General features: G+C 35.2%; 1 protein-coding gene across 1 annotated transcript; it reads right to left on the reverse strand.

Annotated features, from left to right (window-relative positions):
• Positions 1–39,121: 39,121 nt before the first annotated feature.
• On the reverse strand, positions 39,122–56,325 carry LOC129223322 (speckle-type POZ protein B-like). Its single transcript, XM_054857888.1, has 2 exons — positions 55,682–56,325; positions 39,122–39,615 (listed from the first exon to the last, which is right to left on the reverse strand). Exons 1-2 carry the CDS (start codon positions 56,323–56,325, stop codon positions 39,186–39,188), a joined length of 1,074 nt encoding a protein of 357 aa, XP_054713863.1. The 3' UTR covers positions 39,122–39,185.
• Positions 56,326–72,089: the final 15,764 nt, after the last annotated feature.

A 72,089-nucleotide genomic window follows, 5' to 3' on the forward strand; every position in this document is an offset into this window, starting at 1 on the left:
ATTCTAAAAAAAAAATACATTTATAAGTTAAGTAATTTAATATATTCCCTACAAATTATAATACATATTCCTATCTTAAAAATACATTCAAATAGAAATAATTTACCTGATACAAAAAATCTTGAATGTTCAAAACGGTTTAAATGCATTTAAAATGCAGTTGACACTCAATTTTACGAAACTCTATTTACGAACACTCACGATTTTAAGAATTATTCTCTAGAAAAAAAATTTAAAAATCTTAAATTTAAGCACTGTAATTTTTCATTATTTTTTATGGTTAAACCAATTTTCTGAAAACGAAACTATCTTTCTCATGCAAAAAGATAGTTATTTAATAATATATGAACAAATAAGATTCCTTTTCAAAGTTTTAGTAAATTTCAAAAAATTTGTCTAATTCATTAGCAAACATTCTAAATTCACACCTTTATTTTTTCAACTTATGAGAGTACCAATGTAGAAGAGAGAAAAAACTATAGTAGTATTGCAAAAAAAAAAAAAAACCCTCAGTATAAAATGCTGAAACTTAACATGTGAAAAATAAATAAATGAATTAAAAATTGAACAAAGGCACCTGATTTTTATCAGATTGCTTTGAAATCACCTCATCTTTTGCCCATGTTTTGGGGTAAAAAAAAAAAAAAAAAAAAAAAAGATTTTTCAATGCAAAAAAAAAAAAAGTGCAAGCTTATGGATGCAGAAATTCGTTAAACGTCTTAGACTCCATAATCTCACACTTTTTTTTACATTGAAAAAGGGGGTTCCTGCTAACATGACCCCCCCCCCATGTACCAGCAATCATGATTACTATTTTACTTATTTATGCTTTAAACGATAATTTTAATTTTATTTTTGTATATCAATATACAGTTGGTATGTTATAACATATTTAAAATATAGCTGAATTTTAAAGAAAATATATTTACTTGTTCTTTAGAAGTCTCACATCCAGCTGTACAGTTGTTCACATTCTCAACGTTAGATGTAGTCGGCATGCGTTGTAGTAGTCCATTATTAGAACACGGCTGTTTGGAATCTGATGGTATTTTATCGATACTAACTCCATCGTGTCCTTGGAAATCATCAGTTATATGCGTATTGCTTTTACTAAAATAATCTGTAAGTCGACGCTTCATATTCACTCGACAATACTTATATTTAAAATATCAAAACAATTGCGAAATAAATCAAGTCAAACACCAATTTTGCGCCCGCCCTTTAAAGCGCCAGTCCAACAAAATCGCCACATTTGTTTCTTAACAAAACTTCCAAGTGTGAAAAAACCAAGAATCCAAGTATGAATTTTAATACAAGCAATTCGTTAAAACAACAGTTCAATACTGCGACAACCGATGCCGCGTCCCAGAAAAACTTTTCCACAATTTTCCACCTTTTATTATTTTAACTAAATTTTCGCTCTTGGTGTTTCCTTATCAGTAACCTTAGCATATTATGAGCATTACTACTTCGTTGTGCTATTGCTGGTTGTTCAAAAGAGGAGTACTCAATGTTGTCTCTGGGCAGAAACAGCCTATTAAGAGTTCATTTACAATAAACATAAGTCCTAACGAGACACATGGTCAGCAATTCAACATTACAGAAAGGAACTATTGCTTTTTTTCTAGTCCGACTGCATATTCCTAATTCAGTGGGAGGGACTCTATTATCGGTTTCCGCGGAAATAGGGATGCACCATACCTGCTCCTGATGATACCTGTCAGTAGCCATTATGTATCGTCCTCTCCGGCTTGCTTAGTACACTTGCTTAATTTACTGCCTAAACGTTTTGAAAAGGATTAGTGAACGACAGGTTTTCATTCTGGATGTCGCGGGCTTCAAAGAAAGAACAGTGGTGTCCGTTGACAGGAAGAGAATTTAGTAAACATAATCCTAGCTTAAGTTTACAAAAGTGGTGCAGTAATGAAAATCGCTGAAATTTCATTTTCTATGAATGTAATTTTTAACCAAATGGTAAGGGTTGCTATAGTATCCTTAGCACCTCCCCCTCCTCCCCACTGCTCTACAGATCCACCATTGAAGCTGTATAAATTTTATGAAATATTACAAACTTAGTAAAAATATTAAAGTATTAAAAATATCTAAAACTGAAATTTTATCGAGTGTAAGTTCTGACCTCAAGGGGATACTATAGACCCCCTTAGCCCCCCCCCCCCCGCATAGATCTGCCAGTGAAATGTATAAATTTAATTTAATATAATACAAACATAAAATATCCATAAGTAGTGCAGTATTAAAAAATATAAAATTTCAGTTTTATCTAGTATAAGTTTTGACCTCATGGAGGTAGGGGGGGGGGCTATACTCCCTTGCCCCCCCCCTCATAGATTCGCCACTGACGGCGTTAATTGGAAAGTAATAACTTCAGATTAAAAACCTCGATAGCAGAACAAAGTTATTGTCTCGAAGACTTTCCATGAAATTACAAATCGCATTGTAATCTGTTGTAAGTTTTAGCCAAATGGGAGAAGGGGTCACAGTCCCCTTACTACCCCCCCCCCCACCCCAAACTCGCCATTAATAAACCACCGTATATAGTGTGCATATTTAATAAAATATAATGCATGTTTGTAATTCGCAGAAGTATTGACGTATTTAAAATCTTCGAAATTTCGGTTTTATCTAGTGTAAATTTTGACCTTATGGGAGAGGAGGGGGGGGGGCTATAGCTCCCTTAGCCTTGGAATGATGTAAAATATATTACGGCTAACTTTCAGATTAAAAAATACCTCGATCGCAGAATGAAATTATTCCCTCTGAGCCGTTCCGTGCCATTGCAGATCACAATTTAATCTGTCGTAAGTTTTGACGAAATGAGAGAAGAAGCTACAGTCCCTTATGCCCTCTCCCATCCCCCATGTATACGCCGCTCTACATAGTGCTTCTATATTTATTTAAATATAATACAAACTTAAACATGTTACAATATCGCAGTATTAAAAATCTCTGAAATTTCGATTTTATCTAGTGTAAGTTCAGACCTCATGGGGGGGGGGACTATAGCCCCTTTAGCCCCCCCCCCCCGTGGATCCGCCACTGATAGTGCTTCTATATTTATTTAAATATAATACAAACTTAAACATGTAACAATATTGCAGTATTAAAAATCTCTGAAATTTCGATTTTATCTAGTGTAAGTTCAGACCTCATGGGGGGGGGGGGCTATAGCCCCCTTAGCCCCCCCCGTGGATCCGCCACTGTATGGGTATACGGGAAAGTAGGCTCGTATAGTTCAAGACAGAACTTCTTGTTTAAATAATTTGTTTAAGTTTAATATTTTAAACTTACTTAAATCATAGCGCTTTCATTGTTTATGGCTTCAGCCGATGACATCATAAATGATGAAAGGTCATTCAGTGTTGCCATTCACAGTGCAAAATATTTAATTCGCATCTTTACTCAAGTGTATTGGCAACGATATGGTTGATAGCAAGGGTAGAGCGCAATATTTAATTCACTGCTTGATTATCATACGTGGAAATGTAGTAGAAAGATGCAGCAAAGTGCATTATTTGAGACGTCATCAAGACAATGCCTTGTTTTCAAAATCGGACATTTAAAAAATGTAATTTTAAAAAAAAAATTGGGAAAATAAAAGTATTTCCTGGGTCCATGTTATTTTTTTTTTTTTTTTTGCTCATTCTATCCATTTCAATGACTTAAAGTAGTACTTTTGACTGAAGGAAACCACCCCATTGTGGTTTCAAATGAATTCCATGTCAATTCACAATCAAGAAATACCACATTCGAGAAGCAAAACACGCTATTTCACCGTAGAGGAAAACATCGTTTTGCTCCAAGATGGCGGACGTGTCGCTACTTAAGCTACGATCTAGGGCTGTAGGGGTGCCCACCTGGGGGGGGGGGGGGAGGGTCATGGCGCAGGAATGCGACGTTGAAAAATTTAGGGGGGGGCCTGTTTTGAGGGGTATTTTGCCTCATTTGGGGGGTGGGCTCTTGCTTTTTTGGGGGGATCTCCACGATATTGAGGATGGCGCCCTAGCCCTTAGGGAGGGGCACCCCTGTCGATTGCAGAGATCATAAATTAAATGCGCAAGTAAAAATGAATTAAATGTCGACACTCGATAACTCGAAGCTTTATAACTGGAATATTTTTTTATCTCGAAGTTCTCATTCGGTCCCAAAACAATTTAGTGTTTTCAATACAAAGTTGTCTCAAAATCTCGAATGCACTCCTTTTAAGTCGAAGTTCTAACGAGAGTTTTGTTTCCATTTTATGCATTAAAATGCAGTCAAAATAAGAAAAGGAGGCGATGCATTGTTTATCAGCCTTTGGTTATCAGGTCATTGCTTTGCTTATCAGCCTACCGATGGGAGGCCACTGTGACCTCCCAAAAATTTCCTTATTAGGCAAATTTTGTCTGATTCGGCAAAAACATCATCATTCGGCGAAATTTGGAGTTCCAGTCGACAAAATTTTCATCGTTCGCAGAATTTAGAGAGTTCCATTCAGCAAATTGAGAAATTTCCGTCCGCCCTAAAATTTAAGTTTGGGTCGACCCTGCAAAGTTCCTCGTTCTGTTTACCAGTTTAACGACAGGCTTGAAAAAGTTACCGACTGGGTCATAAATCATTTCGAGCTCTTTGAATTATTGCCATTCCGAAAAATAAATTCTCAAATAAATGACGCAACCAGCCGTGATAGGGAAAAGAAAAAAACAAAGATGGCGCTCCCAACATCTGTACCGTAAATTTAGCATAACAAATGACAGTGTTTACGAAATAACACGCTATCAATGCAACTTGCAACTTTAGGGTTGCCACGTTTGGCCACTTATCGTAAATGGAGACCGGTGATGTAATTGCTACTATTATGCGTTCAGTTTTTCCTTTTCCCACGCAATTTACATACTTTTTTCTTCAAAAAGCACCAACACGGAGGAATACATATTGTAGGTATTTTTTCAGGATCTGTTTTTGAGCTTACTTACTTTTTTTTCATTCCTTAAAATAGGTTTTGAACTCGTGTGGTTTCATAACCGTAATATTTTCCCTATGAGTTGTTATAAAACTGTGTGAAACTTAATTTTAAATTATAGTACAAAAACTTTTTCTAAAAAAAAATACTGTGGGAGGTAGAATTTTTCTTACAATTTTTGAAGAAAATAAAGAAAAACAAAAGGCGAGTTTTAATTAACTTTCGTTGGGGCAAACCTAACGTGGCGACACTGAGAAGGCTACGCAGATCCAAGTTACAGTATTACGACGCTGCCACGCAGGGGCGGATCCAGAAATTTTTGTTAGGAGGGTCAAGTTTCAATTGATATCGTTATTATTCCTACGTTAGTACGAGCAGTTAAGCAGGGTTGCCCATCATTCCATGCATGAGAGCGTACCACCTCATATGTTACGGAGTCCCCCCCCCCCAAGTCAAAACCCATTCAAATTACCTCCCCACCCCCTAAATTTTCAATGCCGCATCCTGAGCCATGGATCATATTCCCTCAAATTTTCATCAAAAGTCACATTTTCTTTCGGCAGATATACTGGTCATGTTACCGTAAGCTTTGATTATATGAGATTACATCTATAAAAAGTAGGAAAAAGCACACATGACACGCACAACATGTGGTTTGAGAGGGAGGAGAACTGGGAAAAAAGTTAAGCTCATTAGGGAAATTTGTGCTTTTGAAAATGAACAAAGAAATCAAAATAGCAATACCCCAGTAAACAAACCCAGTCAATTCTTTGAATTATAACGCGCTAAAAAGAACTACCTTACAGAACCGAGCAAAAAAAAAAAATGTTGACATTGATTCCATGTACTATATTTTCGGATCTAAAGAATTGAAGTTTAATAATAATCATAATGAAATTCTTCTCACAGGGGGGTCAGCTGACCCTTTGACCCTCCCTTGAATCCGCCCTTGGCTGCCAAGTTAAGTTTTCCCCAGCTATAGTTTTGCGAAAACTCTAGAGTTTCGAAATGTTGAACAGTATTTCTTTTGCCATAACCAAATCTTTTCTAATCGCATCGTTATTAAACATACCCGCGAGAACTAGTTCTAGTTAAAAACCTTGTTCAGACATTAAATATGTATGTTAGTAAGAATCATAAGTGATAGTCTAGTTTGTTCTCTGCCCAGTAGCACAGTCAGAAATATCTTCTGGAGGTGTTTTTTGATCAAAATTACCTTCCGGGCGGGAGGGGGGGATTTTTGACCAAAGCAGTGCTTTCATGTGTGTAAGGGTCATTTCACGGTATTTTTGACATTTATGCAGAATCCGTAACGGGAACTCTTTTTGCCATAACTTTTTAATTTACTGTTTGAAAAGCATATTATTTTATTTTGAACTTTTCCTACCAACACACCAACTCAAATTTAAATAATTTGCAAATCAAACAGTAAATTAAAAAGTTACGGGGAAAAAAGATCACGTTACGAACTCTACATAAATGTCAAAAATACCGTGAAATGACCCATAAACTAATGAATTAGAATTCGCATTTATGTTTAAAACAGTACCTCTGGGGGATGTCCCCCCCCCCCCTTCGCTACGCCACTGTCTCTGACAATGTGAAGCTGAAAAAAAAAGTGATTAAATATTAATATCAAATGAACGTTCGAAAATTTGCCCTAAAATTTCAAAACTACTCGTATAAGGGACAGTTTCATATCTTCAGCACTAAATTTAATACCATCGTTGGGTCACATATGTTACGTGTTATGTTGAATGTCGTTAATTCTCACTCATTAAAAAAAAAAAATCTACTAATGTTCGATCGCACGATGATAATATTTACCATTGTTTGGTGGTTCAGTTTCTCCTCTGATTCTTGATTGTGCACACGAATACAGTCGAATTTCTATATATCGAACTTCCACATCGAAAAAATGTCTACATATCGAATTTTTTTTCGAGACATTCGTAGATTTTTTTTTCCCACTTTAGATTGTTTGTCTCATGAAAAATAAAGGTTAGGGGAGAAAATTATGTTCACTAAAGGTTGCTACGAAACTCATACGGAATCTGGGGTTGAGGGGTGTGTAGATAAGGTCGTTGTTTCGTTCTGGAGTTCTTACATTCCTTCAAGTCAAGATATCTTAGTTGCAGAGGCGGCATTTCAACGTTTCATTTGGGGGATCGAGTTTTTTAAATGTGGGTTATCTCAGTTTGGATTAAAATACGTATTGGTTAACAAGATAGAATCAGTGGCGTAGCTAGACCCGACTTTCGGGGGGGGGGGGTTACTTCTTTTATATATATATATATATATATATATATGTATATAATATATATATGTATATAATATATATATATATATATATATATATATATATATATATATATATATGTATATAATATATATATATATATATATATATTATATATATATATATATATATATATATATATATATATATTATATATATATATATATATATATATATATATATATATATATAATCGCTTGGAATTTTTTCCGTTTCTTCTTTTTTTTTCTTTCACTTCTCTCTTCTTTTTCTCTTTTTTTTTTGAGACTAACTTTTCGGGGGGGGGGTTTTGTCCCCAAACCCCCCCCCCTTAGCTACGCCCCTGGATAGAATCATAAAATGGATTAAGTATTTATAAAAATAAGGCTATTAAGAGAGTTTAAATATTAATTAATATAGTTTTATTTGATCATAAATTATTCCTGAAAATATTTTGATATTAGTTTTTACCTTTCAGAAAGTTTTAATGAACGATTTTTAGAATCTGGAAATCGTGTTACTTTATTCCATCAATATGCAATGTCGTACTTTTTTGCCAATATAACTAAAGATGAAAGTCTTTTTTGTCCCAAGATAATTTTCTAACCTCCTAATGCACAAAAATGATCTTTCACAACTAGCTGAGCAAATTGGAATGGTTGAAAAACAGTTGAAGCTACAAAGTTAGAAAACACATCTCTTAGATTTTTCTCTTGAAAATAACCCAGGTAACTTTGAATATTGTGCTATTCTTCGTTTTTCATCATTGAATAGTGTAGTGGCTATTTACAAAACAATTCTTCTTGCTCAGTGCTATAAATTTTACTTATAATTGAAACATTTTATTTCTCCTTTTCAATAACCTATCAATATAACATTGAGCTTAAGGTCAACGATACAGATAAATCTTTACCATCAAATCTTATTTTAATTTTATTGAAACAATCTATTATCTGATACAAAATACTAATTCAATTTTGTGACTTTATATCATCATGTTGATTTTTGTCACCTTCTAAACTCATTTGGATTTTTTTTCCGCCTTTTTAAAATTGGCGCGAATTAAGATTTTTTTAAAGTTTTGCTCTTGGTTGAAATATACATCCAAGCAAAATTTATTAACTGTTTCGACTGTAGATTTAGCTGAAGCATGGACAGTCCAAAAATTAAGGTTAGCGGATTGAAGATGTTTTGATAAAGTACAAATTTTTTTTTTTAACTCTCCACAATACAAACAAAGCGAATAAACATTCAAACTAAGTCATACGCATGTAAAAGGACGTCGGCTTTTCCTTGAAAGAGTCGCTTTCAAACAGTCCAAAATTAACAAGGAGGGTTTTTATAAATTTAACTTTTGAAGAATATCTTGTGTCACTCAGAAATGACAAAGTTAAAGAGTAACCAGAAAAAGAATTTGTTGATGAATGTCTTTTTTCAAAAATAGTGTGTCTTTTGTAAGAATTTTCTATGAATGTATACAAAGCATTGGGTTGCTGAAATGTTTTTCTACCAAAAGGAATCGGTGTTCTCTCACTAACTAAATATACATTTAAAATATGAGCGTAACAACGTACGCAAAATACTAAGGAATTTCTTGTAAAATCGTGCAGTCACACCACTGGTCCTCTCATAACACTGAACGCACAAATATGAAATATTTAGTCCACACGAGGAGATTACTTTTTTAGTTGAAACAAACTGTGATTCTCCATCACTTTTTTCTGCTCTGAAAAGGGCTGCAAATGATTTACAATTTTCTAAGTTACATCCAAATAGCAAAATCCGCTTGTGTAGTAGAAATGTCTCAAGATTCATTGACTATTATAGAATCAGTGGGCGTGTTTTGTAAAAAAAAAAAACCTTTGGCATATCGTCGCTTCAGAGCAACAGTAGGATATCTTAGTGTTATTTCTGGGATTAAATGTCTTAGTGTTGCTCTGAGGCGACGATATGGTCGCTGATTTGCAATTTACGTAAACTAAATTTGCCCATTTCTTATCATTCTGTGCAAAAAATTTGGGGGTGCAACTGCCCCCTCTCGCTCCCCCTATTTACCGCCCCTGCTTAGTTGTAACCACTAACATTGTAAAATCAGTTTCAAGTTATCCTTTTTGCCTGTTGATTATCATTCCTAGTCTTTTTAGTTGCAGTAAAAATAATTCAAGTTAAGCAGATTGACTTTTTACTTTTTTCGCGATTACATCGTCAAAACGAAAATCCCCTATTGTTGCGGATCAAGTTGAATTGCCCGAAGAATGAAGATGTATGAAGGCGCAAAAATGTAATTTCTGTTATTTTTTTAATTATTAACTTTCATTTAATCCGATGCTCGTAGAAATTAGAAATTAGGTTTCATACACGAAAATTGTGATGAGGATGAGATTTAATTTTAATGTTTTGGGAGATTTTTAGGATAAAATAAGATCGTTTCTATATATCAAATTTTCTATATATCGAATTTTTTTCCGGCAATTTGCTACTTCGGTGCATGGAGGTCCGACTGCAATTGAATCTGAATTCTATTTTTGATGTGTGATGATGGTGCCCCATATAAGTTTTCAAACATTTCAGAACGGAAAACGAACGATTGGGAACACATTGAAACGGAAATAGGGAAATAGATATTATCTCTATAACTTGCATCTGACAGTGTTGTTGCCTCTGACAATGTTGGTGTTGGATGACGTGTTTGTTTGAGATAAAAAAGAGTGCTGAATCTTCCGTCGTTTGAACGATAAAGTTCTTTGACTCGCAAATATTTAGCATCATATTCCCTTGTAAATCAATCTTTCTGCGTCAAAATCATTCTTGTGGAGCTGCAATGTTTTAAGTTTCGGAAAGAGGACATGTTTCGATGTCTTTATAGTGACTCTCTCAGAAAATTGATGGTCAACACAGTTCATAAAAAGGCATAAAAGTTTAATGTAATTTTTTTAAAAATAGTCAGTCAAAAGCTGAGGGTTCAACTTTTCAGGTGAGGGGAAGTTTGGAAAAATCTCATCTACAATCCTGCTCTTTTGTTAGTTTCATAAAAGAACATACAATCGATTCGAGAAATTTTTAAAAGTCTCTTCTACGCTGTTAATATTATCCATAGCTTTATACACAGTTGCAAAGAGGAATATTGAAGGAAAACACACAAAATTTCAATTGGTTCCAAAACTTCTGTGAAACAATCTGTCACAAATATGAAGTCAAAAGGTTAGAAATACACAAAATCCTTTGACATTGGCACCATTAATCAGACATTTTTCGATTTCTTCGAACAATATTCACTCCACATAGTTCTGCAGAATAGTTTTCAACTATTTTGATTTTAGATATTGTCGATCCTGAAACTAAAGTCTTATCTAACTCCCCTCGGTTTGATACAAAAATGTCTCTTCTGTTGTTCAAGAAGTTGAAGAAAAAACAGAACATTCCCCTTTATTTTATTTTTTCCTCTTTTCTTCTACTTACTTGAAGTGGGATCCCTCAGCACCATCACAAATATTTTGAGAAGTATTCGAGCACCACAGCAGCCCTGAAGTCGGCCCCTTGCCACCAGTATTATACCTTTTTTTCCCCTATTTAAAATTTTTTCAACTTATAATGTGTGCTACTTCAATAGAAATGCCTATAAAATAAGTTGTACATGAAAGGTCAATTCGTTGAGGGGAAAATGTTTATTTTTTTTTTTTGCCAGACAAAAGAGTAAATAAAAAGATAAAAACTAAAAATAGGTCCAAGGTACCTCACTTTCCCCAACTAGCACTCAAAACAAGCACTCAAAACATATTGTCACCAAAAAATCTGCTAATGACACCTAACTGCAGCACTGCTTGTAACATAAATAAAATAATAAAACGGAGCTCATTCAACTCAAGTACGGATCCAGGGGCTCGATCATAAAGATCATGAACCCCCACCCCCCACCAATGCCTTAATACAGCTAAAGATATCATAAACCCACATTCTAGGGACTTCAATTTTCAGAAATTGCCGAATCTCCTATTTGTGTTCAAACATTACTTATGCCCCCCCCCCTCTTTCCGATTTGCGGGCTCATATTTGAATCAAGACTTCCTCCAAAACCAGAGGTTGGATCCGCCCTTGATGCATCGCTACTGTAGCTTTCTGATAATAAACGCGCCTGTTGGAGCGTTAAATTGAATCAATTGTGTGAGTGATCGGGGAGGTTTGAATCATGTAGCCGATGATTTCGGTGGATGATCAGTGGATATTTTTTTTTTCCCTTTATTTGCAGTTCTAGAGCTTGAAAAGCTGCCTTGCGATGCTTTGAGAAGTTTGCCAAAGAAGTAGAACGTTCCGTTTTTCCCATTGAGAAAAGATGAAAGGTAGAGAGAGTGAAGTTTTTCATTATTCTTTAAACAAGGACCCCAAGCCTCACGTTAGATTAAGTAAAGCATTGGACTAAACAAGGGTGCCCATCCCCTAAGATCAACAGCGCACCTCTCCCCGTAAACATCGCAAAGAAGCCCCTAAAAGTAAGAGCTCCCCTAAAAATGAGAAAAATACTCCTCAAAACACCTCCCCCTCTAAAAATTTCAATGGTGTAGTGTGCGCCATGATTCCCCTTTAGAATCCCCCCCCCCCTGGAATAAATCACGTTTCTTTTACTAGTTTCACCCAAAACGTGTCAATCATTTACCGCAGTTGAGTCACGTGACTCTTTCCAGTTCCGTGATCCCTGCTCTAAGGTTCCTTCTTCGCAAGAATATCCATAAGACTTAAATATTCCATTTCAAAATGAAAAAACCGAAAGCGAAGGAAATACAGTGATTCACTAAGATTAAAAGCAGGTACAGTAAAACCTGTAAAAATGACCACCCTTGAAAGTTGACTGCCTGTTAAAGTCGATCATTTTTGCCAGGCACAGAATAATACCATATTTATCAACTTCTATAAGTTGACCACTTGTCTAAGTTGATCACCAAAGTACTGCACTCAAGGCCGCCGAGAGCTAAGTCGAGCCCCTTGTCAGTCGTCCGGTCCCCCTTCATAAAACTTGTCAAATTTATACAACTCCAATGAGCCTTCAAGAGACGGGCCACTAGTTTCCGACTAGGCTGACATGGCCTCTCGTCGGCCCTGACTGCACTGCAAGAGATCAACATATACAGTTTCTCTGTAATAAGTTACTCGACTTGTTTGGTTTTTTCGCTTTCAGCAGCCATTGGCCAGAGACTGCAAGCGCCTCTTACAGTTCATTTGAATTGTAAATGGTGAAAAAAAATCTTTTTAAGTTGATTTGAACTGTAGTCGAGGAAAACTTTGATCCGTAATTGCTCCAGTTCAGCCTTGAAATTAATTTAACTTCATTAACAGTTTACTTCATAATACTGTCATTCATTTTCGAGTTTGGCAATAATTGAACAGCTTCTCCCAACCAAACAGAGCAAGTGTAATAAAATCTAAAAACAATAAATCGGATATCAAATCTGAGAGCCAATTTGGCATGCTTGGCTTGTCACTTGGCATTTTAATGAATCCAGCAACCCTAATGTGTGTTGCTGCCGCCATTTGAAAGTTAATGATGACTTACCTCTTACCTGATCTTTGGAACCGAAGGAGGAAGGGGAGGGGGGTAGGGAACATTAAACGGAGCTCTGTCATTGGCCGAAATTCGCATATTATGTCCTTGCCGCTCTCCCCCTCTCGCGTTGCGTGTTTGAGTTGCCTTTTATGGTAACCATAGCAACGCGCTTCGAGTGCCCTGTTATTATCTCTTTCAATGGAAGAGGCCCTGCGTGCTGTTTTTGGAGAATTATGCCCTTCGTTCTTTTCGAGCCCCCCCCACCCCCCTCACTCCTCGCTCCTTTTGGGAACGAGAAGTGGATCGTTATCAACTGTTAGGAATCCTGCTGCTGCTGCTATTTTTGAGATGGGATCGTCTGGTGATGCCTATTAATCTTTGGAGGCACAGAAAGGATGAATGATATGGTTTAGTTTGCAGTAGTATTTTTCTCTATTGACTGTAGGCTGGTAATTCCGTACTTAATTTCGCACTACTGCAGCAATTGTAACTGTGTGCAAAATTCCAACGAGCATCATCTTCGTACATTTTTGACAGCTTTAAAACGACGCAAAACTTTTTTTTTCTAATTATTATACAATTTTCTTGAAAGGACAACACAGTTCTTGATTAAGAATACAGGAAATTTATTTACACTATGTACAGGGAAGATCGTCAACAACCTGCTAAATTAATCATCAGCAATTAAGCAAATATCACAAAACACCGTAAACTCAACGGTTACACACGTATTTACTTCCAAATACGAAAAACAACACAGCGAAATGCCTCGCAATAAACAGAGCTAATACACTCTCAGTACAAATTCTCAATCGAAACTAACTTTTTATCATGCGTAACGGCTTTTTATACACACCGAAAGAGACCTCTCAACTATTCCAGAAAATGCTACACCGTTCTACACTTTCTTATTTCATTCACAAATTTTATCAATGAGAAAAAAAAAATAGGGGGATTGTATACTTCAGCCGAATGTACGGGGGCTGTATATTCATTACAAGAAACTATTTACAGGTTACGTTGCTACAATAATTTTAGAAGAAAGATAATTTAATAAACGCCAAATTTAGCTAGATTACGACAAATTAATCATAAAAATAATTACTATTTACAGAATTTGTAACAATATATATATATATATATATATATATATATATATATATATATATATATATATATTTTATTTATTTATTTATTTCATGTTTTTTTCAATGAACTTTACTGTATTCCCAAAATAGTTCTTAAAAACAGAAGAAGGAAAAACCATAGACTAATAATAAGAGTAGACCGAGCTTTCTCATTCTTACTGATGAAGAAAATTGGTTCATAGATGTATCATGTGACTAGTGGAAGGGCTTGGCGAAGACTTTGGCAGCATGGTTGCTAGATGGCAGCATTATCTATAGTTTGGCATTCGACATGTATTTTAAGACAATGTGTTTTCATTAAAAAAAACTTCCAGGTGCAGAGATTGAACTGTTTTTCTTTTAGTTATGCATTATTTTGACATTAGTAATAGTTTTTGATCAGTTTTCGGAAACTTTTATTTCATTTGGAGCTGTCAGCGTTGGCGTGAACGAAATGGCGTAAACGTTTTGCGTTAACGCAAAAATGTACTAATCGGTATCTTAAATTGAAACTGTAGGTAAAAATCTTACCGCTTGCTGATTCTTCTTGGTCGCTTGCATCTTTTATTGCTTAGAGAGTTATTGAAATTGACTAAAGAAAATGCACAACACTATCTAAACGAAAAACTCACTATATTATCAAAATATTTACAACTTAGAATAACAAATTTACAAATCGGACTCCATAAAAGATCATTCTTCCGTGTTCCATAAATTCTATTTATTTTATTTCGCGCTGGCGTTGATCGTCTGCTACGATAAACGCCCGCTGTTGCTAGGATATCCACCAGTCACATGGTTTGGTTTAAGAGCAGCAAAAGGGTTGCCATAGCTCGGTCTACTCTTATTATTAGTCTATGGGAAAAACTGATTATATTGTCTCAACTTGCGTCGCAGACTGCTGAAAGAAATTCTGCTGCCGGGCTCACCGTTCTCTCCTAACTTGGATAAACTTACAAGGAGACGGAACGACCGTGGGGTCGGAGATTTGCGTCATTTTTTTTTTTTTTTTTTTCTGTGGTGAAAGAAGACACCTAGTAACTTACGTGGTTGAAGTAATAAGACGCAATTCTCAAAAAATTATAGAAAATCGATTTAAAGTCGCCATGGAGTCTCCTAGGCGCCTTATGAGTTTAAAATGTCAGATTCTTGACGAGCCGTCGCTAGCCTTGGTTAAGACGCGATCTTGCGCTCCATAGATTGCACGATCGAATCCCACTCTAGACCTTTTTTTTTCTCTTCTTTTTTTCTTTTTTGCTATCACAACAATTAGTGGTAACGCTTTTCACCCCTATATTACTTTCTGAAATTTATTTTTGCCAAAGATCGCAAACTTTTTCATTCACTGAAAAACATTCTTGCTCGTTAATCTGTACGGTTTGTTTTGCCAAGTAAAAGTTTTTGACCTGAGGTCCCTTACGATTATAATGGACATTGCGCATAAAACTGCGCGACCCTGTGAGAATTGCACTGCAGTTAATTTTTCTATTTCGTGGTGAACGTGAACCTACGTGTCTATTCCATTAAACGCAAAGTTATCGTACAATCAAAACTAAAAATGTTAGCTGATGAAGAAGTTACTGGCTCTTCTGAAATAGGAGAGGAAATTCCCGAAGATTCCATGTACTATGTTGAAATAAAATCGCTATTGAAGGACGTAGTATTTTATTGTCAACATCTGTTAAGAGAAAATAATTTACTTGCATCGATAATTTCGGAAGAAATATTTCACGATGCTATGTTACTGGCTGAAGAACTTTTTAATTATACAATGGAACTTTTGACTGATAAAACGTTCGTAGTTGAAGAGGAATTAATTCACGCTCATGAGGAATACAAAGAATTGCAGTTCGATGTATACCCCAACTTGATACTTTTCCAGACGAATACGAACCGAAATCGAAATAAAGGAAAAGTGAAATGATTTCCATCGCCCACAAAGTTCCCACTATAATTGTTACGATAGCAAAAAAAAAAAAAAAAAAAACTAGTATGTTGCGGCCATCACGAAACTTTCTTCTATATTTTTACTTTCTTCTATATCTAATATATAGAAGAAAGTATTGGATTCGTGCAAATTTTCGAATTTCGAATTTTGACGGATTCGAACGTTTTGAGGTGTGCTGAGTCCATTTCGACCATTTTTGGAAAATGTCTGTCTGTCTGTGTGTGTGTGTGTGTGTGTATGTATGTGTGTGTGTGTGTATGTGTGTGTGTGTGTGTGTATGTATGTGTGTCACGTCTGTGTGTGACCAGTTTTTTGTGGCCGCTCTACAACAAAAACTACCGCATGAAATCGAACGAAATTTAGTACACATATGTGCCCCTATGTGAACTTGTGCCCATTAGTTTTTGGCGCGAATTCCTCCAAGGGGGGTGGATCAATGGGACGTTTTTCGAGTTACGCGTGCTTGCTATTCCTCAGGAAGTTACTGGCGGAATCAAACAAAATTTGGTCCATATGTTGGTATTAACAGGAACAGGTGCTGATTCAATTTTGGTGTCAATAACTCAAACGGGGGTTGAGCTATAGAACGTTTTTTGTCGTCAATTGTGACTGCTGTATCTCAAGAAATAATGAACGGAATGAAAGAAAAATTTATCGGCAAGTAGCCCTTAGTGGGTATAAGAACTGATTTTATTTTTGTGTCAACAGCTAAAAAGGGGGTAGCGCAATCGCCCGTTCTTTTTTTCCATTGTGAGTACCCTATCTCAAGAAGTAATGCTACGTTCTGGTTGAAATTTGTATGTGAATCCATACGTAAACAGGCTTTGGTTCAATTTTGACGCCAATCGCTCCAAGAGGTGTTGATTTTTTTTTTTTTTTTTGCGAATAAAAATAGCTTTATTAATGCAACAATAAGAAAGATAAATCGTAATAGATTGTCGTCTGCGTATTTCTCGTGATTTTAATTGTATGGAAATGATCGGAAATATTATCTCAATGATTTAAAATTTTTAACTGTTGCCATCTTATGTTTGTTAACAAATAAAATATTTGTAATTAATTCAAGCAAGGCTTTTAAAATAACTTTCAATTTTCGCTCTTTGCTTTGCTTTTGCAATAATGCAGACATTCGCAACTCCAACGAACTATAGGGGGCACTGAAGTCACTGTCTAATGGCGGAATTGAAAACTAAAAACAAACGCACATGGTAACGAAGAAAATGCTAAAAGTGTTGTGATTTTTGTTCGTACGTATGATTGTTTCGCTTTATTCTTTTTAAATTAATTTTCAAAGTCTTGTTGATATTTTGACCCACGTAGAAAGAAATGAGAATTCAAGAAGCATTACTAAACGTCAAACATTAATGCAAAGTACGTAGTTCGTAGTTCTAAGCAGCCATTTTCACGATGTTGAATTCGATATTTATCAATTCTTGATAAAACTAAATAATAATTGTGGCCTGACAAGAATAACAATTAATGCTAGAAAATTTAATATGACATTACAAATTATTACCAAAAGAAGATGATACTTCTTTGCTTTGCTTTGGCTAGCGCTTGTTTTCCATTTGTAGCTGAGTTATTTCTCTCGAATTCCCGAATCGGTTAATTTAAAAATTTTCTGTTTCGATTTTTCTAATTTCTGAGTTACGATTTAATTGTGTCATGTTATGCAAATCATCAACAAAATTCTCACGGATATATGGTGGTAGTTTTCTTTTCAGTTGATTGACAATTATTTCTTTTTACTTATCGAATTCTGTAATCTTACTACCATTTTATTCCACTCATGATAAAAATTGAAAATGGTTTAACTAAAAACGCGAAATCTCGCCAAGGCTACTTTGCTCGCACAATGCCAAAATTATAACCCTAAACAAATTTGGCGATACCTTTCAGCTGAGAATAAAAGGAATAAAGTAAATTCTTTCTCGGTTATTCATTTTGTTCTACGATAATATATTCAAGAAAATATTTTGCATACTGTCCATTCCAACTAAATGCTGCTGTAAAATATGGTAAGTTTAATTAATTTATGATTAAAAAACTCCCATATTCTTACAAATTCATACAAAACAATAAAATTTTTTACCTTGTAGAACGTTATCCAAGTTTGTTAATCCAGAATTTTCGCTTTCACCTATTATTAAGGAAATAATGAAAACTAACATTATTTTGAGGAGCTCGAGAATACTACTAAGGGACGAATTAATTTCTGTAGCTGAAAGCAAACTAAGACACATCGATTGCGTTAATAAATACTCAGAACAAACTGCCTGTGTTTACGTCAACAGACACACATGGAACGCAACGTGGCAAAGTTTTAGTTGCATTCGCAGTTTTATAAATCACCGCAAGGTAGCGTATTCGAGCGCTGGAGTTCCGAATTGGGATGGTCGTCAAGTTTTTTCATGTGTAATTTGATTTTTGTTGGGAATATTGCTTCCTCGTCAAGCATGGGGAGGGATCAGAAAAAAAAGAAAAATATAGAAGAAAGTTTCGTGATGGCCACAACATACTAGTTTACAGTGTAGTGGAATTAGCTGGGGTTAACAGTGCTTGGTGCACCTAGTTTCGAAAATCCCCTGTAATAATAATTACTTATTTTAATATATAAAAATCTTCTGTGCGGACGTTTGTCACCATAAGGCTTTTTTTTAAACGGCTGGATCAATATTGATCAAATTTTTTGTGTGCAAGCATGGTTTCGAAGTGCGATGGATCGAATCGGAAACGTTTTTGTTAATTAATTAATTAATTTGAACATTGGATGGTTATACCTCCCAAATGATTAATATTTATTTTAACCTATTGTTGAGCGAGAACTGAAATAAATATTTAACCTGTTGCCAAAGGACAATAAGAAAGCCAGTTCTGCTTTTTGGAATGAAATTTCCTACTGTGATATGTCAATTGAGAATAGATAAAACGTAGAGAGAGAATGAAGCCTTCCATTTCTTAAAAGCAACGATTTTAGGTCCCGTGATATATTTTAAAGTAAAGTACTGGATGGTTCACGCAAAACGTGTGTTCTGTCGTCGTAGTTGAACCATGTGACCGGATCGGTGCTTTAAGTTTTCTTAACCAAATGATCAGAAAGTACCGTACCTAGCAACATTTGTTTCTCGGCTCAAACCCATCTGAGTTTTGGCACCAATGTCAAAAATACTTTATGGATTATCTAATTTATCAGTACATTATTAAAGGATAAAATGATGGAATTTAAAGCCGAAACAAATTTTATTTTCGTCCAGATAAATTACAACAGGGTAGTTCTGTACACAAAAGATCAGTGCAGTGGACGATCTTTATCTTTGGTGAAAAGAACAAATTAGGCAATATATGAAGTTTAAAAAGTTTTCGTTCAAAAGATCGGAGCGCTAATCGATCGGAGTTGGCTTCGCTCACTTATCGGCTGGATTACAGTAACGTGGTGGCTTGGCGACTTTGGCTGTAAACAATAGAGTTGTGTGATCATTTGTTTACAATTTAAAGCTACTGTTAATGTAATTTATTGTATATTTTGTTTATTTGGCGAATTATTTCCAATTGCAAAGAGTTGCTTTTCGTTTTTAAAGAGTTTTTAGTCATTTTAGTTGAAGAAAGCGTTTATTTTACATCGTTAGGGGGTGGGGGAGGGATGAGTGATTTTCGCTTATTCAGAGAACTGTTTTTACCTTTATCATTTTTTATACGATATCTTTTTCATTGTTTTCTTCTTTTTCATATGGGGGATGTTGCAACGGGATTTCCCGTTTGTTTTAGATGGGTAGTTAGTTTTTTACACTTAATATCTGAGGACGCTTTTTATCCTTTGAGTATGGCTGAAAGAACAAACCATCAAGTACGGGAGAAAAAATAGTTAATAAAACAACTGCTCAGTGGGCATTAGATAAATCAAGTTGTAATAAATATACGCATTCTGACACCAAGCAGCTTAAAACCTTTTCTTTTTACTTATTTTTTTCAACAAAACTACTTCAAACACTTGATAGTTTATTGAAATTTTTTTACTTTTCAATTTACAAAGTTTGAACAGAACAACGTCTGTCGGGTCCTCTAGTTACCTATAATTTTTCCTAATTTTGGGAGGATTCCGGGGTCCCTGGACTCCTTATATATATGCCCTTGTCCGTAACCGATCTTTAACTGTTATTAACGATCCTTTTAAAGTATTGATTATCTTTGCAAACACAGACCATCCACATTTTATTGTTATACCTATGTTTAAGCAAGAACTTCTTTGTATATAACATTTTTAGTTTTTTTTTTTCCTGGTGCTATAACATTGGCCGTGTGAAAAAAGTCTTCTCTTAAATCGATCCCTGCTACTTTTAATGTATGTCCTTGTGACTTATTAATGGTTATTGCAAAGCAAACTTTAACAGGAAACTGCACTCTTCTAACTTCAAAAGGATAGTCCGCCTGCGATGATGTTCTTAAAAACTACGTTTCTAGTTTTGAAAAAATAAAAGCAAAAGACAGAAATATTATGATTTGACTTGAGAAAAGCCTCGAAGAATCACGTGAGAAACAAAAACAATATCAAATTTATAGTTCGCTATCGACCAAAAGTTGAGATGAAGTACTGAATGATGATTTGAATGGAGGAAAGCCTTCGAAAATAAGGGATTTGAATTTCAATGACAGGTTTTAATTTCGCAGAAATTAAGAGGTTTTAATTAATTTCTCCAGAACTAATTGAGATTTCAAAAAATCCTTTCTTAGTGGTTACTTTCGTAATCATGCGGACATGCCTGCCAAATTTCAAGTCTGAAGCTTCAGCGGTTTCGGCTGTGCGTTGATATATATATATATATATATATATATATATATATATATATATATATATATATGTATATATATATATGTATGTATATATATATATGTTATCTCAGGACATTGATTTTTATATATTAAGATATAGAAGAAAGTAAAAAGGTTTAGAGTTGGAATCGATCGTGCAATCTATGGAGCGTAAGATCGCGTTTTAACCAACTAGGCTAGTGGCGACTCGTCAAGAGACCGACATTTTAAACTCATAAGGCGCCTAGGAGACTCCATGGGCGACTTAAATCGATTTTCTCATAATTTTCTGAGTATTGCGTCGTATTCCGTTAACCACGTAAGGTACTAAGGGCCCTCTTTCACTACAAAAAAAAAAAAAAAAAAATGACGCAAATCTCTGACCCTACGGTCGTGCCGTCTCCTTGTTAGTCTAAGATGGCGTTTTAGAAACTTCAAATTCAAATAAATATCCGATAAAAACAACACCCCTTTCCTTTGTCTAACGTCGCTTAAATTTAGCTTTAAAATAACTTCCAGGAATTTCATCTCCCGAATCTCCCACCCTTCGCCAAACATCCCCAAAGATAGCTAAAATATGCGTTGTTCGATCTACAATGTGGAAAAATTTTCAGGCATAACCTCCAAATCGTCTTTTTCTGATGTTACCAAACATAGCCTAAAAATGGATATTTTAGGCCTTCAATTTCGAAAAAGTTCCGAAGAAGAGCACTTCCCCTAAACGTCTCACAACTTCCCCTTCCCCATCCAAATTTTGATTTCATATATTTCTACGGGAGGGCTCCAAAATTACTCTTCCTTCGCACAGATAAAAATAACTTCAGTTCAACTCTTTCCTTTTTTGTTACTAAACATAGCTTAAAATTGCGTTTCTGATTCTCCCATGTGGAGAGTGAATAATAAAACTGCAATATTTGGGCACAAACAAAAGATCTGAGGCGAATTCTTCGTAACATAAATCCAAAAGTAATTTCAGGTTAATTTGGGCGCTCTTTACATGCTAAGCTTCACCAAATTCGCTTTTTAAGGAATTGACTCCGCGGCTTAACATTTGTGTGTTTTCTACTTCGACAAAGAAAATATGTGTCAGAATATCTTGAGAGTTGAGATTATACACATTAGTTTTGTTTTTATTCCTTTAAACAAGTTTTTTTTTATTTAGAATCCTCCTAAAATAAAAACATTCAACTTAAAACACCCCGCCCCTCCTAAAAATTTCAATGGCGTAGTCTGCGCCATGACCCCCCCCCCCCCCGCCCTCCCTAGATAAGCACCCCTGCATTAATACCTACCTCTGAATATTTTTTACAAAAATTTTAACAAATAATAGGTGAAATAAATCAATTGAATAAAACGAATTCCTCGAGAAATTGTAATTTTCAACGTTTTACCCGATAATTACTGGAATTTAGTCAAATGAATTCCACAGTAAAATAAGTAAATAAATAAATAAAATTAATAGCCAATGAAAAAAATCCACCCCTAAGTGAACTCAACACTTCTCTGCCGAGAGCCGCTATTCCTTTGAAACTGGAAACTTGAACTATTGTGCCAAAACAAAAAGATTCTTTTCAGATCTTCAAAACGATTTCGGTTTTCATTTAAATAATGAATATGAATATTAGTTTCAGTTCTACAATCATTTCGAAACGAAATTTATTTCGATACAAAAATTTCTTTTGTTGGAGATGAGAGTAAGAACAAAGGATAGTTTCAAAACATCCCCCCTCCCCCCATTGTGTGACATGTTTTCAACCTTGATAAATAGCAAAAAAACTGCGCATTCTTTTGCTTCAGTAGCTCTACCTCTGCGTCGTATTGGTTGCGTAGTCCATCCTTTCAAGCACGCGACGTCAGAGTACGTCAGCCTTTACGTCACTTTCTTACGTCATGTCACGAACACCTTTTTTTTCCGGATCATTTGGAATTTGATGTTTATTTCTCGATCAAACCTCAATGTTTGGTGGCGCTCTCGTCGCTCAGTCAGTGGATTTTTTACCTTTACCTTTTGTTTCGTATGTGTTACGTCACTCTGACGTAAAAGCATTGACGTCAAGAGTGGCTACGGTTACGGAAGAACGCCATTGTTTCAGCTGATGCAGAGTTATGATTTATTATGACGGATATTACAGTAGAAGTAGCTGTTTATTTGTGCTTTACAGTGATTGTTTGATAGGAAATACCTTTATAGCAATAACGTTGGCAAAAATAAAATATTGATAAACAATGTTGAACTAATTTGCTTCGCTATTTGTTCTAATTTAAAACTCTTTTCAGTGCTTGACAGCAGTTACAACATTTAGTTCAAAAATTTCGGGACTAGAATTTACAATTTCTGCTCATGCTCATATAACTAAATTATAATGATTCTTTACTTTATTCGCAACTCCAGTGCTCGAATACGCTACCTTGCGGTGATTAACAATACTAAAGAAAAAGGTAAAACATTCCATTCCACGTGTTTTCTTTGCGGTAAATTACAGACTTTAGACAGTTTATGGTGTAATGTAATTTCAGAAGAATAGAAAAGAAAGCTTCCCACAAACACGATGAAAAATTACTGTCACTCACTAAGCGTCAAAGCAAGTAATAAGTTACGGCATTTGTTTGTTTTACCTTTTTCAGTTTTTTTTTCTTCTGATTGAGGCCTATGTTGAACATGCGTCACTTGGCAACTTGGCATAACTTTTTTTTAGAGGTAGACCGTGCAAAGCCGGGCAATGCAGCTAGTAAATGAATAAAACTAGGATAAAAAGGGGAGAAATTTAAGTTTTCACTAACTGAGTTACTTGGAAATCATGGTTAATTCTAATTTGGATTCAATGACGTTTGGATTGGGTCATGGTAAGGAGGGAATGTCAAAATGATATTTGCTTGAATTCGATTAAAATGTATTTATTTATTTTTTACTTTGATTGCAGGAAAAAGCATAGAATCCAAAAAAAAGAGCAAATTTATTTTTCGACTAGTGGTACCCGCACGGCTTTGTCCGTAATAGAAAAATTAAAAGGTCTTTTGGTTCGCCTATATTTACAAATAATGTGTGGTGAATTTTCTCGCTCATTGGCTTGTACCCATGTTACGGTTCCACGTTATGATAATTTCGTATCTCCAATTGACTTGTGCCCATGTTACGGTTCCACGTTATGATAATTTCATAATTTACTCGTCCATCTTATGATAGTTTTGTTCTTAAAATTGGAATAGAAAAAGAACCACATTGAATTTTCAAAAAATCGCTTCGAGGTGCACACCCCCATGCTACAAACTAACTTTGTGCCAAATTTCATGAAAATCGGCCGAACGGTCTAGGCGCTATGCGCGTCACAGACATCCTCCGGACAGACTTTCAGCTTTATTATTAGTAACTAGTGGCACCCGCACGGCTTCGCCCGTAATAGAAAAATTAAAGGTCTTTTGGTTTGCCTGTATATTTACAAATAATGTATGGTGAATTTTCTCGTCAATTGGCTTGTACCGACGTTACAGTTCCACGTTATGATAATTTCGTATCTCGCCAATTGGCTTGTGCCCATGTTACGGTTCCACGTTATGATAATTTCGTAATTTATGATAGTTTTTTTCTTAAAATTGGAATGAAAAAAGAACCACATCGAATTTTCGAAAAATCGCTTCGATGTGCACACCCCCATGCCACAAACTAACTTTGCGCCAAATTTCATGAAAATCGGCCGAACGGTCTAGGCGCTATGCGCGTCACAGACATCCAGACAGAGAGACTTTTAGCTTTATTATTAGTAAAGAGTAAAGATAAAGAAGATAAAGAAGATGGCTAATCTAGTAGGTAATCTTGGCTTTCAATTGGGAAACTCAATTCGTTTCAAAGTTTTCTGAAGTTTTCGTGCTTTGTCAGCACAACAAATGTGACAGAGGTCAATTTTGGCTTCGTTTTAAAACATTTTCTCAGTTTTTAAATTACCCCACATTTTTATTAATTTTAATTCCAAATAAAAGACATATCTTAATTTTTTTTGTGTGTTACTAATTAAGCAAAGGACAACGAACTGTTTCAACAAGCATCGAAGACACATGACATGATCGAAGGCCTTTTGTTCGTGAGACTCCTAACTCTCTTCACTTCACTTACCATCTGCCTTACATTCTTAACCTAATTTTCGCACCCTTAGCCAAGGACTGTGGGAAAGGTGGCTAACTGTTGATATAGAGGGTGTTAATTTCCCGTTTTTACTACTACATTATAATTGGCTTCCGTTAGCATTATTGCCTAGCTATATTAACAGAAAGAAGTTATTACTATTCGAGACATTTTTTGCCTTTATGCTGTAAGATGGTAGGGTACCTAGATGGTTAGGTAAAAGTTTCCTTCATAAACTTTGCAGTTGAGTATTGGTCCTTCAAGTTATATAATGTGCCAAACTATCAAACTGTGTAACCCAGAATGTTACTGTAAGATTATAATATTTTTTGTACAGAAAAAAAATCAATTATATTTGGTGTAAATTGTGTGTTGTATTGTAATAAAAATTGAGAAATATTACTGTATCACGAAGTTAGAACCCTAAAAGTATTATTACTTTTGGTTTCATGCGATTATGTGTTTTTTTAGACTTGTATTTTTGTCAAAGAATTTTCCCCAAGTTTTTTTGTTTGAAATTAACGTTTCCTTATATGTGTAGTTGTGTAGTGTAAAAAATAGTAACGGTTTGCGTCACATAGTTGTAGTTATTTTTATTCATTTATTTGACAAATGGCAGTTCTTATTTATTTTGATTTGGTTTTTCTTCTCTGAAGTAGATCTACAAAAATAATTGTCGATTTGGTATTCAACAGAGAAATATATTTCCGATTCTGTCCCAACTTTTAGTCTCGATAACACAGGAATTATTAATCACTTGAAACATCTTTAAAATGTAAAAAATTAAATATTAAAAATTTAAACAGCTTCCAAAGTAAAATTAAAAAAGTTTTTAAACAAAAAAAAAAAAAAAAAAAAAAGAAAACGAAAGTGGCTTTTCAAAAATCGACCCTTTTTTTCTCTCTCCACAGGATCAATTTACCATTATAATGATTGAGACGACTATTTGCTGTATTTTTCGCCCATTAATGCTTTCTTTTTTCACTATTTAATTTTGTACGATTACACTTATTTTCTGATGGTTAAAATGACTGTGAGAGAGGTCCTGCAGAAATGCTTGCATCAGGCCCTTTGTTGTCATGAGATTCTGCGTTATCTACATTTTCGGGAGAAGTGTTACCTCTTATGTACAAAAAGTTGAATATTTGACTTTTTAACGAATAAGAAAACCTTTAACCTCCGAAACTTCCTATTAAAAAAAAAACTTTATATTCTAAACACTCGGGAAATTCTTACAGTTGAAATAAAAGCAACGTAGAAAAATTAGTTTGAATTTTGAGACCTTGAATTCAAATTCTGTTTTCCACAATCACGAATTGCGACAGGACCCTACTCTCTAGGTATCTTGTTTCTATACTAATGGCTTTTATCACAACCATAATTTGGGTTCAAGACGTCAAAATTCAAATCAATGCCAGGGGCTGGATGCTGGATTTTGTCTGCTGGATACTGTTTTCGCAGAAAAAGGATTGTGTAAATTCGAGAAGGACGTTTATAAATAATTCGATTCCGAAGCACATGGACGCCTGCATCATAAGCATAGAAAAATAAAATCAAAGGAAGGACGTCATTTAACAGTCAGGTTGAAACAATAAGAAATTCGTGATTGCTCAATAAATGAGGAAAAGGTCTGAAGCAGGGAATGAGCAATGAAAAAACAAGCTTACAGGAAATTGCATGCTGTAGGGAATAAGGACCTTGGAGGAGCAAAGGAGCTTGATATAAACTTCTATTGATTAAGGTGAAAAAACAATGTAAATAAAGCACAACGTAATTAAAGCATCAGTGCTTTTTGCACTGATGAAGAGGCTCCATTGTATCCTTGAAATAGCTATATGCTGTATTTTCTCCAATATTTGTGCTTTATTTACGTTGTTTTTTCACCGTAATCATATTGTAACACAAAGCTTATATGATAATTTTTCTTCAACTTCTGTTGTTGAGCACTTGATAAAAAATTGTAAATGTTTCATATGCTTTGCGATCGAGGGTGGGTGAAGACGAGGAATAGTTTCTAAAGTTGACTCATAAAAATTAACTTTAAAATGAACTTACGAAGACTAAGGTAGTTCGGTGGCAATTGTTTTAAAAACGTTTTTGGACATTATGTGTATGTAAACCCAAAAATGGAAAAAAAAAAGTAAGTTTGAAAAACTTCTGAGTGTTTTGATATCTAGATTAACAAGTACAAAAAAAAACCCTAGAGTTTTACAGCCGTTCACGAGGAAATTGCATACAAACATACATACATTTTCCTATTTCACGTGGCTCGCTATCCACCATTCACAAAGCGAATAGATCTGCAGCTAAGCCACGACTATTGAAATCAATAAGCAATTTTGATACCTCAAAAATAGTTAAATGTTTATTTTCTTCAGTTTGTGAAGAATTAAAAGTGAACGAAAATTTTGCCTTATATATTTGCCATGCTTTTATTTTCCGAAACATATTTTAACACCAGCGATTTCAAAGATAAGAAAAAAAGCGACTGCATTATAAGGATGCTACGAGCCTCGAATGCAGTGCCTTTGAGTGACATTGAAAAATGGTTACCACTCCGATCCCTCTTATGTTCCTCTTGATCCTCCGCGTTTGAAACATCCAATAATGAAATCAGAGTTGTTGGAAGCGGTCAGAGCATTTTCACCCCAGTTGCCGGAATCCGTAAATCCCGCGGCGCATTTGTTGGTTCCAAATGCGATTTTCGAATCCTTTCTCCGTCCCTGAAGGTCGGAGACCCCTCCGCGGAGAGGGGGGAGTGACCCCTGAACGGCCCCCCGCTCTCAATAATGCTTCCGGATCGATAGTGGGAGGGGGCAACCGTTACTCATAGAAGTAGGAAGAGAAGTTTCAGAACAAGACGTTTACGGATTGCTTAGAGAGATGAGTTCGGTCTCATTTTTGAGAGCCCGGACCCGCCCGAGCCCGAAAATTTGTAACCGAGCCCGAGTGATATTGTCTCTGACCAAAATCCGAGCCCGAAGGAAACTTTCTTGTATCAAAAACTGAGCCTTCTACAGTCTGACATGATCTCTCTGTTAATGAAAAATGTTATGTCAAATGTTCTTCATTAACAGAGAGAAGTTTCAAATTTTCTTAAAATGCTCCACTTCAAATGCATTACTGTATGACATATTGCAATAGTAATCGCAAAAAAAAACACTATAAATAAGCGTTAATTAATATTTTTTTTTTTTTGGATGAGGGATGGGTAAATTTGACATTGTTTGAACTGATTTAAATGTTCCTTTCATTTTCTCACAGTAGGAAAATGTTTATTTGGTTTGAATTTGTATGGAAATTGGCGATTGAATATCTGTACTTGAGCCCGAGCCCGAAACCTATTTTCCGTTCTAGAGCCCGCTTCGGGCCCGGGCTGAGCTCGTCTCATCTCTATGCTTAGCACAAATTATCGCGTTTTCTCCGAGCAGGCAGGGCCAAGGATTAATTTCTTTCGAAGGATGTGCAGGCAGAGAACTTATAAGAGGGCTTTGGTTATTAGGTCTTTGGTGTGGGATTCCTGTAGTCTTCAGAACTCATTTAAATGCATATATAGCCTGAGGTATGTCTGATCCGTTGGTTTCCAAAGATTTTATGCTCCAAATGAAAGACCTCTTGCTGATCCAAGAACAGAAAGCGACCCCTCCCTCCTCTTCTAAAGAATGCAAATATAATATTAACTACAGAACTGATTGGGGGCGGGGGAACAAGTAAAATAGAGAAGCATGGTAGATGCCACTATTGAGAGAAGTGTTCAGCAAATTCAAGAATTTAACAGTTTTTTTTCTTAATTTTTTTACTTTGAACGATAAGCAGTTTCTTTAACAAGTTGTTGAAGAGAATCCAAAAGCCATCCCTGCTGAGGCCTGGTGTAAAGGAATCGGAATCTAAAGTTTAAAATTTCAAGAGGCGCACACACACAGCCGGTCATTTTCCCTTCAAGTCTGCAACAAGCCAGTGGTCTTTCGAAGTTGGAGTCTTAGTCGGACTGATTTTCAGGGAAAAGAGTCGGAGTCGAGGGAGGGCTCTACAATTTCTGGAGTCGGTCATTTTCTCTCCCACTCCGCAGCCCCTGGTTAAAAGTCGTTCTCTCAAAAAGAAAAAAAGATATACAGTGGCTCCCAAAAGTGTTCGTACACTTTGAAATTTTTTAGTAAAACCAAAATAACTCGAAACTGAATTCGAATATGAAGTTCAATATTTTTTCACATCATTCCTATGTCATTCTAAATACAACCCATTGGTTTTTTCAAAATATAGACGGATCTTTTTTTCGAAATGGGTCTGAAAACGAAGAGACAGAGAAATAACACGCCACAAAAGTCATCGTACACTCAAATATTTTCGAATAAATTCATGATTAAAATTATCATATGCCGTTTTATTAATATTTTTGCATTATGTTGACCCTTATAAGTCATTTGGCTTTAATTTTTGGTTTATTTATTCCATAATATATTGCTTATTACTGTAAAATGGCTTGTATTCGTAAAAAACCGCAAACGCCATTCAAAATTTGAATTTTTTTCCCACAGTAGTGGTAAATTGGTTTGAAATGTCTCTAAATTAGTTAATTTATTTGGTTGTATAGTAAAGTGCTCGATGAAATGCTTTAAAGAAAGGAATCGGACCGAAAACAAGGTAAGAAAAGGTCAACCGGCAAAGTTGACAAAACGTGGTCGGAGATTTAAAGTTAAAAAAATTATGAAAAATATACATTTGAGTGTTGTAAAAGTTTCTGCAGAGTTAAATGAAACTTTTTACATTAAATTTTCACCTAAAATTGTTCGTCAAGTTCTCTGATTAGCTGGAATAAATGGGACCTCTTCCCGCAGAAATTTTCTTGGTCGTGCGTAAAACAGAAAGCTTACGCTTTTCGTCGCAAAATCAATGATAAATAAGCTAAAATCATTTTAGAATCATGTTTTACTTACAAATAAACATTAATTTAACATTTTTGGTTAAATTGTTGTATAATTGTAAGTAGAAGAAAAAATTAGGAACTTAATCTTAAGAACTTATTTGGATCAGTTTATCAGGACGATGGAGGTGTTCTAGCGTGAGGGTGCATATCAGCATCAGGACTTGGTAGTTTGGAATTTTTTGATGAAATAATGAATCATGCTGTTCCTTTAAATATTTTTAAAACCAATTTTGAACTCTTAGCCAAAAATGTGGTTATTGGAAACAACTTCGTTTTTTATCAAAATAATGATAAGAAGCACACGGTTTTCAACGTTTGCGTCTAGTGCCTCGAAAATTGTCCTTAAGTTTAGAAAATACTCTCTTAATCTCCAGATTTTAACTTAATGTAACGTATTTAGAGATATCTGGAGGCTAGATTACGAAAATAGGGCTTTAAGACAAAAATAGAGTTAGAAACAGTGAGACTCGAAGTGTGGTTGAACACTTACTCAAAAATTACGCAAAAAAAAAGAAAGAAAAAGAATGAAATCTATTCCCAGACGTTTAAGGGGTGTTATGAATACTGTATGATATTCTACTAATTAATAACTTAATCAAAAGTTAGATTATTCAATAATATATAGACATTTTATAAAGTGTACGAAGACTTTTGTGAGATAAATTTTCCGGCACTTTTTGGTTTTTGATTTTTAAAAAATTAAGTTTTAATATTTTTTAAAAACTTTTCATGTAGTTTTGTTAAAAATTGATCATAGATTTTATAATTAAATACCTATTCCGAAATATTAATTCTAACCAATGGATTGGGGCCTATTTCATTGAAAGTCGTAGGTGTACGAAGACTTTTGGGAGCCACTGTAAATAGACTGAAACTGCAAATTCAAGTTACAAAATATTCTAAGTGTCTAAATAACATTAAATGTGTTTAAATATTTGGGGTTTAATTAAAAACTGCCAGAAAATTCCAGCATAATAGCAACTTAAAAGTTTTCGAAATTCATCAAAACTTAACAAACTATTTGAGATTTAAGCATCATCTTTTTACACGAGTAAGAGGTTGAAATTTTGTCAGCATGTTAGGATAGATAAATGTAAAAACATTAGGGTGTGTCCTAATATCTAGGGCCTAAAAAAAAAAAAAAGAAACATAGGTTTGTTAACCGCCCTACTGTCTATGAGTTCCGTCTATACAGGGTGTTCCGTTTTAACCTGCAAGACCTCTATTTTCGCAACTGTTAGTCCTAGATGTATACTTCCAATTGCAGAAATGTTCAAAATCACATGCAGAGTTAAGATATTGAAAGTTTGAAGCAAAATTGAAAATGATCCAAAAAATACAAAATTTAACTTTTTATACGGGCCCCAGGTCTTCTAATCAATATTTAAAGAAATAATCTCCATTGGAAAGTATTACTGACACAAGAAACTTGACATTTGTGGGACCAAAACTCAAAGAGATATTCGAGTTTAAAGTTTTAAGGGACCATATAAAAGATGAGTTTGCAACTTATCGCCCTTTCAGAGGAATGTCAGGTTGTTGAAGTAAATAAAACACGTATTTATATTTTTCATTCCTATTCCAAAATAAAAGCAAACGTTTTGTCTTGATACGCAAAAGCACACTACGAAACCTCCAACAATTTGAAAAATCACACTATATGCACACATGTAATTTTAAACTCTTATTAACCGATATAATATTCCTCCAATAGGTGTTATTGATGGCGAGTGTAAAGTGGTGTGAGTTACAAAACGCTCCGTTTCATAACACGGTGAATACTGGTCGTACTAATGTCAAACTTTTTCTGATGGAATGATTTTTCAATGCAGAAAATTTCCCTAGATATAAGTAAGGGGGCCTGGGACCCGTATAAAAACTTAAATTTTGTATTTTTTGACTTATTTTTATTTTTACTTCAAACTTTTAATACCTTAACTCTGCATCCGTTTTTGAACATTTTTGCAATTGAAAGTATACATCTAGGACTAACGGTTGCGAAAATAAAGGTTTTTTCAAGTTAAAATGGAAGACCTTGTATACGCGTACTGGTAATTTTGCACCTTCATGGACAACTAAAGATTAAAAAGCATTTTCGAATCCATAACAAACTTTTCCCGCAGGTTAAAATTTACCCCAACCCCCAACCGTAAATTTCGAATGGTTTTTACCCTGTAATTTTAAAATTTAAAAATTTTCTCAGGTTTCTACTTATTTTTATTTGTCAAAAAGAAAGAAAAAGGGGAAAAAAGTTTTTCTTTTTTTGAATGTATACTAGTCTGCGAATACTCTGTTAAAATACATTACGTACGTGCCACCGCACATAATGCATTAAACTAATTTTATTAATACACACAGTCGAATCCCGACTTACGCGAGGGATGCGTTCCAAGACTCCTTGCGTATACGTCGAAATTTCGCGTTGTGGAAAAATATATGCATAGAAATTTTTTAAAGCATACCAAATACTTTTAGGCCCCTTTAAACACCCCTCAAACTGCTCTTAAGCATTCCTTAACCATACACTAGTTTTTTGCATAATGAACTGAATTTTTACTGTATTTAAAAAAAAACTGTTATTCAACATAAAATACTTTAAGGTGCACAAAATGAATGATCAATTTCAATGAAAGACATAAAATAAAACAACACGATTATTATAATAGTACTGTGCAGTAGATACAGTAACAATATTTAAGAGTTAAAAAATGAAGATAGTGATGATTTCTTCTATGAACAGATCGTTATTCTTATCTAATATTCTTATCTTAAATACGGTTGCTTCGCATTTTCTTTTATAACTTTTCAATTTGTGGTAACATCTCCTCTTCCTGATCTCTTTATTAATCCACAATACAAGATCAGCTTCCATTTTCATAATATTTTTTTTTTTTTGCTAGACTGTTCTGCAAGCTTCAATATTGAAACTAAATTCTCAACTTTTAAGGAAATCTTTTTGTTTTAACTTTTAATTGTACGTATTGAAGATTCACTCATTCTTATTGTCGCTCTACCGTCGACGTTTTATAGTTCAAGCATATCGAGAATCGAAGCCTTTTTTTCTATTTCTTTATCAGAGACTTTCTTTTTCTTCCCATCTTCACAAACTTTAGATGAAGGTGATACTAAGTTGCCATTATATTTCATCAACTTTTATATTTGGAATGAAAAAAATAAATAAATGGAAGATGCTGAGAGAGAGTGATTATTTGATGCACTAGACTACTTTGGTGTGGGAACTAAAGCTGTCAGTAATGCTTAAAGAGACGTAATAACATTCACAAATTAAATATTTAGTAGTCAATAACCAAGCTGATACTTCCTTCCAAAAAAATTCGTGTTGTGAGCGAAAAATTGGCGTTAGCTCTAAAATTCGTTACTCGTGAAAAATTCGCGTTATAGCCATTTCGCGTAAGTCGAATCGCGTTGCAGCTGGAGTCGACTGTATACGAAAAAGTTTTGAAAATATTTTTTTTACGCGACACCAATATCACTCCCCCCCCCCCCCCCCCCGCTTCCCTTTTAACACAATTTTAATCTTTTCACAGTTGTACGAATTCGCCAGAAAGTGCCTTAACCAGTCTTACCACACTTCACAAGATGCAATACAGTGATGCAATTGATAGTGGTTTGCACAGATAATATCTGTTTGTTCTTTTTCTCTTTCCTTATCCATTCTTTTCAAACGAATGCCACCGTGTTCCTAATAAGTCCGAAACGAACACCTCGAAGGTGGGCATCGTGTTTTTTTTTTCCTCTCAAGATTGAATTCTATTATAGACTTGTTTTTATCCATTGTTTACTTTGGTAGCCGACGTCTTTCTTATTTTCAATGCGTAACGTGCTATTTTTCAAGCGCTGAACAGTGCGTGCTTTGTTTCATTGAGCAGTTTATGTAAAACGAGGCGCCTTAAGCACTCGGCTAATTTGTTTTCGGGCACTTTTAACTTTTGGTTTTTTCTTAACTGCTTTTACTTTTTTTTTTTTAATCTTTATGCAATTTGTATTTAGACTTCAGGTAGAGTAAATCGTTTGAGTGCAGAAATTACTCTAACATTGGTACTTTTTATACATTAAACCAGTGGTGCCCAACCTATGGCCTGCGGGTCATATGCGGTCTACGATTCTGACCCTTACGGCCCGTTTTTAGGTTAAATGTTATGAATATAAAAAAAACTTCTAAAATAGCCGATCATCATCATTTTGTATCAAGAACAATATTGCAGCAAAGGAGCCAAATAGTCGGAAAATGTTTCCCAATACAGATGAAAACTTCGTTTCAATAAAATAAGCATGTAACTATCATAATAACTATTCTTGGTTTCTATTTTTCTTTCCTTTTTCGTATTTCCCCGTGCTATAAGAAAATATATATATATACTGTAAAAAAGCACTTATTTGTAAAAAAAAAAAGCACCGCAAGCCGAAATTTTCACGAAAATGAAGATATTTGTGAATTTCCGAGCTGAAAATTTCGCGAATTTTTAATGCAGAACCAACCGAACGTTGAAGTAAAAAGGTATTTCGCGAGGCTTAAATTTTCGCTATTATGACGGGCTCGCGAATGTAAGTGCTTTTAGAGTACTTGAATTTCATCTGTGTTTTGACCGAATACTTTTTCCGTTTTTTTCTGGAAAAAATGGAAAAATTGACTTTTTTTTATTTTAATAACACTAGTTTTTTGAGTAATATATACTGAGAAAACACAAAGTGTTTCGTTTTTAAAAATATATGCAACTTTTTTTTCCCTTCTAAACAGATTTAAGGGAATGTGGGGCAAAGTGAGCTTTTTCAAAATGAACAAATAGAAAATTACAGTGCATTAAGAAAGAACATTGTATCTTACAATAAAACTTGCTTAGAAGTTTTTTTTTTTTTTTGCAGTAAAATTGTGCCTTTAGAAAAATTGGAAAATGTTAACTTTTTTTATGGGGCAAAGTGAAAAATGAAATATTTTTTATTCGATTGTGAAAAAGATTTTTCAACAATTTAATCAGCAAACAAAAGGATTATTGAATAATTGAAAAGATAATGAAACAATAAACTAACAAATAAATAAACAATTAGAGACATGAGGAAAAATAAACGAGTGAATAAAATAGTAAATGAAAAAGAAAATGAATGAATGAATGAACGATTAAGTGAATTATTATATGAAGGAATGGTTCATAAATGAGTTAATAAATGAATACGTAAGTGACTTAGTAAATGACTGAATGAGAAACGAAATGAAGTACTATTTCGCTTTGCGCCATCCACTTCGCCCCGCATGCACTCGCCTAATTGTGAAAAATATTAAAAACACAAATAAGCTAAATATTAACTAAATAAATACTGTCCCAAATATTAGAAGGTCCCAATTAATATTTGAAATGTTAATGACAAGAACCTAATCATTTGATAATATTAAAATCATTTTTGACTTACAACAAAATATTACAATTTGAGGATCCATTTTTGAAAATTACTTCTATTATCATATGCTGTGGTTTTCAAAGGTAATTTTTTCTTGACTGGAATAGACTACATATGAGGCAGTGAGAAGCAAAGGGATGTAAGTGGCAAAATTAAAAATTTGCAGGTAACCAGTACAAATGGTAGGTGAACCGCTCCTCTGTCTTGGGACAAGAGCTGGTACTAGTAGCCCTGGTAGTTGCTGCTATACAACATGGTTTAGAAAAAATTTCAATGAAAGCCTACCTAGGATGTTATCCATAAACGCGTTTTACTCAAAATTTGAAAATGTCCACTTACATCCCTTTGCTTCTCACTGCCACATATGTTACTACATGGTTAAACTATTAATAAATAGGTGGTGCTAAAAGCAGAGTAAATATTTCACCATTTCATTTTGCTTCACATTCTCCTACTTAGAACATATGCTATTTACAAAATTAGCCTTTTTGTTTTTTGTTCATAAACCGCCCCAGCAGCAGTTATGAAACAGAAGCAACAATGTCTTCTTCCAAAACGAAACGAAAAACTAGTAAATAAATAAATAAATAAAATAAAATAAAAATAAAATAAAAAAATAATCTAAATTGGTTAACCATCATCCAACCCTAAATTTTAAATAGGGTGTCATTTTTGTCGATTGTTAAATCAATTTTTTGACAGTAATTTAGTTTTTGTTTAAATTGTAGAATATTTGAACGGAAAGATGCTTTTTCGTTTGCTGTGTCCATTTGTGAGACATACTCACACACTAAATATCCATGTATTGAACCTAAATATATATTTTTTAAAATTAATATTGATGTAATTCTGTCCTGCACATAAATTTACAGTTTTTGTGAGAACAGTAGCAAATGAAACTTAATGCACAGAGAAATGAAATTATCTTATAGCTTCCTGCTTTACCAGAGTTAGTTGCTTTCGTGTGGGATGTTGAAGTTTAGGAAAAAATATTTAAAGGAAAAAACATTAGGAATCAGATATTATAAATTAATCAGTACATTTTTTTCGTGCTCAAAATTTCAATTTTTCAACTTTTCTAAGTTAAAATAAATTGTTTCGGAAAAAACTTTTTTTTTCTCTCAAAATGTCCGGGTTTTTTTTTTCAACCATTCCCATCTCAACTTATAGCAAAAAACTAACGACTTTAACATCTTACTTTTAAAAGCCTACAGGAAAGTTAAGCAACGAGAAACAATGAATGTGAAGAAACGCTATGCATTGATGTAAACAGAAAGCAAAAAACATTTTCTTAAAAGCATTTATTACATTTCTAAAAACATATTTACAATATTCTACAAAACACACATCATTGACATAATTCGGGCGTGAACTTCCTCAAGAGTAAAAGGAAAAAAATCAGGAAATTACAAAACTGATTTGGGGGGATTTCTAATTGCTATAATTAATAATGATGGTTCGATGTCAAACTAACGTTCAGGCGCAGATCTTTTTAAGAACAATAACAAGAGACAAGGATGGTGAAAATGCAATGAGTGATTTATGTAAAACTGACAACCCGAAGCAAAAAAGAGACGAGTTATTTCACTTATTTCTCTTAAATGGACGGAATCCTCAAAGATGTATAATTTTCCCATGAGGTGACTCATTTTCCATAATTTATGTTGAATCAGTGAAAGAATATTTTAAAACAGAATAAAAAATGCTGTATTATTCTCATAGCAAAATAAATTGCAGCATTTCTTTTCAAGTTTCCAAGGTCCGAACTATGAATTCCGACTGAATTTACCTCGGCATTCTACGTATCATGTGCTGAATTATGGCATATTCTGCGTAATTAATTTTAACTCATTCTTACCTTTTTTAAAAGAACACTCCTCAACTCTCCAGGTTGCATCTGTGGAGAAATTGGAGACTACAAACATTTTATTTTCTATTGTAAATTTACTCAAGCCTTCCATCTTAAAATTTCTCCCTATTACCGACTCAAACTTGAAAACCTACTGTTTTATTGATAAAAATGCCTTTAAAATGGTTCAAAACCTCCTCAATTTTATTTACAAGCATAAATTCTCCTACACCCCCCTTATTTATATTTTTCCCCTCACTGAAATAAAGAAAAATAAATATTTAGGGTCTGAGAATTTTAAATTTTTTGTGAACAGGTATTGTTATTTTTGTTTTCTTCTTAAACTTTTACTTTAATGAAATTAAAAAAAAAAAAAAAAAAAAAAAAAAAAAGAAAAGAAAAAAGGCGAGATATGTTTTCTAACAGTTTACTAAAGCCAACAATTTACTGATTATGACCATATTGCCAATTGTGACATTCTATACTGATCTCACGACTTTGTTACTGCACCAGTAGATTTTTAATCATTCTTATCTCAAAGCAAGATTGTTTTTGAAAAATATGTTGTTTCTAAAATGTTAAATAACTTTTAATCATTTTGTAATTAATTATCCTTACTATTTATGTTTTTGAAGTAACACCATTTTCTCTTCAAAATTGTACTTAAAAAAAAATTTTTTTTAAATCATTTACAGGTTTTTCTTTAAATTGCAATCAATCTTAATTATGTACACAAAATGTTGATTTTGATGGAGTTACCGTATTTTGTCAAAATTTCAATCAAGTCAGCTGTTGTTCAGGGTTTTTTTGTTGGATGGGGATGGAAAGTCACTCCACATCTCCCACCAAAACCGAGAAGGTCTTGTTCCCATTCAGGAGAGAAGTGGATGAGTTGTCTTTAGTTGTCCTCGTAATATCTTCTTACACTCCAGAGATGGTCTTTACTTGAGCATTAATATAATGGCAGTGACACAAGCAAAGCAGCCAGTGGCAAAGCGGGGCGGGGGGGGGGGGCTGGAAAACACCCCCCAGAGCAATTGGTTTTAACAAAAATGCAAATTCTAATACAGTAGTTTATGCATAATGAAAGAACTGTTATGATCAAAAAAGCTCCTTCAGAAGGTATTTTTGATCAAAAAATCCCCTTTAGAAGGTATTTTTGAATTAAGGAAAAAAACCCTAGAGAAGGTATTTTTGATTAAAAAAAAACATGCAGAAGGTTTTTTTTATCAAAAAGATCCATCCAGAAGGTGTTTCTGGCTGCGCTAGTGAAAGCAGCAAATGCATTTTCAGGCCTACAATAAGAGTTAAAGTATTAGTCAGTCACTTCTTTATTATGCGAATTGCATAGCGCAATAACCTCAATATAAGTTTGGAAGAAAAAAACAAAGAGAACTAATGATGCAATTATTCGCTCTTAACATAAGGAATAAGGAAAATCAACTCACTAAAAAGTCACAATCACTTTTACAGAATGCTGAAATGAGTAGTTTAAAACATGTTGTCACGTCTGTTCGTGGCACAAGCAAGACAAAAAAATAAGGATTTATTATTATCCTAATAGTTTTGTCTGATAGCAAACTTTAGAACCATGCGTTTCATATAGCTTTCTGTACTAAAATTAGTTGACGAATGAAAATGGGTTCTAAGTGTGACTCTTTGGCTGCATGATAACTCCATTTTAATACCTTAGAATGCTTGGAATGAAAACGTAAAATTAATCGTCATTGAATAACATAGGTGTGAATTTAACTCTCTCCTCTTAAAATGTAACTTTTTACATGATGAGAAAAATAAGAACACATTTTTATTCGAAACGGAACCACAATTACCTTTTCTTATCGAACACAGAACCGTCTTCAACAACTTTCTGAGGCATATTGGACATTGAGTGCACGTGGAAGATGTGAAATACAGTGCAAATTTCCACGCCTGTTTAGAGGCGCCCCGATGGGAGATCACCAGAGGTCACTGTGATCTCCCAAACATTTCCTTATTCGGCAAATTTTGTCTGACAATTCATAAAAGTTATCATAATTCGAAAATTTTTTTAGTCTTATTCGGCAAAATTATCATCAGTCGGTGAAATTTGGAAAGTTTCATTCGGCAAACGGAAAATTTCCACTCTCTCACAAATTTTAAGTTCGGGACGCACCTGCCAGTTACATATGTTCAAAGAGGATATCAGTTCCATATGCACAACCAATAAAGTTTCTGAAGAAAACTTAGCACTTAAGTCGATCAGAACTTCCTTGTCTTTTGAAAAGCTCCCTGATGATTCCTTCTGATATGTTGGCGGGAACCTTAGGGAAGCCGCCAGTACGGAACATAAAGTGGCGCCCATGAGTACATATGAAATCGATGCATGCTAGTTTCAAATCGTCCATGCTATGCAAATCGGCCACTGTGACTATATCAAACACTGAGCTCTCCGTCAAGTTCTGTTTCAGAAAACTACAACAAGTTGCTTTGAGGTCCAGAAGACAATACTTGTCGGCTGCCTGGAGCAGGTCCAGTGCCAGATTGACTGTCAGACCTTCCGAGACTTTGCCAGAGTAGATGAAGTAGAGGACTTCGCCGAGGACTTTCTCGGAGGTGTCGTCGATGACTACGATGTTCTGCTCGCTTTCCCGCATGGGGTGGGAAAACATGGCCCTGAAAGTAAATAAGTATTAATCATTGGCCAAATAGCAATTCCATCATTATATTGCTGTATTGCATGTAGTAGCGTCACTACAGGGAGAGAGGGGAAGGGGGCTGTTCGCTGCGGGTAACATCCATTTGGGTGTGGATATAAGAGTTTATAAAAAAAAAATTATAAATGGCTTTCTCTATCAAATTTCAACGAAAAGAGCACAATATTGTGGGGAGGGGATGGTAACATATGAGTCTAGAGCAGTGTTTCTTAAATTATGTTCCGCGGAACCCAGGGGTTCCATGGAGATCAGTGATGGGTTCCACGACACTCATTCTTTATTTTAGTTTCTTTTTAGAAAACTTAAAAAGAATTTTAAAAAAATTCAAAACACAAAATTAAATTTTAAGCTTTAAAGTTTTGTTTGTGTCAACAAAATTTTGTTTTCAAAGTTGCTTTCAGATTTATTTTTTGTAAATTTTTGAAATTACGTTTTGACACTAAAAAATTTTGTTTGAAATAATTTTCAATTTGACTGTAAATAAAACATTTCAAGAATGTTGCTTCAAACTATACTACTTACGAAAAAGAAAAAACAGGGATTCCACGAAAAAACTGGTCATTTAAAAGGGTTCCACTCATTGAAATAATTAAGAAACGCTGGTCTAGAGCATATTGTACAAAAATGCATTCGTAATTTATACTTCTCTTTTAATTTAAACTCGTTATACAAGAAAAATATGTTTGTTGTTTCTGAAGATTGTACAAACTTCGTGTTTACATAAGCAATTTAAAGTTTTTTCTTCTTTTTTGGTAGGGGAGGTGGGGACGACGGGACGACCCCAGAAATAACTGCCCGGAGAACATCCGAGGAACTCTACTGTATATATAGAGATAGATAAACGTAACGTTTACATATTCGCAAGTTTTTATGTGAAATAGTATGTAGTAACAAGGTTCCCGCTCTTGAAATGAAATATCTGAAAACAGGTTAGTTTGAGTATCTATAACTCTTTTTGCTTCATAAACAAAATAGATTTTATAACTTCTCGGCATAAATAGTCTCTACCTGTGGCACCCACTTTGGGAACTACACTGTTAAAACTACAGGTTGCGTTTGGCACCTGTCAGGGGTGAAACGCTTGTTCACCAGCGACACCCGAAAAAGAGCCGAAATTGCACCCTTAGCAAGGGTGAAAAACTGGCTCCCTTCACCCAACGTGCACCGTAGGTGAAAAGATGGTACCCTAGGTGAGAAAAATGGCACCTTTATTGCTTCCTATAGGGATTCCCCCCCCCCCCGTGTTGTGTGCGTTTTTGAATACAATTGTGTTTTATTTATTTTGATTTATATATACGAAGGCATTTGATCACATTTCAACTTTCGAACATAGTTTAGAAGTGTTCATGACTTTAATTTGTCTGTTCCTGCACTAACTTTCTTGCATTCACACTTGGACTGCTCGGTAATTAATATGTTGTTGACAACTTTTCCTGCGTGATCCGTACCGAAAATGAACAAGGAAGGTATTTATCAATCATTTGCCGGAACAACCAGAAATATTAGGTAACATTAGATTAGAATCATGGGTAACTTATCAATACTTATTATAAGATTCGATATTTGAATATCCTTATGGGGGGGGGGGCGTACAAGATAAATACTAATTTAAAAGCCCTTCTTTCCAATGTCAAGTTGTCCGTCAGATTAAAAATAAAAACGAGCAGATAACTACATTAGCTTCATGCAATAACGCCTGAGAAAAATACGTTAACCAAAACACGATGTGAAACATGGTCAAACGCTGAGTGAGAGATTTCTTTTCACGCAGTTTTTTTTTCTCTGCCTTTGCTACTCTGTTCGTTTCCACTACATAGTTATTTCATTCAGAAGAAATAAACATTGGTATATAGGCTGTTTACGTCGATGCATTTTTATTCCGGAATTAGCAATTCAATTATCAGCTGATTGAAACGTTTTTATTTTTAATGTTGTTGTTGTTCAAGATAGTACTGATAGATAGTTTTAGGTAACAGTTTTGCAGGATATAAATAACAAGACATTAAAAGTTTAATAAGGTAAACGGAACAATAAGAGTTGTCAACATACTTTAAACACTTTAAATATGTTCGAAAGTTCTAAGAACTACAATATGATCAAATGCCTTTACTTACGCGAGATTTCGAAGATTAATCCACGAAATTTTCAGTTTTGTACTTCATTCAATGTGAAAGTAAATTTCGTTGCAACTTCCTTCGTTCGCCATTCAAACTGAAGTTTCGTTGGACGATAAGTCAGAGCGCATGCGCAAGGAGTCGCTCTCCTATTGAATGGTCTTTTAGCACTTTTGTTGACGTCGTTCACCCACACAGGAACCAAAAGCACCTTAACGACACTTCCTAGCCTCTGTTTCACCCAGAGGCACTGTTTTTTCACCCTTGGGTGAAATTCTTTACCCCTGTGGAACTCCTGGTTTTAACAGTGTACTGCTTTAAAATTTAAAGCATCAGCAGTTGTTTAAAATAAAGAAAATTTGGCTCTAAGTTACTTTCAATAACTGCACTTATATGAAGCATGAGAATGATTTTATGCATTATTTAATCTTTACAGATTAAAATAAGGCATTTTTTACATCTTGTTTTTAAAAATGAACGTTTTTTTCTCAGAGAAGAAACATCTCTTGCTGTACAAAACTTCATGAAATAAACGAGCTGATGTGTGCATCACATGACTTCCTTTTACTTCAATTTAATGTCATTTCCCCATTATTGGCAATTTTAATGTGATTCAATAGTTTACTCTCTAAATATCACCAACAGTGGCCAAAATGAAACAAATTTTTAAAAAAGCGCCAAATTTGTCACCAAGTTGGCGACAAAACTTGGCTACCAAAAAACTGGCGATATATCGCCAAGTGTCCAACAAATTATAACACCACTTGAGTTTACATCGAAATTGACAATGATTTCCCCCCAAAAAGGAGCGGAAGACCCCCTTACGAACACCCGAATGCAACCAAAAGAGGAGGGGCACAACTAGACCCCACTAGGAGCGTACGTACCAAATTTCAACTCTCTAGGACTTATCGTTCTTGAGTTAGGCTACATACATCCGCACATCCGCACGTACGTATACATACAGACGTCACGAGAAAACTCGTTGTAATTAACTCGGGAATCGTCAAAATGGATATTTCACGTGTCTATACATTCTTAGGCACTAATCCACGTCTGGTCGAGTCAAAAAAAAAAAAAAAAAAACTCAATATTTATTCGGAGGTGAGTAAAATGGAAATTAAGGTCGATTTTTGAGTGAAAATTTTTTCGCGAATACAATATTTCTTTTTTTGTAAAAAGAAGTAAAAAAGGCGATAAAATATAATTTATGTTCTGAAAATGTTAAGTCTTTTTTTCAGAACTTGAAATCTGTTTTTGGATCTCTTGCTAACTATTTTCTTTCTCTTTCCAAGAACTGATAAAAAAAAATGTCTTTTCCACTCTACTATTTTGCGTAATTTTTCCTGAAAACTATTGACAACAGGATATAAAGTTGCAAAGAAAATTTTTCCCATTTATCTCCTTCAACACATTCGAAATCCCACTCAATCTTTTCCAGCCACTTTTGAATGTCGAATCTTCAAATCCCATTCATCGATAAATCACCACAGATGAATGGTTTAAAATTCTAGCATAATAAATTCATAGAAGCTTGCATGACATTAGGCGTGACATAAATCTTTTTACTTTCACGCAGACTTGAAGCGGATCATCAGATTTCTCGTGAAACTAATTCCGCAAAAGTGAAGAGATCGTGCGCTCATTCAGAGGATTAAAATTTATCGTTTCTCCTTTCTCGATTTACTGCGCACAATGCACCAGTGGCGTAGCGAGAAAAAATCCTTAGTGGGGGGGGGGGTTAATTTTTTCTGAAGTTTAAAGTAAAGCTATGCCCTAGAGTTTACACACACACACACACACACACATATACATATATATATAATATATGTAAAATTTTGGGGCTGATGGGGGGGTCCTAACCCCCCTATCCCCCCCCCATGGCTACGCCACTGCAATGCACTGTTTAATTCAAGTTACTCACAGAAAACATAGACAACATAATGAGGCTGGACGAAGTAATTGATTGGAGAACAACTGAGAACAACTGAATGAACAACAGAGAAAATCAAAATGAACTGTTTATTAAAAACCCATTTAATTAAACGAAGCTTTTATTGAACTGACATCTTATTCACCTTGCTGAAGAAATTTAAATTAGTATGTCATTATTGGAATTTTGATGTTCTTTAACCCTTTCAGACCTGGTGTCCGGTATACCGGACATAAGCTTTAAACAGTCGCTAATCATTTAATAATTGATTAAGTTACTTTTTTTTTTTTTTGTAGTTGACGCTTTACATTCAGCTTATTATTATACGTGCAAGAGTTTTTCGTTTTGAGATTGACAACGCTAACAGGGGCTTGGAGATTGAGAGTTTCTCATTTTTCTAGGCATGGGTTCTCGTCGCAAATGCGAGGTTTTTGTCTGATTTTTTAAAAAAATGTACAAAACGAAACTTTTATTGAACTGACATCTGATTCATCTTGCTGCAGAAATTTAAATTATGTCGTTATTGGAATTTTGAAGTTCTTTAACCTCTTCAGACCTGGTGTCCGGTAAACCGGACATAAGCTTTAAAGAGTTGCTAATCATTTAATAGTTAAGTTGCCTTTTTTTTTTTGTCGCTTTACATTCTTATTGTTATCCTTTCAAGAGGTTTTCGTTTTGAGATTGACAACACACACAAATAGGGGCTTGGAGAGATTGAGAGTTTCTCATTTTTCTAAAGGGAGGTTTTCTCATCGCAAAGACGAGGTTTTCGTCTGATTTTTTAAAAATAATGTATAATATATTATTGATCATTTCAAATGCTTATATTATGTTTTAATATTGTTTGAAGGACATTTTACAAAGAAGTTTGTTTGATGTTTCATTGTTTTTATTTATCTTAAAAAGGTATTTCAAGAATTTATGTCCCGAATATTGGACACATCATAACTCTTTCAATTTTTCATCGACAAGAAGCTCTGTCCACCAGATACTCTTTACCGAGTACACTGTCTATAGCATAAAATTCTTTTTTTGGTTAAGTAATTCGGGATTGCAACTAAAAGGGTTAAAAGTATAAAGGGTTAGTAGTATTCTCAGTTATCACGAAGAGTGGGGGGCTTATCATTTGCAACTACAGTAAACTCCCGATTATCGGCGGTCGGTTTATCCGCGGCTCGGATTATCCGCGGGTCTTTTCACTAATTTTTTTAACGGTCATTAAATGTTTTTTAAACTTATGATTGTGTTTTTGTTCGCTTTTAGCTTTTACATATGTATATTTTTTACATTCAATGATAGTAGATACAATGTAGCAATGTTTTTAGTAAAAATTCAAATTTATGTGTAAGTGTTATTCATATTTTTTAGCTATTGTATACAGTAGCACCGTATTTTAACTATTATTCGGATTATCCGCGGTTTTCGGTTATCCGCGGCTACCATGCCACCCTATTCCGCGGATGATCGGGAGTTTACTGTATATGTCAGCGTTTTCTACTTATGCGTCAAAAAAATAAATAAACAATAATAGCAATATAGTAATATAAAATTATTTTGATTAAAACTTATCTCTTTAAAATTAAACGAGTTTTAAAATTAGTTCAAGAAATTTCGTGTTCATTTTTGAAGCTACTTTCTAAAGACCATAAATAGTGTATGAAATATTTTTTGTTTTTGTTGCAAGTAAACCATTTTCATTACGTTGTGTTCAACTTATACTATTAAACAAAATCCAGGTATTCCACGAAAAACTGAGCATTAAAAAGAAATCCACTTATCAAAGAAATTAAGAAATACTGTAGTAGGTAAATATTCATGAGTATGGAGAAGGAAGGGGGGGGGGGAGTAATGTTCCCAAACACAAATTAAAGAAAGAAAAAAAAAGATAGGTTTCTCTTGGTTTTCTTTTAAGTTACTAATGTTCGTTATGGATTAAATTTAGGCATTTTTATTATCAAGCACGATTTTTTAAGATTTAACTGCTATCAGAATGCTCATTACTTTTAGAAGTTGTTTTGATTTTCAAAGCAATTTTTATCTATTTTGTGACAAGTTCTTTGAAAAACGTCATTCAGGACTTAGGATTCCATTCGTAATAATTTTGGCTAGACTTAATGCCTTTGCCTGCCTAGTTTGTGGCTTAAGAGAGGTTTTAGATTTTTTTTTGATACGGTTGGCTTGAAGCAAGTTTCTTTATCAACTCTCAGATAAGTGCGGCAAAATGGTTGCAAAATGGTTAAATTGCTCATGACACAAGATAAAATCCTGAAATTGGATGTGTTAAATTCAATATTTACCTAAATTTAAGCACGAAATATCTTACGCAGGAGAAAAAGACGTGGAATAATCATTTTAAGCAGTGGGGAATGGGGATATATAATTAATTTCACTAGTACCTCTCTCTCTGTATTCCAAATGCGAACTGCAAACAGAAACAATTTCTTTTTTCCCCCCAAGAAGTCAGTCAAAGGACAAATTTGCTGTTTTGAGAAAAAGAAGAAAACTGTTTAACTGCACGCTACGTTTTTATGAAGATGCTGATTTAATTTCTGCTTTAAGTAGATCTTGTTTGAATACTTTATATTGTTAGAATTTTATTTTATAGCTTTATATTTTCTATGCAAAAATAATCATTAAAACTGTTGCGTTTGACTGGTTTCTGCAATAAACAAACTGTTTTAATATGTTTTCATATCTTTTCTCTCATTTTTTCCGGAGTTTCGTAATATAAGTGAGAATATTAGTTAAAAATAATATTTATTGTTCAGCACCCTCATATATATAATAACGAATGATCGAGTAACGCTCCTGACGTCACCAACAATGAAACTCGCCCCACGGCATGATAATTTGATAGTATATTTTGGTCATGTTTGACAAGCAGGGAAAGGCTTTATTTTGAGAAGGCTGAACTGGATCCGGTATCTTACTGGTAAGACTGTCGTTTTAGGGGAAGGAAGAGACGAAAAAGTGGTCAACAATGAACGCTATATACTGGAGTTTAGGGTTCATCGACTGCAGTAAAGGAAAAAATTTCAAGCATCAAAATATCACCTAACAGGCAATGGCTTCGTTCAAATGTAGAAGTAATTTTCATTCGTTATACCTTGACGGGCAATTTTCTAGTAGACTAATAACATTGGATGCTTTCTAGAGGACTTTTTTTTCGATCAAATATACCTTCAGGAGGGTTTTTTGATCAAAAATAAAAATACCATCTAAAGGGAATTTTTTGATCGAAAAAAAAACCTTTTGAACGTTTTTTTTTAATCAAAACAGCCCTTTTATATGCAAAACCTACTGTATTATAATTTGCATTTATGTTAAAACCAATGCCTCTGGAGGGTGTTTCAACCCCCCCCCCCCCCCTCGCTGTGTCACTGCATCTGATAATATTAAAGGACGTTGTGCGAGATCCCTTGCACTATTTCAGGGCTGCATCAAAAGATGCAAAGCACGCAACTTTTCACATTTGCCTATGAAGAAATTGAATGAATAAAAGTTGCCATGGGAGATAAAAATTAATTTTATCAGGAGTGACATGTACAATGCTTTTTTTATTTATCTATTTTTAATGCAATCCGTACCCCGTTTATCATATTCAATTCAGTAGAAGTTTGCCGTTTTGTTCTAAACAGATAAGCACTTTTAATTTGTATTACGCATTATTTATTTATCATTTTTATGTCAAATCAGGGTTATAACAGTAAATAACCACCAATTTGTAACCCTCGACATACAGATTACCGAATACACGTGTTTCGGGGTTTCCAGAAACCCCCTTTTCAGTCTTTACATCCAAATGCTCCCAATTTTGAATTGAAAAACGGCGCTCCAGGAAACTTCGAAACACGCGTATTCGGTAATCTGTATATTTGTGCTGCAAAATGTTGGTTATTTCCAGTACACAAAGGTATATTTATTTATTTCTTAAATCAGGGTCATTTTAGAATACGTACTATTATTCTACAAAATTTGTTACGAAGGTCGCACGAGAGTTTTTCCGTTTTGTACGTTTTAACCTAATGAGATATTTTTTTGTTCGTAGACTGCAGAATTTATGCGAGTAAATCGATTTTTTTTTATAGTTGGCTAAAGTAGAAAAACAAAACTTCATACGTTCCTAAAAGTAATATTTTAAAATTTTATTTCACACAAGTAACGAAACGTTGAAATTTTTATCCTTTTATTAATGATTTAACTGTCAAATGAAATTCGTGTTTATGTCCGAAAATAATTAAGTCATAAGTAAGTTTTGTGCCAAAACGGAAAAAGTCAAGTAGAACCATTTGCAGATCACGTGATCTGAGTCACGTGAAGCGCATAGGAAAAATTAATGAATTTTGTCTTACCTAACTTACCTTCCAAAATTTCGTGTTTAAAACTTGTGATGTGTTTACATTTACAGTCGAATCCCGACTTACGCGAGAGATGCGTTCCAAGACTCCTCGCGTAAGTCGAAATTTCGCGTTGTGGAAAAATATAGTATTGTTACAAATTCTGTAAATAGTAATTATTGTAGGAACGTAACCTGTAAATAGTTTCCCGTAATGAATATACAACCCCTTTTTCATATGGCTAAAATATACGACCCCTATTTTATTTTTTCTTTTCATTGATAACGGTCTACGCATTTCGGGAAGCCGAAGGAAACGTGTAGAATGTTGTGGAAAATTCTTTTCGGTGTATTTAAGCCGTTAGCGATGGATAAACAGTCAGTTTCGGTTGATATTTCGAACTGAGAACATTTTGCTCTGTTTATAGCGAGGCATTTCGCTGTGTTGTTTTCGTATTTGGAAGTAAATACGTGTGTAAACGTTGAGTTTACGGTGTTGTGAGATAATTGCTTAATTGCTGATGAATAATTTAGCAGTTGTTGAAGATCTTCCCTGTACATAGTGTAAATAAATTTCCTGTGTTTTTATCAAGAACTGTGTCTTCATTTCAAGAAAGTGGAAGTCGCACCGAATCCGTTACAATTGGCGCCCAACGTGGGGCTACTTCAGGACTTTCTTGCAGTAAGTGTGACTTTGGACATTTTTTTTCATAAAGACTTTTTAAATTTGGACTTTATTTTTATGGTGATTACTCGCGCAATGGATGAACAATTAAAACAACTTCTGGAAGCAATTAATGCTGTGAAAAGTGACTTGAGCGAAAGTATGGCGGCTAATCAAGAACAATTAAAAAGTGATCTGACTGCAAGTATGTTGGCAAATCAAGACCAGTTAAAAAGCGATTTAACGGTGCTGAAAAAGGACTTAACGTCTAACCAAGAAGAAATTAAAAACGACCTTATTTCGGTAAAGACTGTGATGGAAAATAAATTTAATGACATAGAGCATCGAGTTGATGCTATTGAAGAAAAATTTGATACCGTTGAAAGCCGATTCAATGCTGTAGAAAATAAATTAGAAGAAGAAGATAGAAAATTTCATCAACTTAAAGAAAACATCTTTAAAGACCTGGAAAGGAGATTGGCGACCGCGGAAAGCAGCTCTGTACAGTTTGGCGTTCCCACATCAGTTGCTCGACCGTCCATTAAACTTGCCACATATGATGGGAAAACTTCGTGGCAGGTTTACAAAACTCAATTCATGATAGTGGCGGAAGCGAACGGATGGGACTCTGCTACCAAGGCCTGTCATCTTGCAGCATCCCTGAGAGGTGACGCAGCGGACATTCTCCAGACCCTTCCGGACAGCCAGCGCCTGGATTTCGCCGCCCTCACATCTGCGTTGGAGCTTCGCTTCGGTGAGAAGTGCCAGAAAGATTTCAGCCGACTCCAGTTGAAGTCCCGTTTCCAGAAAACTGGGGAAACCCTGCAAGAGCTTGCGGCGGACATCGAGAGACTGTCTCATCTTGCTTTTTACGACTGCCCTGCGGATGTTCGAGACAACCTGGCACTCAACTACTACATCGACGGGGTTCGAGATCCGGAAATCCAGAAAGCTCTACGGATGGCGGATGTCAAAGACCTGAATTCTGCTGTTGTGTATGCGATGAGATACGAGGCCGCCCAAGAAGCAACCCGTGTGGATCGCCATCTAATCCGGACTCAGGAAGCTGTTGAGTCTGATTCCAGGTCGTCCCACCTCGCTGAACTTGAGAGACAACTCGGTGACTTGACAAGACATCTGAGCAGCATAACAGCCCAAAAGAAACAAGAGCAGAAGTGCTGGAAATGTGGTAGTGAAGGACACCTGCGAAGGAGTTGTCCGGCTCGCCAAGCTACGCGAGGGAAGGAAATCACCACCACTAGAGCTCTGCAGATTTCCTCTTCTAGTAGTGGCAGTGATGGACTTTTCATTTACGCACATGTAAATGGGAACCCCTGCAGACTGATTGTCGACACTGGAGCCAATGTGACAATCATTAGGACAGATGTGGCTCGTGAATTTGGATTGAAACTGCTGTGGACATCGCCACGCGTAAGTCTCCAGACTGTGACAGGTGACAAAATTGAGATTGACGGTAAAGTGGACTTGGAAATAGTGTTTGGGAGTGCCACCTACCATCATACGGCATTCGTCGCTAATATCACGGACCCCTTCATTCTCGGATTGGACTTTTTGAAGAAATATGACTTCACTCTCGACTTCAAGACTAATGAGCTGCACTCGATGAGAGAAGACATAGCCGTTTTCCCTGCAGAAAGTGATGTAAAATCCGCTCATCAAATAATAGCCCAAACAGATTTATCGATTCCCTCAAGGTCAGAATCATTAATACCTGGCTCCATTGAAGAAACCAATAGTTTTCGATTTGGACTCATTGAATACCCTAACCTAAGCAATAGCCTAAAAGGAGTGCTGGTAGCATCTACGCTTGTGGACCTTTCTAAGGATGTAATTCCTGTGAGAGTCGCCAACGTGAGTGAAAGGCCAAGGAATATCCGAAAAGGTGAAGTGTTAGCAACTTGTACTCCAGTAAACTGCATCATTAGAAGAATCAATTCCCCCGAGACTGTGTCTTCTGAGTCCTTGACATCGAAGTTAATTGGGAGTGCACCATTAACGAAAGACCAAAGAACTGCTGCGGAACAATTGGTGGATGACTTCAAGCATCTGTTTTCATCTACATCGGAGGATGTTGGCCGTACGAATTTAACGCAGCATAGGATTTACACTGGAGAACACCCCCCTATTAAACAGCATCCAAGACGACTACCGTTCGCTAAGAAGGAAGAGGTTGAAACCCTTCTGAAAGAGATGAAGGAGAATGATGTAATCGAACCGTCATCCAGTCCTTGGGCCTCTCCCATCGTCTTGGTCCGAAAGAAAGATGGCTCCACCAGATTTTGTGTCGATTACCGACGACTGAATGAAATCACCAAGAAAGACAGTTACCCTCTTCCACGGATAGACGACACCTTAGACACTCTTTCCGGACACAAGTGGTTTTCGACCCTGGACTTGAAGAGCGGCTACTGGCAGGTTGAGATACACCCTGATGACCGAGAGAAGACAGCGTTTACAACTGGACAAGGCTTATGGCAGTTTAAAGTGATGCCCTTCAGCCTCTGCAATGCACCAGCTACGTTCGAGCGTCTTATGGAGACAGTGTTAAGAGGACTTTCCTACGAATCCTGTCTGGTCTACTTAGACGATATCATCATCGTGGGACGCAGCTTCGAAGAACATCTGGCAAATCTTAGGAAGGTGCTGCAAAAGCTTAAGGAAGCCAATCTGAAGTTAAGCCCGTCCAAATGTAATTTGTTCCGCCGGGAAGTGAACTACCTTGGTCACATCATCTCTTCTGAGGGTGTACAAACCGATCCAGAGAAGGTATCTGCGGTCAGGAGTTGGAGTCGTCCCGAAAACATCCATCAGTTGCGAAGTTTCCTGGGGCTCTGCACGTACTACAGGAAGTTTGTGAAGGGTTTTTCCAACATTGCACGACCTTTGCATAAGCTGACGGAGAGCAAGCAAAAGTTTGAATGGTCAAAAGAATGCGAAGATGCATTTCTACGACTGAAGGAGGCTTTAACATCAACGCCTATCCTCGCCTATCCTCAGCCTGAAAAATCCTTCATCCTGGACACTGATGCGAGCAACGAGGGAATTGGAGCTGTTTTATCCCAAGAAATTGACGGAAATGAACATGTCATCGCTTACTGGAGCAAATGCTTATCAAAGTCGGAGCGAAATTACTGCGTCACCAGAAAGGAGTTACTGGCCATAGTGAAAGCTGTAGAACACTTCCATCATTACCTCTACGGCCGAAAATTTCTGCTTCGGACAGATCATGCCTCGTTAACTTGGCTTTTGAACTTCAAGAATCCAGAAGGCCAGATAGCCAGATGGATACAGCGGCTCCAGGAATATGACATGGAGATCAAGCATCGAAAAGGGTTATCTCACGGGAATGCTGACGCTTTATCAAGGAGACCCTGTCCTGAGAACTGCCACTATTGTTCCCGAATCGAGAAACAGTATGGAACGACTAGCCCTACCGCCTATCAGGTGACAGTGACTCCAACATCATCAGAACCTGATCCATGGAGTGATGACCAAGTTCGAAAAGATCAACTTGAAGACCCCGACATAAAACCAATTTTAGAGTTCATGGAAAGTGACAGTCGACGCCCTAGCTGGCAGGACGTTTCCATCTTCAGTCCTGCAACAAAAAGATACTGGGCTTTATGGAACTCACTCCATTTACGGAACGGCGTGCTACACCGGAAATGGGAATCTGACGACGGCAAGACATCTAGGTGGCAGTTACTACTTCCTCGATCCAGGATTTCAGATGTTCTGAAAGAAATACATAGTAGTGCGACTGGAGGACATTTTGGTGTCTTGAAAACTCTCAATAAAGTTCGGGAGCGCTTCTTCTGGAGCAAGGCGAAGGATGACGTGGAGAAGTGGTGCCATTCTTGTGACGCCTGTGCTGCTCGTAAAGGACCGAAGAAGAGAAGCAGAGGGAAGCTACATCTGTACAACGTTGGAGCTCCTTTCGAACGAATTGGGATCGACATCCTGGGTCCTCTACCAAGAACTGCTGATGGGAACAAATACATTCTTGTTTCCATCGACTACTTCACCAAATGGCCGGAAGCATATCCCATTCCAGATCAAGAGGCTACTACCGTAGCAGAGACTCTAGTCCAACATTGGATCTCGAGATACGGAGCACCTTTGCAGATTCATTCCGATCAAGGGAGGAATTTCATCTCTGCTGTGTTTAAGGGCCTATGTCAAATTTTCGGAATTGAGAAAACTAGGACAACACCACTACACCCACAATCGGACGGCATGGTGGAGAGATTTAACCGCACAATCCTGAATAATCTCTCACTTATGGTATCCAGAAATCAACAGGATTGGGACAAGAAGCTACCTTTGTTCCTGCTGGCCTACCGCAGTGCTGTCCACGAGACTACCGGATATGCCCCATCTCAGATGCTCTTCGGACGAGAGCTTCGGCTACCTTGTGATCTCGTCTTCGGTCTTCCTCCGGATGCGCCTTCATCGCCTGAGGAGTACATCCAGGATCTCCAGGCCCGGTTGGAAGACGTTCATAACTTCGCACGAGAGCGAATCAACATCGCGGCGGAGAAGATGAAGACCCGATACGACACAAGGTCTACTGGACATGAATTCAACGAAGGCGACAAGGTTTGGTTATGGAATCCCATCCGACGGAAAGGTCTGTCACCCAAATTGCAGTCGCATTGGGATGGACCCTACAAAGTCCTTAACCGACTGAATGACGTCGTAGTGAGGATCCAAAAATCACCTAATGCAAAACCTAGGGTTGTACATTATGATCGGTTAGCCCCATACTATGGCCATAGTTCATGAGTATTACGTAAACAACCATGGTTGATAACATAAAAGTTGTAGATAATTTTTGCTTTTAATGTTTAGTAATATTTCTTGTTATTATTGTGTTTTCTGTATCTGTTAGTTATAATTTAATGTGTGTAATTGTGAACTTGTGATAGAAGTTTGGCACCCTTTCTGGGAATTGTACTGCCCGGGACGTGCAGTCCTTAGGAAGGGGGCAATGTTACAAATTCTGTAAATAGTAATTATTGTAGGAACGTAACCTGTAAATAGTTTCCCGTAATGAATATACAACCCCTTTTTCATATGGCTAAAATATACGACCCCTATTTTATTTTTTCTTTTCATTGATAACGGTCTACGCATTTCGGGAAGCCGAAGGAAACGTGTAGAATGTTGTGGAAAATTCTTTTCGGTGTATTTAAGCCGTTAGCGATGGATAAACAGTCAGTTTCGGTTGATATTTCGAACTGAGAACATTTTTCTCTGTTTATAGCGAGGCATTTCGCTGTGTTGTTTTCGTATTTGGAAGTAAATACGTGTGTAAACGTTGAGTTTACGGTGTTGTGAGATAATTGCTTAATTGCTGATGAATAATTTAGCAGTTGTTGAAGATCTTCCCTGTACATAGTGTAAATAAATTTCCTGTGTTTTTATCAAGAACTGTGTCTTCATTTCAAGAAAGTGGAAGTCGCACCGAATCCGTTACAGTATGTATATAAATTTTTTAAAGCATACCAAATACTTTTAGAAAATTATAAACGCCCCTCAAACTGCTCTAAAGCATTTCTTAATCATACACTACAGTTTCTTGCATAAAGAGCTGAATTTTTACTGCATTTAAAAATATAAAAAAACTACTATTCAACATGAAATACTTTTAAGATGCACAAAATGAATGACAAATGGGAATGAAAGACATAAAACAACACGATACGCACAGCATGTAGTAAAATTAAAATGATGCACTATAATAGTACTGTACAGTAGATACAATAACAATATTTAAGAGTTAAAAAATGAAGATGGTGATGATCTATGCTCTATGATCAGATGGTTATTCTTATCTAATACATTTTTAAATACGGTGCTTCGCTTTTTCTTTTATAATGTTTCAATTTGTCGCAACATCTCCTCTTCCTGAACTCTTTATTAATCCACAATACAAGAGCAACTTTCATTTTCATAATATTTACTTTACAAGACTGCTTTGCAAGCTTCAATATTGACTCTAATTGTACGCATGGAAGATTCACTCATACTTATTGTCGCGCTACCGTCGACGTTTTGTAGTTGTTCAAGCATATCGAGCCTTTTTAAAAAAAATTTATGAGAAACTTTCTTTTTCTCCCCATCTTCATACTTTAGATGAAGGTGACACTAAGGTACCATTATGTTTCATCAACTTTTATACTTAGAATGACAAAAAAAAAAAAAAAAAGAAGTAAATGAAAGATAAAGAGTGGTGATTTGATGCACTAGACTAGTTTGGTGTGGGATACTTTGGCCGTCAGTGATTCTTAAAGGGATGTAATAACATTCACGAAATCAATATTTAGTAGTTAATAACGAAGTTGATACTTCCTTCCAAAAAATTTCGTGTTGTGGGCGAAAATTTCGCATTAGCTCTAAAATTCGTTACTCGTGAAAAATTCGCGTTCTAGCCATTTCGCGCAAGTCGAATCGCGTTGTAGCGGGAGTCGACTGTACATAAAAAAAGAAAAAAAAATCATTTCATTTCGTAATTAAATAACAAACTGAAATGCCTTTTTTTAAAGAACAAATATTGTTCGTTACTTGTGTGAAACGGGTACAGTTTTGTTCTATAAAGGGTTGAGTCATTTTTTTTTCCTTTTTTTTATTTCTACATAACTACACTCAGGGATGTGCACGGGTAGGGGGAGACGAGACACCTGTTGTCCTGAACCTGAAGGGGGCCCAATAGTTTTTAAATGAGGGGTGAAATATAGGGGTAAACAATATGGAGGGGGGGCCGTACCCGTAAGCCATTTGTGACGGGCCCCGAAATTTCTGTGCACGCCCCTAACTACACTGACAAGGTTTTTTAACAAAACAAAACTGATTTTCTTTTCAAGAGAATGGGGGAAAATGACTAAACACCATTCGGAAAAAAGTTTTCAAATAACCAGGGCAAAACATGTCAATAAATCAAGAAAACGAACATACCTAAATACCGGTGAACGTGCTGCCAGGACACTTTTATGCACTGAAAACTTTCTGTCGTCAACAGTGAGGACCACATCGGTGAATATTTTCTCTTCCAACAAGTTAGCAAAATCCTTCGACAGAGTAGCGTTGGGATGGCGGTATGCCATCGTGGACCTCCCCGTCGTCTGCCTCGAACTGTTCAAATGCATCACCGTCAAGTAGCATCGAATCGTCAATCGGCCATCGGGTAACAGCCCATCATCGAGATCGGTTCTCTTCAAGAACTTCGAGAAGCCGTACGAGTCCGACGTCATCTTGCACTCGAAGCTGGCCCTGTGGTCTTCCTGGTTGTTGACATCGACGACGCACACGTCGCACTTGACGGCGATGTCGCGCCACATGGTGCATATGGCATACAGGCCGATGTAGTCCTGGGTGGAAGGCTCACCTTTCGGGTACAGCCTCAGCCGCCAGGATCCACCACCTTCTGAAGAATCGGAGCAAAAGGAAAAACTTTCCAAGAATTCGTTGTTCTTTAGATTCAGCAGGCGGAAGCTGCCGATGGTCCATTCCATGGACAAGGACGTTTGCTTCAAGTCCGTGTAGCAGAAGTTGTCGATGATCTTCCTATTCTTTGGTGGCGTGGGCTGACCGTCGGACATTTTTATAGCTTTTTAATGATTCGAAAATAAAATACCATTTGAATTCATTAAAATTTTGCTTCTGAGCGTTTTTTGCAAAAATACTGTTCGCTTACATCGATGGTTAGTTTGGTGAACACGCACCAATTCGGAAACGTTCACATAATTTTCACTAATGAACATCCACGCATTTTCATCGGTAAATATCTAGCCATAAATAGTTCATATGTATTCAATCGTCGAATTTTCGCACGAATGATTCAATGAATAAATCGAGCACAAACAGTTCACTTATGTAGAATTTTTACGAATAATTTTCAGACCATTTAACATTTTCACAAATGAACAAGTATTCATAAAATATCCAATATTTTTTACACTTACCGAGTTTCAATCACGATTATCTTTTAGTTTTCACTACTATTTTCATTGAAATATTCTAATATCGAAGTTTTGCACTGAAGGAATAATTTCAAGTGAATCTAGTATGTCCACACTTTCTCTTCAACTTCTGACTTTTTTCTTTTTTTTTTTTTATCGAGCACTAATTTGATGTATTATTTCTTCAAAAAAATGCAATAACACACGTCTCGAAACTAATACATCATTTGTTTTTAAACTTTCAAATTTTCACAGATGAACAACTGCCCCGAAAATCCTAATTTTTTTGTGCACTTGCCAAACTTTATGACGCTACTTTCTGATTAATAAACTAGCTCAGGTTTCACGCACAACGCTTGTTTTTAGTTTGCTCATTTTCACTATTAAATCTTCAACAGAAACATAGCAGCAAACTATCACGACTCATTGAACAAAGTATTTTCACAGATGAGTTACTCACACTGCAGCAATTTTTCACGTCAATGACATTTCCACCCATGAAATTTATCACATCTCATATTCACCTCGATATGCAACCAAAACAAATAACTCAACGTATCTACGACGCATTTTCCGACTGAGTCTCGTTTAGTAACGAACACGCATTTTCACCGATGAGTTAAGTCAACTGAAACGCAACATCGAACTTTCACAGAAGGGACATTTTCACTGATGAGTTGAGCCAACTGAAACGCAGCATCAAATTTTCACACAAAGAACATTTTCACCAACAAAATTTTAAAAAACTCACATTTTAAGAATCGTAAAATGAACTTGCATTACCATTGACGAACAAATTGGTTTAACTAAGCAGTATCTTCACACTTTCACTGAAGTTCTGACCAAAAAAGAAAAGAGAACTGAAAAATATTTTCAGCAGATAACAAACAAAAATTGAGAAAGAAACACCACTGAAGTTTTGATATCCTTGATGTCACCACTCCCGTCCTTGACCAAAATGCCTTCAAACGAGCGCAGCACACGCAGCTTGCGAAACATAAACAAACATTGAACACACTCCCCACCCTAGCGCTCGGGATTCCTACCACACCACGAATGACCGTCCATTTTTTCTTGCACGATCCTCGAGAGTGGTGAAATTGAGATTCAAAAGACGCTGCAACTACGCACAAAACATCGCACTCGGCCCAGGCGAACTACAACTGGCACAAAGAACCCAACAGAGCGCAGCGAGCGAGGTGGAAAGTGGGCCAAGCGACAACGCAGTTTGTTTATTCAACCCACGATGTACGGAAATAAACATGCGTCAGGTTCAAGTAGACAGTTTTTCCCTCTCTCTCTCACTGGAAATATATGTTTCGTAGTGGTTGGGGTAATATTATAGTTAGAACCGATTAGTATACAATTAAGGAGGAAGTCGGAACAGTAATAATAGAGATCAGAGGATTGCGGCGGTCAGTGAACTTTTTCAGGAAGTGCACGGCGGTAGGAAGAATAGGAGACATTCGGTTGAATAACAAAACTTAAATGAAAAAGCGTCGTGTGTATTTCCATTATCTGTGTTTTTTATGTATGACAAGTAATCGTGCTTAGAGTGGATTGCTCATGCAATAAAGAAGCTAAAACCAGTAGTTCGACGAAAAAAAAAAAAAAAAAAAAAACACAAAATGAAACAGAATATCTAAAATGTTACAGGCAGTAGCGCAGCCAGAAATTGCCCTCTGAGTGGCGTTTCTGTTCATAACTGCACTCATATGTACACAAACTACCGCATTAGGATTGGCAATTTGGATTAGAACCAGAGGTTCTGGGGTCTCGATGGCTCTATGGTAGAAGCTTCGCTTCATATGCCGGAGGTTGTGGGTTCGATTCCCACCGGTGCCCTGGGTGTTATTTCCTCTCCATATGCTGTAAATCTTTCTTGTGTTATCTTATCTGTTAATAAAGAAGTTTAATCTTTCGAGGCAATGGCACCAAACTTTCCGTAGTTAGTTTACTACAGACACGCTAAAAACAACAACCAGGGGTTATGAGACGAGCTTTGACCCTAAACCCTCTCCCTAGCTACGCCACTGGTTACTGACACTTTATTAAATTTGTGATTCTATAGAATGTCTGGAATGAAAAGTGACATTGAATAAAGTACCGGACTTCATCCGTTGTTTGTAGCGCAAAGGTAAATTCATCACCTGCGATATAATGTCAGGCGCAATCAGGAGCAATTGACCTTTCACAATTTTGAGAAATGTGTGCAAATTTCAAACCATTTCATGGAAAATCTTTTCGAAATCGTGCGTTATAACAGCACATACCAGGGCTACTAGCAGGGGCTCCCAGCAGGGGCCTGCACAGATGGGGGGGGGGGGGGGAGAAAGGAGACCTGTTGGTCTGGGTCCGAGCCTGAAGGGGATTCGGAAAGGCCATTTGTGATGGACCCCAAAATTTCTGATCACGTCCCTGGTTCTCAAAACTTAAAATTTTTGGCAGGGCGGAAATTCTCAATTTGCCGAATGGAAGTGGAACTCCAAATTTTGCCGAATGCGAATGATGATAATTTTCCGAATCGTCTGACAAAATGCGTCGAATAAGGACATTTTTGGAAGGTTACAGTGACTTTTCCATCGGGGCGTTCCTGGCTACTACCATTTCTTGCCCCAAAACAGATGAGTGTCTCCTGTCATTTGTTCTAGTTTACCTCCAAAATTTTTTTAATTTGGCACTTTCACCCCTCTTTGCTTCTCACTTCCTTATATGTAGTAAGGTACTCCTTTCGTCCCAAATTAGTCGCTACATTTGGGTCGAAAAGTTTTTCATATATCAGTCGTTACATTTGTATACTTTTGTGCTATATATATTGATACTGGTGATTTTACTATTTTATATAAACATTCTTCAGAGATTTCACTGTGCTATGCTATCAGTTAACAACGTTTACTTACCATTTACCAAGCATTCTCCCCGATAAATCAGTACCAAATCAATTCAAAAAGTCCAGGGTTCGCATGCCACGCCCCATTTTATAGTCTTTCACCAGTAAAGCAGGCTTTTAGCCTAGTACTTGGTAAAGATGGGTGTAGTAGAGATGGTTAATGTCGTCCTTTTTAATGATCTGTTCATCAGAGGATCGTACATTTTTTTTGACCCGTACACTAAACAAGTTTATTTGAATTACTTCGGTCATTTAAACAAGGCGCAGGTGATATCTGTACGAGACTTACTCACGTACTTTAAAAAATATTTCATTGGTATCGTTATTCTTTTAAGAAAAAGCGACTAAATTATACCTAAAAATGTACCAATAAAAATTTAATCAAGAAATGTTTTATTAATGTTTTAGATGCATACAACAATTGCAGCTCATTTCGTGAGCTATTCCTCGGTAATCGAGTAGTAAAACATTTTGTTTTAAAAGTCGCAGGTTCGATTCCTGCACTGTTAAAACTACAGGTTGCGTTTGGCACCTTTCAGGGATGAAACGCTTGTTCACCAGCGGCATCCGATAGAGAGCTGAAATTCTGAGCTGAGAGAACCCTTAGCGAGGGTGAAAAACTGGCTCCCTTCACCCAACGTGCACCGTAGGTGAAAGATGGTACCCTAGGTGAGAAAAATGGCACTTTTATTGCTTCCTATAGAGATTCCCCCCCCCCCCCCTCCCCGTGTTGTGTGCGTTTTTGAATACAATTGTGTTTTATTTGTTTTTATTTATATATACGAAGGTATTTGATCACATTTAAACTTTCGAACATAGTTTAGAAGTGTTCATGACTTCAATTTGTCTGTTCGTGCACTAAGTTTCTTTTATTCACACTTGAATTGCTCAGTAATTAATATGTTGTTGACAATTTTTACTATAATCCGTACCGAAAATGAACAGGGAAGGTATTTATCAATCATTTTCCGGAACAACCAGAAATATTAGGTAACATTAGATTAGAATCATGGGAAAATAAAAGCGTTCATAAACGTTTAAAATTTTAATCGAGCGTAACATATCAATACTTATTATAAGATTCGATATTTGAGTATCCTTATGCGTACAAGATAAATACTAATTTAAAAGCCCTTCTTTCCAATGTCAAGTTTTCCGTCAAATTAAAAATAAAAATGAGTAGATAACTACATTCGCTTCATGCAATAACGCCTAAGAAAGATACGTTAACCAAAACACGATTTGAAACTCATGAGTCAAACACTGAGTAAGAGAATTTCTTTTTAGGCTGTCCCCCCCCCCCCGCCTTTGCTGCTCTGTTGGTTTTCACAATGTAGTTATTTCATTGAGAAGAAATAGACATTGGTATATAGGCTCGATGTATTTTTAATCCGGAATTAGCTATTCAATTATCAGCTGATTTAAACGTTTTTATTTTTAATGTTGTTGTTCAAGATAGTACTGATAGATAGTTTTAGGTAACAGTTTTGCAGGACATAAATAGCAAGATATTAAATATTTAATAAGGTAAATGGAACAATAAGCAGTTGTCAACATACTTTAAACACTTTAAATATGTTCGAAAACTCTAAGAGCTACAATATGATCAAATGCCTTTACTTACGCGAGATTTCGAAGATTAATCCACGAAATTTTCAGTTTTGTACTTCATTCAATGGAAAGTAAATTTCGTTGCAACTTCCTTCGTTCGCCATTCTAACTGAAGTTGTCGTTAGACGATAAGTCAGAGCGCATGCACAAAGAGTCGCTCTCCTATTGAATGGTCTTTTAGCACTTTTGTTAACGTCGTTCACCCACTGAGGAACCAAAAGCACCTTGACGACACTTCCTAGCCTCTGTTGCACCCTGAGGAACCGTTTTTTCACCCTAGGGTGAAATTCTTTACCCCTGAGGCACTCCTGGTTTTAACAATGTGCACGGTACAAATTTATGTAGTGAAATTTTTTTTTAATTTTAAAAAAATAAATGAAATTGACACGACGTCAAAAAACTTACAAGATTGATCTTAAAAAGAATAAATAAATAATCGCAGACTCGCCGACTACCTTCCTACTAAACACTATGAAGGGGAAAATGCAGCTAAAAGTTATTTTGAATGTGCAAAATGAAAGGAATTTCATAAGATATTAAAAAAATAAGTTAATAAATTAAACGAGACAGAGAGAACTTTATAAATTAAACGAAACAGAGATGACTTTATAAATATCTCCGTTCAAAAGAATGGCCATTAATTTTTTAGGAGACCGCACAGCAGCGTTAATTTTGGAAAGTCGGTCTTTTAGACCCGTTCGTTCAGAGACAATGCACGAATACACCTCTTAGTATGCAGTCAAACTTCGTTATCGCGAAGACCGGATTTCACGTCACCTTTTCCAAGTTCCGAACTTATGACATATGATCTTGATGTTAAGTGACTCATAATTCACAAAACTGTTAAACTCTGGTTACCACAACACTCTTGGCTGCTCACAGGATCGATTTTTTCTTTACAATTGAACTATTTTCAGTAAAATAATGAAAATATCTGGAAAAATTTGTTGTAGGAATTTCTTACACTGTAACAAACTTCGGAAACGTTTCTAGGAATATCGGAAACGTTTCCGAAATAATAAGAATCCTTCATCCAATAGCGAACTCCTCATTATTCAAAAAGCTTTTTGTTATTTCAAAAAATCTAAGCGGAAGTGAGGCGCAATGCTTCGAAACGTATTTTATCTTTCCAACACTGGCGCCAGTGAGTCGGAAATACGAAAGCTTATTTTTTTCCTTTATCTATGGTTGCTGCAGTCAGCAACTGTTTAGCATTGGATTGCTTGTTATTTCATATCTAGAGAGTAGTAAATTGTGTCGAAACTAATTTTACTCCTTTGCATTTTGGGCTGCCCTTGATTTTTTAGACGATGTATGCAGCTATTAAGTTAGTTAATAACGATTTGCTTCTTTACAATTTCCAATGCATGATTACATATATATTGTGTGTTCAAGCGTGAATAGTTTCAACACCCGTTTTTATACTTAATGAAACGAAACCCTTTGGATTACTTATCCAGTTGTAATGGAGGTTTTTTGATTTTCTTCCGCTCATGTTCACATGTAAGTATTAATGAATATTTTAAAACATGTTGTTATATATATTTATATTTTTGTTGATTCGCATTTGATGAGGCTCCAATTGTAACTGTTTTTGAGTTTATCGAATTAATTTAAAGTTATCCTACATACCTATGTGCGCAGTGTACTATTTGTTGTAACCAATTGAAACTGATTAATTACGCAAAAAAAAATAAGATTTATATTTGAAAAGCAATCACAGAAAAGTTATTTCGAAATACTTAGATATACAATATACATACATTGGTTCAAAAAAAATCAATTGTTTAATTCATTAAAAATATGGCAATGCAAATGTTTTTTAGTATTGTAATATGCTTCACAAAAAATGTGCCAGTATTATTTATCTTTTTTATTATAATTTATTCACTTATTTAAAAATATTTATACCATTAGAAAACGACCTGCCAGTTATCTATCAGTAAGCAAAATAATTATGCAATTAATTCATGTGCTTATTCATTTTGTTAAATATGGTTGACAATAAAAAATTCCTTGACATTAGTTGTTCGGTAAATAACATTTCCTTCGTGGATATACTAGTTTAATATAGGACAGTCAGGAGGAACGAGTCAGTGGCAAAAATGGAACAGCTGCATTTACAAGCCGAAATAAAAAGAAATATTATTTCATGTCATTGTTTTTAAAGTGATCATTTTTTAAATCCTATGTTATTAATATACAATGTACATATAGGGAGAAGACGAGGGGCGTTCACCACGCAGACTGCCATTGACATTTTCAGGGATTGCTTTTTTTAAGGGGGGGGGGCGCTTTATAGCATTTTGTGGGTTCAGCATCACTCTTATGGTGTGTGGGGGGGGGGGGAATGTCGTATATATGAAATGGAGTAATCATGAAATAGAATTCAATGTTTTAATAAATAAAATATATAATGCATTTTGCGCACATTGTAAAAATAAAATCAGTAACCTATTTTGATTTAGTATTTATATTTGTGATGAACTGGAAAAGGGCACGAACAGAAGAATCAACCCGAATGGTTCCAACAGGAGGACTTGGTGTCATATTTAAATTCACCAATTTCTCTGTTGCACTTTTCGGTACACTTTGTTCGTCAGAGAAATAGACTTGACGCGAAGGGAAGGTACGTTCTGTCAAATTTTATCCGAAAATAAAAGCTATCAAGTTTGATACAAGATATGTTTTTAAGTTCTGCATTAAAAATACAATATGTTGATAATTTTGTCTTGAAAATATTGAGAGAAAAACTGAAGTTTAATATTGTTTAACAAACAATCCCACTTCTGAGAAAGTACTCCACTTCCCTCCCCCGACGATTTTGTGATTATGAATGAAACTACTATATTATTTCATAAATTTTCAAAAATTTATAACTCTGCATATGTTATGCTGTTAACTATGCTATTTGTCATTAGAAATTCAGAAAAAAAAATCTACGAATGATTCTAAAATTGCTTGTTTCTGCTGTTAGATATGAAAGAACTGAAATTGATATGGTATGCAATACTATAGTATAGAATTATATTTTAGAAAAAATCACGGAAAAAGGATTCTGAAATTCTCGGAAACGTTTTTGAAAATTGTTTCGAGAGTTCCGAAATACTCGGAAACGTTTTCGAAACTTTCATGAACCACAGCTGCACAGAATACTCAGAAACATTTCTGGAAATTACGGAAAGAGGATTCCGAAATACTCAGAACCGTTTCTGAAAATTACAGAAAGAGTATTCCAAAATACTCAGAAACATTGAAAGAGGATTCCGAAATACTCAGAAACGTTTTTGAAAATTTCATGAACCGCAGCTGCACGATATACTCAGAAACGTTTCCGGATTTTTTTTACAGTGTATGTTATGCTGTTAACCATGCTATTTGTCATTAGAAATTCAAAAAAAAAAAAAAAAAATCCACGAATGATTCTAAAATTGCTTGTATTACTGCTCTTAGATATGAATGAATTGAAACTGATATGGTATGCAATACTATAATAAAGAATTATATTTTAGAAAAAATCACGGAAAAAGGATTCCGAAATTCTTGGAAACGTTTTTGAAAATTGTTTGGAGAATTCCGAAATACTCGGAAACGTTTTCGAAACTTTCATGAACCACAGCTGCACAGAATACTCAGAAACATTTCTGGAAATTACGGAAAGAGGATTCCGAAATACTCAGAAACGTTTCTGAACATTACAAAAAGGGGATTCCGAAATACTCAGAAACGTTTCTGAAAATTACAGAAAGAGGATTCCAAAATACTCAGAAACGTTTTTGAAAATTACAGAAAGAGGATTCCGAAATACTCAGACACGTTTCTGGACATTACAGAAAGAGGATTCCGAAATACTCAGAAACGTTTTTGAAACTTTCATGAACCACAGCTGCACGATATATTCGGAAACGTTTCCGGATTTTTTTTACAGTGTAGCTATGGGAGCGATTTTTTGCCCATGCATGACAGCTCAAGAATGGCGGCTTGTACATAAGTTCTGAAAGTGACAGACATTTGACATGATGGACAATAAAAAGGAATGCAAAGCAGGTAGATTGTAAAAGTGAACTACACTGTAAAAAAAATCCGGAAACGTTTCTGAGTATATCGTGCAGCTGTGGTTCATGAAAGTTTCAAAAACGTTTCTGAGTATTTCGGAATCCTCTTTCTGTAATGTCCAGAAACGTGTCTGAGTATTTCGGAATCCTCTTTCTATAATTTTCAGAAACGTTTCTGAGTATTTCGGAATCCTCTTTCTGTAATGTCCAGAAACGTGTCTGATTATTTCGGAATCCTCTTTCTGTAATTTTCAGAAACGTTTCTGAGTATTTTGGAATCCTCTTTCCGTAATTTCCAGAAATGTTTCTGAGTAGTCTGTGCAGCTGTGGTTCATGAAAGTTTCGAAAACGTTTCCGAGTATTTCGGAATTCTCCAAACAATTTTCAAAAACGTTTCCGAGAATTTCGGAATCCTTTTTCCGTGATTTTTTCTAAAATATAATTCTTTATTATAGTATTGCATACCATATCAGTTTCACTTCTTTCATATCTAAGAGCAATAATACAAGCAATTTTAGAATCATTCGTGGATTTTTTTTTTTTTTTTTTTGTTTTTGTTTTTGTTTTTTGAATTTCTAATGACAAATAGCATGGTTAACAGCATAACATATGCACAGTTATAAATTTTTGAAAATTTATGAAATAATATAGTAGTTTCATTTATAATCACAAAATCGTCGGGGGAGGGATGGGGAGTACTTTCTCAGAAGTGGGATTGTTTGTTAAACAATATTAAACTTCAGTTTTTCTCTCAATATTTTCAAGACAAAATTATCAACATATTGTATTTTTAATGCAGAACTTAAAAACATATCTTGTATCAAACTTGATAGCTTTTATCTTCGGATAAAATTTGACAGGACTTACCTACCCTTCGCGTTCCGGAATTCGTTCACCTCAAGTCAATTTCTCTGACAAACAAAGTGTACCGAAAAGTACCAACAGAGAAATTGATGAATTTAAATATGACACCAAGTCCTCCTGCTGGAACCATTCGGGTTGATTCTTCTGTTCTTGCCCTTTTCCAGCTCATCACAAATATAAATACTTATTCAAAATGGGTTACTGATTTTATTTTTACAGTGTGTGCAAAATGCAATATATATTTTATTTATTAAAATATTGAACTTTATTACATGATTATTCCATTTCATATATACGAGAATCCCCCCCCCCCCACCATAAGAGTGGTGCACCCATAAAATGCTATGAAGCGCCCCCCCCCCCTTGAAAAAGCAACCCCCTGAAAATGTCAATGGCACAGTCTGCGTGGTGAACGCCCCTCGTCTTCTCCCCATAATGTACATTGTATATTAATAACATAGTTTTTAAAAAATGATCACTTTTAAAACAATGACATGAAATAATATTACTTTTTATTTTGGCATGTAAATGCAGCTGTTCCATTTTTGCCACTGACTCATTCCTCCTGACTGTCCTACATTAAACTAGTATGCATGCAGTAGGTACTGTCCTGAGGAAGACAAATTATAGGGACTTGTTTCTTAATTTAGCCGAGGTAAAAACCCCCTACTTTTAATTTTAGGTTTAAGCTCTTGTTTATTGCATATAGTTTAGCATATGGTGCGTTTGGCCCAATGTAATGCATATATTAGAGCTTAAACACTCTCTATTTAGTAAATAGTTTAATATCTTTTGGTCTTTATTTGACCATATTTATCGAATCTTCCACGGCTGATGAGCTCCGAATTCAACCTTTCAACTTTATTCTAATAATTGCTACTTTTAATTTTCTTTTTCTCATTGCTATTCATTGCTTGTGTATTTCATATATATACAAAAATATATTATTGAGAAATAATTCTTGTTTGTTATATTTGCAGCTTCTTTCCCTTAAGGGCTGGTACATTGCAACTAAAATAAATCGTACTAATGAAGCTCTGCTGAGATAAATAATATTTCATGTATAATATAAATTATAAATCAAAGTATCATATACATTATAAATCAAAGTATCATATAAATTATAAGTCAAATACTTTAATATGGTGTAAAAATACAAAATTATTTTATTAAGTCTTTTTTTTTTTTTTTTGCTTTTGGTAAAATTGAGACTCGTAAAATGAAAAAAATGAAGACACTTTTAAATACATATATGTATCTATTTGTTAAAGAAATTAATACACATTTAACTAATTTAAAGCGTTTCGCTAATGCAAATATTTAAAGAGATATCGTCATTTAGATAATACTGAAGCACTATGTTCCTAATTACAAGAGATAGTTTTTTTTTTACTTCATACAATCTAGCTACACTGTTTACAAGAGAATGAAAACATGCAACCTTAAAGACGAACTATCAAACCTGACAATTTGCATATTATAACATTTAATTCATAACTCTTGATACATAAATGTTCAGCCAAATATTAACTGAGATTGACACATAAAAACAAAGTACACAATAACACTTATTTAAAGTTTTTTATAATCTTCAATTCATAAATTTTACAGAATAAAACTAGACACACTTGCACTTTAAATATGTGTTCTATGTAATGTAAAATATTTTCAAATTGCAATAGTTCACAACGAAAAAATGATACTGAGAAAAATATTTTTTTTTTAACGAGATTTATATGAACTAAATCACTTTAAAGTAATAGAGTTGCAAAGCGACTTACCTATTCGTCGGTGGTGGTCTTTTGCAGACTTTGGTCACCAAAAAGGTGATTTTTATGACAGAATAAAATTCTGCCTACAAAAATTACCCATTTGGTAGAAAGAAGAAAAGTATCCAAGAAAAAAGTAAATTAAATACACAAGTTATGCGACGCAACGAATTTACATGGCGTCCTCACGGCAGTTATTTGGTTTTTAATTTCAGTTTGTATTCCTTCCGCGAGCATGCGTCGAGAATTTGCACTTCGTACTTAAAAATAAGTGACATAGCTTCATATTCAATCTCATGACGATACATAAGCAAGAAAATATAAGACTTTAAAATTATCTTCAGTGAATTCATGCGAGGAACAAAACTTCTACTAATCCCCTTGATTGAGTGTTACTTCACATACATGAGTCAGCACTTGTTTTCATTGCGTGCTTTCGAAAGTTTCAGTTTAGATTTGCTGCTGGACTATAAAATTGCCGTGTGAGCTGCGCATGCGTCGACTCTTACTTTCTTGCTAAACGGGAAATGTTTTTGATTATAGCAGAAAACTGCTGAGGACGTACGAATCTGTGTATTACGGAAAACTTTTTTGTATATTCAGAGAGTTTTCCGAGATTTTTTACAGTGTAGGAAACTAGGGAAATACCAGGAGGAAAGAAAGACCATAGCAACCTTTGGCTACACAGTTGGATATTGCAAGCTTCTCATAAGAGAAGAGATAACATTGAGTTAGTTTATTCAAATTTTAGAAATTACAATATAACTCTCAGCAAGTCACCGTTTTTCTCATGAGTGCACACTTATAAAACGTTCTGTAACTTCTTTTCTCTCTAAAAGTAAATAATCTAACATATCTTGATTAAACTTAAATTCTCAGTAATAAATCAAAATGGTATAATGATTTATTTATTTAGGAAATTTTAAGTATTGTGTTAGCTATTTTTCTCATGAGTGTAATTTGATTTCCTAAATAAAGGGTGAAGTTCGCGATAAAAATATATTCAATGAAAAATTTAATGTTTTCATTGAAATAAAAAAACTTTAAAAAGAAAAACATTCTTTAAAGATTAAGGGGAGTCAGTACCCCCTAAACCGTCAATGTTAAATTGCACAGGTTCATACCTTTTTCTGAAAATCATACATTTATGAAATTTTTTCTGTACCTTAAGTAGACCGTTTTCTCTTATACTGAAGTAATATTTTACATAACGGAAGCTTAGTTTTTTTTTTTAATTCTAATGCGTAAGTCACTGTATTTTTTTCAAAAAATGCCATTTTGTAACCCGAAATCAGCTCTATAAAAAATATTTTTGGAATATGAGAAAGATTTTACTTCAGTATATGCAATTAGATGTATGGAATAGGTGGTAAAAATTTCAAAGTCTAACACAATTTAGTTTCTGAGAGAAAGGAACATTTTGTTTCAAAAATACCATTTCGAGATATTGCAATTTAAAGGGGAAAACCTTTAAATTGCATACCTTATCAACATGCGTTTAATTTTTTTTAAAGCTTATTTTAACTTACTTCTAATCTGAGCACGATGAAGAAATTTGTATCATTAAAAAGGTATTGAAATAGAGTTTCAAAAGATATAAAAATCAAGAAATCAAATTTTTGAAAGTATTTAGGGTACTGAATCCCCTTAAATAAAAAGCTTATTAATACAAATGCTGATTTTTGGCTAATAACTCATAACAGATAGATTGAAATAATTATAGCCAAAGATCTGACTTAGGTCGATCTACCTACCCTCATCGAGTTTCTTAATCAAATGAATTTTTTTTCAATATAATATGTAAATTTACAAAACCTGTTAGAGTTGTCTTCCCACAACCCAGCATACCTATTTTAAATTAAATATGATTTAAGTCGATTTTTTTTTTTTTTTTTTTGATGATTATCCTCATGTAGTTTCCAAAAATGTTTTACTACAAATCAAGAGTAAAAGATTAAGACGCTAAAGTAATGTTGCTTGCCTTTTTCCAGGCAATAATAAAAGCTGTCAGATGCTAAAAAGGGCGCGCATATTAGCAATTTGCCCACATCTAGTTTCCTCATAAGTTATAAGTATAAAAACGTAGATAAAACTATTACAAGCACATCGATTGCATTCTGTTGTCAAAGCAAAAGCATACAAGTCATACCGTTGTATAACGATTTAAAGTGTTAAAAAATTGGTATTCTTCAGAACATGGGGGCCCATATGCAAAATTTTAAGTTGGAGCTCAGATATTTTCCCCATGGTTTAGCAGGATATTTTCGCCATAGAAACCGATTTCAGTACAGATTAGGGAGTTATTAAAGTTTGACACTTTTAATAAATTATTCTTTAATGGCTGGAGCAGAAATGTTTTTACATTTTGCAAAGAAAAAAGTACTAAAAGCAAGGGACTTCTAATATCTAGGGGGTGCTTGAGCCCCCCTACATGGGCGCCCTTGCTTCGAAAATTCTGTAGGTTCCTTCAAATTAAAGCAGAATTTTTTCAGAAATCTGCAAATTTCCTGCCGGTTTTTTAACATTTCCAGGAATTTGTCGTTGCAAAATTAAGCAAATGTATGGTTGCCGCGATTTGAAGTTTCATTAGTCAAGAAATTTTGCAGATTTTCTGCAAATATCTTCGAAACAGAAAAGTTTTTTTTGCAGAGGTTCTGTAAAATTTGAGGATTTTTTAAAGTTAGAAAAGAAAAGAAATTTTTCAACACACACGTTTAAGGATCTACTTATTACTTGAGTCATTTTTATCACGAGTGTTAGCTTTTCCAAGTAACGCGTCTGAGGGGTGACACTCATGAAATATATAGAATTCTTTGCTGGAATAAATTGTATCTGTGCTTTTGCAAATTTGATTAGGTCTATTGTTTCCTTAAAAGTTTACTTTTATACTGAAAAAAAAGTACAAAATAAATGAGTAATACTCATGAGCTTTGATAAAAATACTTTTCACATTAACAATACATTCCAACCGACAACAAATAAAGAAAAAAATTATATTAATTTGAATTTTTGGCATCTTGAATTCAAATTATGTTTTTCGCAATCACGAGCTTGTGTATGCGCGTGTGTGTTTGTGTAGGTGCATGTGTGTGGGTGCGCGTGTGTGTAAGTGTATGTATGTATGCATGCATGTGTGTGTGTGAGTGAGTGTTGTGTACGCGCGTGTGCGTGTAGGCGTTCGTGTGTGCGTGTAGGCGTTCGTGTGTGTGTGTAGGAGTGTGTGAAGTCGTGTGTTTGTATGTGTGAGAGCGTGCGTGTGTGTAGGCCATGGACGCCTCCGACCAAGAGAAGCGGATAGCTCAGGACCGGGGGACAGTCGCGCCTGGAGGACGGCGGGCGGTGGTGCTGCAGATACCCCTGGTTCAAGCTGAAAAGGAACCGTAACATCAAGGACGGTCAAGTGAGAACAATAAGCAATCGTGATTTCTCAATAAATATGTATAGGGCTTTAAGCATGCGAAACAAATATGGCTTTCGTAATGCTGTTGTTAACTACAAACAAATATTTTGTTCATAAAAAAATATTATCTTCCCTGGGGGAGGTAACACTCATAAATTGCACATACGGACACAAACTGTATTGAAATTTAAAATGTTAAATGAGCACGTTCAGTAAAATCTATTTCAGCTAACTGACAAGTACTTTCTTTAATGCACAAAAAATAATAAAGCTTCTTGAAAGCGTATAAAAAAGATACAGTTAATGGTATCTATATATGTGTGGTATAATAACAGCTAGAGTAGGGTGCAGTGAATCGAAAAAGTTAGCTGGTAAATTCTGGATTATGCGAACGTTTAAGTCAGGACAAGGAAATTTCCATTACTTGCTAACTAAAGTAATAAAAAAGGCTTTCTAGTTTACAATCATCAAAATTATGAACTAAAAAGCATTGTATGCACTGAATTAAGTATGACGATGCCTCACTATTTGCTTATGCAGTGTATAAAATAATTTTGTTAACATGAAATTGAGCGGAAGAAATCAGGGCGCCAAATCGTTTTGAAGATCACCCAACACCAAATCATTAAATAATTTCTTAAATGTGTAATTTTACAATTTAAAAATACATAACTATACAATATTTAACTATTCCTGTTGAGATGTCGCTCCGACGTCGCTATAACGACACTTTACGAACACGGTCTTTCATAACAATCGAGAATATTCATCGTTGCTGTTCGTTCATAACGTATAGATGAAAAGCTTCACTCAAA

This window comes from Uloborus diversus, chromosome 5 (assembly GCF_026930045.1).
Source record: "Uloborus diversus isolate 005 chromosome 5, Udiv.v.3.1, whole genome shotgun sequence".
NCBI classification, from domain to species: Eukaryota; Metazoa; Arthropoda; class Arachnida; order Araneae; family Uloboridae; genus Uloborus; species Uloborus diversus.

Excerpts from the sequence above, each read along its gene's own strand:
- LOC129223322 (XM_054857888.1), bottom strand. The coding sequence starts at position 56,325 with ATGTCCGACGGTCAGCCCACGCCACCAAAGAATAGGAAGATCATCGAC. Across the intron at positions 39,616-55,681 it reads GCACGTTCACCGGTATTTAG|GGCCATGTTTTCCCACCCCA; the intron begins GTATGTTCGTTT and ends ATTTACTTTCAG.